This window comes from Paramisgurnus dabryanus, chromosome 8, assembly GCF_030506205.2.
Source record: "Paramisgurnus dabryanus chromosome 8, PD_genome_1.1, whole genome shotgun sequence".
Taxonomy (NCBI): domain Eukaryota; kingdom Metazoa; phylum Chordata; class Actinopteri; order Cypriniformes; family Cobitidae; genus Paramisgurnus; species Paramisgurnus dabryanus.
This window is the reverse complement of record NC_133344.1, coordinates 13,749,110-13,821,198: the sequence shown is the minus strand read 5'-3', so window position 1 is coordinate 13,821,198 and position 72,089 is coordinate 13,749,110. Positions and strand designations below refer to the sequence as shown.

General features: G+C 38.7%; 2 protein-coding genes and 1 long non-coding RNA gene across 3 annotated transcripts in view; all 3 read left to right on the top strand.

The window, feature by feature from the left end:
• The window catches only part of LOC135770343 (uncharacterized), a 4,657-nt gene extending 2,114 nt beyond the window's left edge, over positions 1 to 2,543 (top strand). Inside the window, exons 6-8 of the mRNA XM_065280056.2 lie at positions 583 to 630; positions 2,102 to 2,121; positions 2,248 to 2,543. Of these exons, the coding sequence (XP_065136128.1) occupies positions 583 to 622 (40 nt within the window). The 3' untranslated portion in view covers positions 623 to 630; positions 2,102 to 2,121; positions 2,248 to 2,543. The remainder of the gene's footprint in view (positions 1 to 582; positions 631 to 2,101; positions 2,122 to 2,247) is intronic.
• Positions 2,544 to 23,874: 21,331 nt separating this feature from the next.
• Positions 23,875 to 52,446, top strand: LOC135771898 (sialoadhesin-like). The gene is made up of 6 exons (XM_073815555.1): positions 23,875 to 23,944; positions 24,911 to 25,297; positions 25,402 to 25,689; positions 50,780 to 51,076; positions 51,898 to 52,027; positions 52,401 to 52,446. The coding sequence occupies exons 1-6, from the start codon at positions 23,875 to 23,877 to the stop codon at positions 52,444 to 52,446; spliced, it is 1,218 nt and encodes a 405-aa protein (XP_073671656.1).
• On the top strand, positions 30,293 to 33,528 carry LOC135770341 (uncharacterized). Its single transcript, XR_010542594.2, has 3 exons — positions 30,293 to 30,344; positions 32,115 to 32,133; positions 32,261 to 33,528. It is a non-coding gene; the product is annotated as an uncharacterized lncRNA (long non-coding RNA).
• Positions 52,447 to 72,089: the final 19,643 nt, after the last annotated feature.

The window sequence follows — 72,089 nt, the reverse complement described above, 5'->3', positions numbered from 1 at the left end:
TTTATGACGAATTTGTGAATAATAGCGATATAAGAACATGCCTAGAAACCACTGTTGGCCTTAGCAACCATTACCTAAAACAGTAGCACTATAAATGCTCTGACATTTGTGGGTTGCTTAAAAAAATCTGCTGTTTTAAAAAATATATACAATAATGTAAATGTGCAGGTAGGTATGCTCATAAATAGATGTTGGATGACGCCTTGTATTTCACCCTCCTCTCTCTCTGCTTCTGCCCAAAATTCCCAGAAAGAATTGGAAGTAAAAGTTCATTAAATGCAGGACAATTTAGGTATAGCTATGTATGCATTTGATACCAATATGTACCTTTGAGGTACTAATATGCACTCTTTAGGTACAAATGTGTAATTTTTGAAATGTTACGGCCCAGTGGCAGCTTGTGTACCAATTCTGTGACCGTAGGTCAGAGAGTGACATTCTGCATCTGTGACTGATTTCTTATAGTAATTTCTTTGAAACCATACGTTTTTTGGTTTTGGGTTAATAAAAAAACATACAATATCATACTTATATCATACACCTATCTTGTAGTGATATAATTGTATGTTTTAATGTTCACAGGTCAAATGATTTGCGTGCAGCTGTGGCCCGTATACAATAACCAAAGAGGTAGGGGAGAGCAAGGGCGAAAGTACAATTTATAGAAAAACTTTTAAAAGACAATGTTTTAGACAGATACATATTTTTGATGTTGTCAATGACTCACAAGTGTGGTCTATCAATATTTTTGAACAAATCTAAAACGGCTTCAGTATAATTTCACTTTGAACATAAGTAGCGCATTGTTATTTTGACCCTGTCAGCAGGGACGAAAGTAACACACATGTGGGTCAAAAGTATAACACAACAAAACAAAGATAATTTTTTTTGTTACACTTGTCTGTATTAAATATAAATGCCTATGACCTTGTTTATATATAACTGCAAATATATTTTGTCATTTATCTTTGCAAAAAATAGTGAAATTACATTTTCATTTTAAATTTCAGTTTTATCAAATGTTTCAAAAACAACCTGATAGTACAAACTTGAATTGTTGAAAATATTTTTTAACAGTTTAAAAAATATGAATTAAATTAAATCAAATTAGAACAATATAAATTTCCAACATAATGCAACAGTATTAATAGCAGGAGAAGAGTTACAAGTGTTACTTTTGTCGTGACTCAGAGAATTCAAACTTCAGGATGTGTTAGAGCACTAAATAACCTGTACTGTAGATTGATCAGTACTGAACACATGAAACCAGAAACACAACACGTTATGAGAGAAAAATGACAGCAAATCAGCTTTCCGGACCTGTCAAGGGTTGCATGATAAAGATGCTGTCATAGTTTGTAATGCAAATGTTATCAGGGCTTTGGTCGGCGTTACTTTTGCCCCTATTGTATTTGTAAACCCAGTCAGTCTCTAAAACTGTAAACTGTAAGAAAAATTGTACAGTATAAAAGTAGATTGAAGTAACTCACATTGTATTTTAGATAACATCTTCATAATTTCCTAGCATTTGCAGGAAAACCTTAACCTATGCGTTCACTTTACTTAATCATGCAGATTTTTTTCTATTTCAAATAACGGATTTGTTATATATTGTTATAACCATGTTATAAGTTACTTATTATGACTCATAATACAGTTATTAAACTCTATAAATGCATTATTGATGGCTTTAAAAGTTTCAAATCAGCTTTACATTAAGCAGGAGAAAACACAGAAAAATTGTCGGACAACATAAGAAGCAGAGAAAAGCGGCTAAGATAAACCCGTACTAGCAAATGTAGTAATGATGTAACATAGAAGAGAGTTCTAAGTTGAGCCAATGTCTCCTGACAACGGGAAGCAGTCGATGGTCGCCGGGCTCCAGACATGCTAACTATTGCGGCATAAGTATATTACCCAGATGAATTATGTAAATGCTTCGTTCCGGACAAGCATACTATTGCGGCATTTACTAAAAAATTATGCGAGTGCTTTGTTACAGAGGAATGTATTAAGTTTATACTTAAATTGTTTTCTTAAAATTCATTGAATGGTTTATTAACTTCCTCTTCAATTGTTTATTGTCTCCTGGGCAATTTAGTCTTTAGAAAATCCTGCACTGTGAGTATAAACCTACCATTATATTACTTTACACAATTTTAATGAATTAACAGTTTCTGACATTAAATAGTGTCTGCAATGTTATTGACTGATCTCACCTCTGTGTCTCTGAATTTATACTTTAAGTTGGAGGATTATGAAGATTATTACGCCAATATAGAAGATCTCAACATTCATGGAAACGTCTAAGGAAAATGCTCAATATCACCTGCAAAATGTGCTCAATAAAGTGTTTTAAACAGAAAAGAAAATAGTCAACATATATTTTAGTTAATATTAAAAAATACTTTATCATTTCATGGAAAATAGCATTAATATTTTAATTTACATGCTTTTAAATTATACGTCCTATTACTTTATCTGATTTGTGTGGCATTTGGATCTCTCTTTGGCTTGTCAGTTCTAATGAGCAATTTGGCTAAGCAAACAACTTTGACAGTTCACTCAAAAAATAAAATTATGTCAGAATTGTCTCACTCTCATGTTGTTTTAAACCTGTATGAGTTTCTTTATTCTGTTGAACACAACAGAAGATATTTTGATAAATGATGGTGAGCACACAGTTGCCCTACCTTACGTCCACAGTAATAGTTTTTCCTACTGTACTACAGTATGGCAGTCAATAGTCTCTTTCACACAGTAATTCTGGAAAATTACCATGAATTGACCAGAATGAATTTACCAGTAAATACAAAAATGTCCTGTTCACACACGCAGTGACGTTCCTTCTTTTTACCAGTAAGACATCATTCACACATCAGTATCAAAATACCGGTAAATTTGTTGAGAAAGTGGAAGTTGAGATGGCGAGCTCAGTGTTGTAAACAATCCACGTTGTTCATATCCACGGTCCGTATTTTGTTGTTTTCATGTCTGTGGTAAACGCTGACGGTCGCGGAGGTTGTTTGTGACCAAACAACATTGCATTAGGCGACGTCAAACCGAAAATGCGTCTTAAACAACAGTACTGTTTGCACATTAGGCTTCAAAGAGGGCGTGCCAAGGACGTCGGCAATTAGATGGAAAGCTGTTTCAAACAACTTTGGTGAAGAAATGTGTACGTAAACTGTTAATCAGCATGTGTATGGAAACGTCTGTAAACAGTGCAGGGTTTTAAACGTTTTGATTCTGTCTTTAGTGTGTTAAAAACTGTCTGTGCATATAGAAGATCTGTAAAGTTGCAAATAATAAAGTTTCAAACCCAAAGAGATCTTTTTAAAACGGCTCGTTCAAACACAATCCTGCAGTTGGACGTCATACTGCAGGAAAAAAATTGCATAACACCAACCTAATGTATACACAAAGAAAGAAGGTGTAACTTTCATTCACAATGTAATATTGTTGCTGGGACCATGTCGTGGAGACGCTGTGTTTTTGCTTGCAAAAGACAAACAACTTAGTTTGGCCTACTAATAGAGGAATCAATAAGAAATCAATGGTTTAGTTTTATTTACTGTTCCAGAATAGTACAGCTTAAATGTTTGATTGTGTGCTGCGCATTTATTTGTTTCCTGAACATGGGAGAGTACAAGACTGGATGTGCACAAAGGCTTTGTCTAAAAAGTGGAGTAATTCCACTTAGAAGAGCAACAATAATGTACGGTATGTGGAAAATAATGTTTTTTTTTTTTACTTTAAACCACGCAAACACATTACAATTAGCAAGAGAATATTGGCATTTTAAAATATTTTATTTTGTGTTCAACAGAATGAAGAAACACATACTGGTTTAGAATAACATGAGGGTGAGTAAATGACAGAATATTTATTTTATGTATACAAATTATGTATCATTATATTTGAAACAATTCTAATGCTGTTTTACCTAAGAATTTAATGTAAATACATCAGTGGTGTAGAGGTGCCTGCAGTTTTTTTTTTTTTTTTTTAAGCGTCCCAGCAATAGATAAGCGCCTTTTGTTATAAATATATTTTGCAAGTAGATCACCACAAAATGGGCTAGTAGTATTTTCACTTAACATCTGATGCTTGACTTCTTAGAATAAGGATCATTATGAAACTAAAGCCACAAAGAGGTGCAGATTTTTAAGAAAATCGGCCTACTGACTCACAGACTATAGGTATAGACAACTAATTATGAATTGTGAGTAAACCTTTTTAGTCTGTCCATGCATTAAAATTAGACTAAAACTATTCTCTCACCTTGCACATAGTCTGCTCTAGTTTTTCTTGTAAACTATCTCTTGGAACAGCTGATTTGCAACAGATAGTGTAGGCCAGACTGCAAACATTATATATAGGGGGACAAATATTACAGGTACTGTATAGGCCTAATAGATTCATAAATATATATATTTCCATATTTTCCAAACTATAAGTTGCTTCAGAGTATAAGTCGGATCAGTCAAAAATGCGTTTTGAAGAGGAAAAGCATATATAAGTCGCACTTGAATATATGTCGCATTTAATAAGAAAATTATTTCACAAAATCCAAGCCGAAGAAAAACAGACATTTAATCTGGAAAGGCAAGTTAATCAAGTAAACAATAGCACAGAACAGCAGGCTGAACAGATGTACATGTTAAAGTAAAGTAAACAGTTATTTACACGATACACAATAGCATACAAAACATACCTGAGAGGTTGAATAGGCCAAATTTACACGACAAGCCAAACCAAGTTCAAAAAGGTCCCAAAGTCATTCCACATCACTGAATCCATTGAATTACATAAATACAGGAGCAGCATAGAGCGGACTCTCGCGACTGTAGACGGTAATGGTCTCTCTTGGTTCATATGAAATCATTTTGACTTAAGTCTCACCTGACTAGAAGTTCCAGGACCTGCCGAAGACAATAAACGTGCAAAGAATATATGTATATAGCCATGGCACTTATCTCATTATGCCAATTATATATAGACTATAATGTTTAATAAAATAGTGTACAGTATATTACCAGCAGTCAATCAATTACAACCTAACTATAGTTATTGTATTTACTAGCTGCTGACCTAAAGGTGTTCCTGAAACAACTAGTTTGATATTTACAGTACATTCCCTTTTTCTTTTGGAGCTATATTAGAATCACTCACCTCACCCCGCTGTAAAAAAAGTAACTTTTACTTTGAGTAAAGTTAAAATGCCCTACTTTTTACTTGAGTAGATTTTTAGACAAGTAACTTTACTTAAGTAAAATATAATTAAAGTAAAGTTACTTTTACTTGAGTAGAATATTTTATTACTCTTTCCACGTCTAATCATCTTTTGCCTAAGTGTAACATTTTCCCCTAAAGTAGCAAAGAAAGACGATGGGAAGAAATTAATCTGCACTACAAATATTTCTGAAAAGAAAATCACAGCATCTGTCAACTTACATGTACAACGTGAGTGATTTCAAGACATACACAATGGCCCTCATTTATCAAAAGTACGTACACCAAATTTCCAGCGTACACCTGGCGTACACCCAAAACCACGGTGACTTTGAGATTTATCAATATGGACGTTGGCGTACGGCACGCTCAAATCCTACGCCTGCTCAGGAGGTGGTGTACGCACATTTTGAGTTAGTGCAGAAATGCGCAAACACTTCCTAACACCCCAAAACGAACTGACAAACGAAAATATATGATATATTATGACCCACTGTAGAAAAACAAAAACATAGTAATTATAAACTTCAGTGTTTATTTTTATGCAACATGTACTTCAATGTTTAATTTGTGAGACTTTACCGAAGCATTTGATTTGTAGGCATATTCCTTCAGTTGAGAGCCTGGGCGCTTTACCTGACGTTTCAGGGCAAAGCATGTGAGCGGATCGGAGCGGAGCCTTGAGCGGTGCGGTAATATTACCATCAAAGCGCTTCTCTAAAAATTCTGGGCCCGGTTCCCCAAAACGTTCTTATCGCTAAGTAGTTCTTAACCTATTCCTTAACCTCTCTCTTAACTCTATGGCACGGTTCCCAAAACGTTCGTACGCTAAGTATATCTTCTGTAAGTCACACTTTCGTAAGGTTGGTCTGGACCATTCGTAAGCTCTCTCTTAGCGTTGTTTGAAGGCAAAACGCTATCGCCGCAGTCTTTAGAAATCAGCGCAGCGCAGTACAAGTCAAACTGTGGTATGGTGACAATGATTTTATGATATGGACATTTTTAAGACTTATAATAAAATATGTTTGCAATGGATACAGGACTATTTATGCAGTTGACTTTATTTGGTATCAGAACTAATGAATCAAAGACGGCGCCGGTGTTTGTTCCTCATTGAAGTCTGTTCCCTCTATGTTTATAGCGTTTTCATCACGTTACATTTATAATTTATTTAGAAAGATTAAAGATTAAATTCAATTGGTTATACTAAAAAGCAATAATATCATATATTCTATTATACAATTTATTAAATATTACATATTTGACAGTTTTATGTCTTTTAACATATAGCCTGTCTTTTTCCGTTTTTCTCTCTTCACTGTTTGTTTTAAAACTGTTATGTTTCCATACATTATAAATATATATTATACATATAATATGATTCATACTGTAAAAATAATCTCAGTAGCCATTAAAACTTTCAATGTATATAAAGAATAAATGTATAATGTGATAAAAACGCTATAAAAACACTGCACTAAAGGTAAAAAAGGGGGACAAACTTCCCCGTAACACCGGTAACCCCATAACCGTTAGTCCATGGCAATTTTTTTTTATTAGGCAACACTTAAAACCTTTTGACAATTTGCCTGACGTGGCTAAATAAAAAAAATTGCCTCCCAAGACAACCAATTATGGAGCTGGTGGATCTTCTCAGACCATATTCTCTATCTAACTCTCTCTGTTTATTGTAGATATTGTAGGTTGTTTTTTATTGAAAACATTAGTGGCAAGCAATACCGCATTAAACAGAGGTACTACAGCTGCTTGCCAAGTAATTCTGATTGTAAAGTACCTTACCTTTAGTATAAAAGTATTATATATTTTTTTTAAGTCGTTAAACCCACATCAATAAGCGGCACAAGTGGCACAACGGAATAAGCAGGGTGGATGATTAGCGAGGGATACCCGGTTCGTCTACCCGTATTACTGACAATCTGATAATTTAATTAATAGTCTATATTTTACAGATAACTAAACTATGTTAAAATAAATGTTACTGGAATAATTTGAGTAATGTTCCATTTGTATAGAACGTGTTGTCGTTCTTAACGCTGTAATGCACCTTCACGTGAAGTGGAAAATCGATCCCTGAGAGATCGATTGCAAATAATTCAGCACCTTCACTTGGGACAGCGTCATTGTTACGTCGTTCTTAGAGGCAGCGTGTTAAGAAGCTTCCTAAGAGACACTTCGGGGAACACACTTAGGAACACAAACAACTTTGGTAAGATATATCTTTTTGAGTCTTCTTAGCGCGCTAAGAGTGAACGTTATCGGGGAACCGGGCCCTGCTCGCTCAGCACCGCTCGTTGAACCCAGAACGCCCTTTAATAATTTGCTAGTTCGAGAATCTGTAAAAACGTCTAGCAATAAGTTATGGAATTCAAGCCTTCTACATAAATGTAAAGTAAAAATCAAAGTTAAGATTGGACAGGAAGAAAACATTGAAAAGAAGTGCGGAGAGACTGTAAAAGTCAGCAAATATTCATCCTGGAATCTGAAGCTGCACATTGAAAGAAAACATGGTAATAATGCATCAAAAGGTAAGCTAGTTACATACCATTCGATGATAAATAAATAGCTACACATGAATAGGTAAAGTAAAATGCTTGTGTTGAATGGAGCCATAAATCCGATCATGATGACATGCGGACAAAATCATGGCCACGAATTATCTTTTATGCTACATATGGACACTTCTTTTTCTTATTTAGTTTAAAGTATGGCCATAAATATAAAATTCGTTCCCAATATTCAACAGTTTGTTCCTTGGAATTAATTATTATAATATTTCGTAATTACTATTACAATTATTATTACTTCAAATTATGAATTAGTCTAGTAAAACATGTGGATGTCGTGGAAACAAATTGTTAATTTGAATTATATCCGGAGCTCCGTATCAAACTGGATCTTAGCTAACAAACAACTGTATGTAAATACAGAAAAACACACTACAAAAGTTACTACATCATTTTAAAATATTATTTTAAAAAAACTTAACCGAACCATTAAGCAGACATATAATTTAGATGTAGGCAACATTAAATAATAATAATAATAATAATAAATAATTATTCTTCTAAATATCAATTAAGCGTCATTAATAATAAAAATAATAATACAAATTTTACAAAACGTCATGCAATTATTAATGTGTTTTTAAGCCCGCTCTTTAAACTCCCAAATAAAACAATTTTGTTTCTTTCCACTTCCCTGGTTTCTCGTCTTTGCCGTCTTCCATGTGTCAATGTCGTAAAATGAGGGCGTGGGGGAGGTGGAGACTTGAATTTATATGGGCGTGTTATTCTAATGACGATCGTTTTCAGCCGCCGCATTTATGAAGGGCAGATATTGCGTACACCTGAATTTCAGAGGTACGCACAGCTTCATAAATCAGGCGGTGAGAGGAGTGTAAGCATAATCTTACGCCAACATATACGCCCGTTTCTACGCAAGAATGATAAATAAGGGCCAATGTGTGCGATTCCCATGTGTCTTTTTACTTATAGATTTTTGTCTGCAGATTCTTTTACAGAGCCTCCAAAACCAATGACCACAATCTAGAGTAAATGTATGTGTTTCACATTTGTACTGTAGCTCTTTACATAATATATACATCATAATGATCAATAAATGACTTCCTTCTTCCACTTCCTTTAGCTGTTTCCCAGAATGAACCCGATGTGATGACCTTTGACTTGAAGACAATTGGGCTTTACCTTCTAGCCCCCTCATTTGTCTTTCTTCTCATTTGCATATTTGTTGGAGTCATCATATACAAGAAGTGTAACAGGTACATGTGTGTTACATCAGGGTTATACTTAGGAAGTCTGAATAAAGTATTAATATATTGATATGATGTAGTATCACTGAGCATGTATAGCTTTTCATATGTCATATAACTCTGAATGGAGGTACAATATGCATTTAAAAAAAATATATGTAGATGTTTACCAACTTGTTTGTATGCATCTGAGCTCTTCATGCAAGTAAGTAAATATGTGTGTGTGTGTGCGTGCGTGTGTGTGTGGGGGTGTACATTTCTAAAATGTGTTGCACCTGGTGTCTTTGAAGTTTTAGAATACAAAGAAGTACAGCGTGCACGTTCGTGGTTCATGCTGACAATCTCACACCTTTTGTGCAAGCAAGCAACCCTTTGTGCTTTAGGCAACTGTGATAGCAGCATGAAGTTTGCAGATATCAAAACATATTCTTAACACTTTACAATGAAGTTGTATTAGTTTATGCATCACCTAACATGAACTATAAATAAACAATGCTTGTTCAGCCTTTATGTTCATGTTAATTTCAGCATTTAGTAATACAAAATTCAAAATGTAATAATTTTTAATGAATGCATTTTATGTGCTGTATGATGATCACTTTTAAAAACAATTATGAAAAGTTATAAAAATCAGATTATAGTGTGCTAAAGACTGAACATGTCTTATGTGAGAGAGCGAGACAGCATCACTTCAACACTGTAAAAAAATTCCGTATAAATTTGCAGCTGGGTTGCCGGTAAATTACCGTAGATTTAAATTTATGTTATTTACTGGCAAGAGTTTGTTCAAAGTTAAATGAACATTAAACATTCTTTGTCTTTACAGAATAAACCTAGAAAAACAGCATCAAGCAAAACATTTTGGGAAACAAAATCTGAAGCAAAAAACAGAAAAAGGTTTATGATGATTTCTGGTTCCCAGAATGCTTTGCATGCGGCTGTTATTGTATAGTTTTATTCTGTAAAGATAAAGACTTGTTAATATTTAAAATTTATTTAACTTTGAACAAACTCTTGCCAGTAAATAACCTAAATTTAAATCTACGGTAATTTACCGGCAACCCAGCTGCAATACCATTGTAATTTCTACGGATTTTTTTTACAGTGAACTCTGGTTAGCTATTGTTTATACAGAATGTGTGAATTATAGCTAAGTTTATATATGAAAACATGCCTAGAAACCACTCTTGGCGTTAGCAACCTTATCAGACTCTAAAAAATGTTGGGTTGTGTCAAACCAATACTGGATTGTTTCAACCCAACTGCTGGGATAAATATAACTCATGGTTGGGTAACAACAGCCCAGCATTGGGTAACTTATAAGTTTGTTCTGTCCCAACACTGGATTGAAAATAAGCATTTTTAAAGTGCACCTAAAACAGCCACACCATAAATTGACTGAGATTTGTCTCTAGCTAAGAAGTCAACTGTTCTACATAATAATGTAAAATAATGTAAATGTGTGCAGGTATGCATGTTGGATGACTCCTTGTATGTCACCCTCTTCTGTCTCTCTGCTTCTGCCTAAAACTTTCAGAAAGAATAGGCTTTATGCCTAGCTGCACTACTTCCTGAACTTCAGCCAGCTCCTTGTTTCCTGTCTGCCATTAATGGACAAACTGATTAATCCAGGTGCTTGTTTTTTACAAAAGCCAAAAGACGAACATGGGCTCATTTAAACTCTGGTGGATGAAGCGTTGTGCCGCGCACAGGCCACACCTTTAAGTTCAAGGCAGCAGTCCAGTTAATGAATCTAATCTAACAAATCTAACAGCAAAAAGGTCACTACAAAAATAAAAATGTGGCTTTGGATTTTGTTGTAAAAACAGTGCAAACATTAAAAGAAAAGCATATTAAATTGAAGTAAAGTTTCTTGTCATGTGACCTTGATAATCACTGTGGTTGTTTCATATTTCTCATTATTAAACTACTGTATACAGTTTTTCTGAATTGCTAAAACACATTTTTTGAAACCATCACTCATTTTCTCAAAACCTTAAACACAAATCCCAATTTTAAACAAAATTCACAGAACCCCTGACTCTTCTAGCAAAATCAAACAATTGTTTCAAAACCATTTCACTTGTACTCAAAATTAAACTAAGCTTTCAAATCATACACACATAAGTCTATAATATAAAACACTACAGAGCATCCATTAGACACTACCTTAAAAAATGGAAAACACAACATCCAGGAGATCTGCTTACAGAAAAATACATGTTTACTGTACATAACAACACACTTGACAAATACTGTTAAAAATCTATATTACTGTAATCACAAGTTTAGTTCAGTGAATATAGTGAATACTTTACTGTAAGTACTGCAAGTAATAGTAAGTTTTCAATATTACTGTAAGCAGCACTTGTATTTTGTTAAAAGTCAGCAATCCAACTGCAAATTTTGCCAATTGCATTGTCTCTGGTGTCCTTTTCTTCCTCATACTTCCTCATCAGTTGTTGTGTTTACTCGATGATAACGGTGTTTTAGTTGTGTTCAACTTTTGCCTGCCTGTGTTTAACATTTATAAAACAAGTGCATTGCAGTGTGAAATGTGTGTTTTAGTGAGAAGTTTGTGTTTAGAATTTTGCAAAAAGAGTGCATGATTTGACAAATGGGTTTAGGCCACTATGAATTTGGTTCAGAGATTGGGGTTTATTATTATTATTATTATTAACTGTAATATTCAGCGTTTGATTATTTACATCTTTCTTGCACTTCCACTAACTGAGGTACCATGCATCTGTCTCCTTTGAGTCACACCTTTACCTGCCTGGTTTGGTTTGATTGGTCATCTCAGAATAATTTTGACCTTATCTGACTTAATGCGGCACAGCGCAGACTTGTTGGCATGTGACATCACACTACCGCAAGATCAATTTCAAAGCATACTTTGTCATTTACTCTCGAATTCCTCTCGCGGTGCTAAGAGCTAAGACCTCACACGCCGATTGGTCTGCGTGGCGCCGCAAGAAGCCAAACGAGCGCTGATTGTTGAGTCAAATAAAACGAGCGTCATAAAATTACAGAGGTCCAGACCTTGGGGACTTCAATGGTAGATACGGCCATGTTCATAGTCAAAGTATAAGAAAAGAATCGCTGACAACTTTGTCCTGGTCTGCAAACTCTACGTCTCACAATCAAACGCACGCGAGAAGTGACAAGCACACAACACAAGATCACGCATGCAAGACCGGAGTTCTCATGTGAGACTGGGGTTATTAATAAAAATGGTAGCCCGCAAGACGCTTGCCATACAAATTGCATGTGTGCTCATTTGCAGTGAAGAAAAGAAAAATAGAAGAAGCCCTTTTCTGAACCGAAGCCATGCTTGCTAATATTGTGGTCTGTCTGTACCTTATAACTCCTCCCTGAACTACAAGCTGTCCTGTATGTTGCTTTCTCATTGGGTGAAGGTCATCGCTGATGCTATTTACATGATTTTGAAGCGCATACAGGTCCAGATATCTAGCATGACAAATATCTCATGGATGTCAGCGACTGGTCGGCTATTCTCTCAAATCGTGTGTTTGATAATTCACACTGTGTGAATGTCACTCTCTTATGCACGAGCACCGAGTTTCCTGTGGTTTCAGGCATTTGTCGGCGATTACTCAGAACCTGTTGGCGAGACTAAATTAAGGTTGAAATCATGCAGTCTGAACTCCGCATAAGCAAACAACCTTTCACTTAAAGGGATAGCTCACCCAAAAACTAACATTTTGTCTTCATTTACTCTTGGTAGCACTTTATTTTACAGTACGTGTATTTACCTTGTACATATATGGTAAATAAGTTGTACTTACCCGCAAATGTGTGGAACTTACTTTTAGGTATCTACATGGTAATTCATTGGTATCATTACTGTACTTACTAGTGGTACATACTTGGTAGTTATTATGTAACTTTAGATAAGTACTGGGTAATAACAGATACATACATAGTGTATGTATACTGTAACTAACCAGAAACACTACTGTACTTACAAATTGTATATACATGATAAGTGTGTGGTACCTGTAAGCCAGTGTAAGCTAATGACCGGCACATATGGTGTATGTATACTGTAACTAACAAGAAACACTACTGTACTTACAAATAAGTGTGTGGTAAGTTATACTTATACCATACTTATACCATACGTATATTATAACTAAGAACAAACATTACTGATATGCCATTTTGGTACTCAGTATATTTGTCCTTTTAACCAAGCATTAAATAACCGTATGCATTAACTACTGGTTACATTCAGTAGTATGTCCATGGTTACTTCATGGAAACAGGACTGTAAAATAAAGTGTTGCTTTTTACACAGTTATTACATAGGACCTACCACCTAAGATATAGCATCATATACATGTCACTGTGAGGCAAACCCAACTATTGACTATAATACGCATTAACTACTGGGTACATTCACTAGTACATCCATGGTACCTGCATGGATACAGGACTGTAAAATAAAGTGTTGCTTTTTAAACAGTTATTACATAGGACCTACCACCTAAGATATAGCATCATATACATGTCACTGTGAGGCAAACCCAACCATTGACTATAATACGCATTAACTACTGGGTACATTCACTAGTACATCCATGGTAACTGCATGGAAACAGGACTGTAAAATAAAGTGTTGCTTTTTAAACAGTTATTACATAGGACCTACCACCTTAGATATAGCATCATATACATGTCACTGTGAGGCAAACCCAACTATTGACTATCATATGCATTAACTACTGGGTACATTCACTAGTACACACTTATTGTGTATATACAATTTTTAAGTACAGAAGTGTTTGATATTAGTTATCATATATGTACACTATAAATATCTGTCATTTACCTAATACTTATATTGTACATTTATTTGTAAGTACAGTAATCTTCCCGTTAGTTACAGTATACCTACACTATAAGTATGTATCTGGTATTACCCAGTACTTATCTAGATTTACATAATAACTACCAAGTATGTACCACTGGTAAGTACAGTAATGATACCAATTAATTACCATGTAGATACCTAAAAGTAAGTACCACACATTTGTCGGTAAGTACAACTTATTTACCATATATGTACAAGGTAAGTACACGTACTGTAAAATAAAGTGCTACCAACTCTTCTGTTGTTTCTGTCTTTATTCTGTTGAAGATATTTTCTTAAATGATGGTGAGCATGGTACCCATTGATTGTTACCATCATTTCTCAAAATATCTTCTGTTGTGTTTAACAAATGATGATACTCATGCAGGTCATGCAGAATGAGGGTGGGAAAATGATGACAGAATTTTCATTTTTGGGTGAACTATCCCTTTAAGTATACAAATTATGTATCATTGTAAATATAAAACAATTCCAATGCTGTTTAACCTGAGAAATAAATATAAATAAATAAAACATTTATGTTACATTTTCATCCTGTTTTGAGAAGATTTTGCACGTATGCCTTTGTGGTCTCCTTGGCGATAGCAAGACAGTTTCTTCCCCTTGTAGTTGACACATTTTTTTGTGATTTTTTTTTTGCATGCAGAAGTCCTGAGGAATCTTTAAGAGGACATCCAGGACTGTGGGGAGTTACCAAATACTTTGTTTGGCGATAAAAAAAAATTCTCTCTTTGTATTTTTTTTTTTTTTAATCAAAGGATCTTTATACTGTCATTGTTTCAGAAAAGTCAAATACTAATCACTAGAGGGTCTTACTTTTTCCAAGCTATGAAAGCTGTCACTGGGACAGTACCCTTCCTAATAAATACCATTAGTTACGTACATTTAAGGTGCTAATATGCCATCTCTACCAAGAGTACTGCCCGAGTGACGCTTTTGTGCCTTTTTTCTGAGAGTGTGCTGCCCTCTAGAGGATATGAAATAAAATATTAATAAAAGTTTTTTGTCTGCAGTAGTTTCTGATAGCACAGTGTCACACCCCGAGGGCGGACCCAACTATGTTAAGGGTCACACCCCTCTCAACTCTTCCACCTCGAGGAGTTTCCCAAGACCACCCCAATGACCAGACAGACGAGTATACTATAATTAAAATGAACTTTATTAAATATTTAAAAGGAAAAGGGGGGAAAGGGGAATTTAAAACTAATGTATCTCTTCTTCGCCTCCAGGGCCACTTAAGGGAAAGACTGGGGACAGGGGCTCCGTAGGGGCTCTGGCCCAACAATCCGTGGCGCGCTCCGCTTCTCCTGGAGGCAGAATCAAACAAAATCAGACAAGGTAAAGTACTTCGATGTCAAACGCTGTTCGTCCACCCGGGACCTTCGGCAGACCAGGTAAGTAAGGGTTTGTACACAGGTCAAGTTTACTCCACAGTTTACACTATTCCCGGTGCTGAAAGCCCTTCCTCCCCGCAGGGGTTCACGTGTACAGGTAGGTATCTGCTGGGAGCACAGAACAGGTTTACTTTACAGGTCACGTTACTCACAGCACTGGGGATCTTCGTACACACACAGAGCTTCACTTATACAGGTAGGTATTTGCTATAAGCACAGAACAGGTTTACTTTACAGGTCACGTTACTCACAGCACTGGGGATCTTCGTACACACACAGAGGTTCACTTGTACAGGTAGATATTTGCTATAAGCACAGAACAGGTTTACTTTACAGGTCACGTTACTCACAGCACTGGGGATCTTCGTACACACACAGAGCTTCACTTGTACAGGTAGGTATTTGCTATGAGCACAGAACAGGTTTACTTTACAGGTCACGTACTCACAGCACTGGGGGTCTTCGTACACACACAGAGCTTCACTTGTACAGGTAGGTATTTGCTATAAGCACAGAACAGGTTTACTTTACAGGTCACATACTCACAGCACTGGGGGTCTTCGTACACACACAGAGCTTCACTTGTACAGGTAGGTATTTGCTATAAGCACAGAACAGGTTTACTTCACAGGTCTCGTTACTCACAGCACTGGGGATCTTCGTACACACACAGAGCTTCACTTGTACAGGTAGATATTTGCTATAAGCACAGAACAGGTTTACTTCACAGGTCTCGTTACTCACAGCACTGGGGATCTTCGTACATACACAGAGCTTCACTTGTACAGGTAGGTATTTGCTATAAACACAGAACAGGTTTACTTCACAGGTCACGTTACTCACAGCACTGGGGATCTTCGTACACACACAGAGCTTCACTTGTACAGGTAGATATTTGCTATAAGCACAGAACAGGTTTACTTTACAGGTCACGTTACTCACAGCACTGGGGATCTTCGTACACACACAGAGCTTCACTTGTACAGGTAGGTATTTGCTATAAGCACAGAACAGGTTTACTTTACAGGTCACGTACTCACAGCACTGGGGGTCTTCGTACACACACAGAGCTTCACTTGTACAGGTAGGTATTTGCTATAAGCACAGAACAGGTTTACTTTACAGGTCACGTACTCACAGCACTGGGGGTCTTCGTACACACACAGAGCTTCACTTGTACAGCTAGGTATTTGCTATAAGCACAGAACAGGTTTACTTTACAGGTCACGTACTCACAGCACTGGGGGTCTTCGTACACACACAGAGCTTCACTTGTAAACAGTGGGCTTTCGCTACAGTGCTGGTACACCGTATTCCTTCGCCCCTCCACTCAAACTGTCCAGGCGTCGTAGGGACTAGTAGGGCTGATGACACGGAGCCGAACGCTTCCCGAACTCTCCCTCCTTCTTCCCCAACCGGGGTCATGAGTTGGGGCGAACTTTCGTCGGGGCTCCGCTCACCACGAGCTTCTGGTGGAAAGGTCAGTACATCCGCTGCTACAACCCACAGTCCGCACAGTACACTCTTGGTAATACTCACTGGGCTTCACCACTGTCTGCTCTACGGATAAAACGAAGCTCTCGTGGACACACCCCGGGCACAGGGCTAAATATTCTCGCTCTCCTTAGGACCCAGGCCACAATAGATGTCGTCGTCTCGCGACTCGTCGGAGGCCAGGCAGTTTGAACGCTACAAGCACAGCATACACACAGCAAGTAAAGCATAAACACCATCAATCAGTGAAACTCACCCACAGCACTCTTATAAACTTCACGTGGTTTTTAAACCGCCCTTGCCGCCTGGCCACGACGACCTCGAGAGGGTGGTTGGGCAGTAACTGGACCGCCAATGAGAGTAGGAGGTGGGCATTCACAGGCCCGGCGTGTTGATTTCTCTCCCCTGGCTCACCTGTGCTTCTGTTTCCCCACAGGGCCACTGTTCTATTAGCGAACGGTGCTTCCTACCAAGTGCTCCGTCCGTACTTCCGGTCAACCCGCGGCTCACCCACGCTGTCCTCTCCAGTGGGGCCAGGGACCTCAAAAACACAAAGGAACACACCAAAACAATTCTTCGTACAAGTATTGCTCAGCTAAGTACCGCATCTGTCACTCACGCTTAGTTGTCCACCTGTTATCCGCTACGATCTTGATGGCACTGTGTTCGCTCCTTCTCTGATGAAACTCCTCAATATTCCTTCGTCAACTGACTGTCCCTTTCTGCTCTCTTCCCCAATAGCACGATCCAACCAGCCTGGTCCGTCTGCAAAGCAGCAACACAGCGTAGACACAGTACACCACAAGCACGTTCCGGTGCAATGTTCCTTTAAAATCCACCGCTCCGTCCTTTTCGCCCTTCTTGGCTGCCGCACTCTTTCCATGTGCTATAAGCACTTCAGTGGATCAACGGCGCCCTCCGGCTCCTCTAAGGACGGAGCGTGTGATCGGGTCTGCCCTAGGCAGTGCAGCAACTCGTGCCCGAAACGACCTCCCTCTTTGGGCTTCTTTGGGCCTTTTTATGTCCGTTGTCTCTGTTCCATCCTCCAATCATGAGTACTCAGCTTGAATGGTCACACCTGTTGCTCGTTTGTCCATCATCTGTGTCGCTAGGGAGACCAGGAAATAAAATGGTGCAGTTAAAAATCGGGCCCGGGCGGAAACCATCTTCACGGAACCTTTCTCCGCCACTTTTGGTTCCCGCCCTCCCATAGTCACCTGGTGACAACAGCAAAACACAAGAGAAGAGTATCAAAAAGTGCAAAATTGGTAATTACTATGCCTGGCATAAGTGGCTTGTACACTGTATTTTACTTTTCAAATGATAGTGTTGCACAGACACATTGGTGTGATAGGTGAGATTTTTGTTGAACATCAAACATCATTTTGTTCTTTTTGGTTTATTTTGTATTACATAGTAGTTTTCATCCAATCCACTTGTTCAAGGACGGTGTTGGAAAGGTAAGGGTGTATTTTTGGTGCAACACACCTGCACACCTGTGACAGTGGAATTTGTAGTTGTAGAGATTATCCACACAGGTGGATCAGTAAATTTCAAGTCACAGATGAAGAGATGTTTTTTTTTCTTTCCCTTTAAATATAACAAAAGAGTTTCATCTTCACAAATCCTTCAGTGCAGCTGCACAAATTCACAAATCACAGATAAAGAAACAAATAAGTTTCTGTATATTGCTACGATTGCTGCAATAAATATGGTTAAAAAACAACGCTTCTGCGAGGTAATTTGCCTTTGTCAAGGATTTCACCAAGTGGAGAAATATTTTTTGATGCAGGCTTTTAAATATGTTTTGCATCATATCTGTAGCAATTGTAGCAACATATGCATGTAGCCCATCTTTACAATACAGTGGAATACTCCAATAAGGTGGGGGAGCTAAAGGGTTTTTTGTATCTGTGGGGGAGCTAAAGGGTTGTCCAAAATTGTATCTGTCTCTCTGTTTACTGCATAATGTCTATGCTTATAGACTGGGATTTTTTCCTCTTTGTACTGTTTTACAACAAAACTCAACACTATGTTTTTATTCTTTAAGTCAGTGATCTTTTTACTGTATGATGATGAGAGTAACTGTGTTGGACTGGACTGCCGCCTTAAATTGAAAACGCGATGCGCATTGTGTGTTTCTTATCCATTAATAGCACACGTGCACAAAGCTAAATGAGTTAATGTTCGCGTCTTTTTGGTTTAGAGACAAATAAATACACATTAACATCAAAAAAGCTGTCTTAGTGAATTTCATAGTAGCAATTGATTATCTTAACCGAATGTAAACATTTTATTGCATTTAGTCTTATAGTAGGCCTAGCTTTTGAAGTGTTAAAGTTAACTAAAAAAGAAGAGAAAATCACTCACTGCTATGACTGGCTAACTGTAACTTTGTAACAAAAACTTAATCCATATTTATTTAAAATAGACTTGTGGCGAGGGGGAAGTGGTCCAGTGAGGTCTGTAGCGGGAGGTAGAGTTTTGAGATGAGCGTTGAGTAAGTGGGTCAAATACAAATGAGTGACACTTTTGTTTGTTTTATGAAAACTTTTTTTGGCATTATAGCACACGTTTTTTTTCAGTATTGCCAGTGTCTAACACACACAAACTGAGAAGCTGGTGGAGAGATTTAATCACACGATAAAATCGATGATCCATAAGTTCGTTCAAAAAGATGACAAAAATTAGGATAAATGGACTGCATTTATAAAGCGCTTTCACAGACCCATGGCCATCCATTTAATTCTAGCTCTACAACTGTTCATATATAGGCCTAAACTTATTCTGTATTTAATGTCTTTATTTTATTTACTTATTCTTTTATTATACCCGCATTTGGAGGCTGAACCTCCCTAAAATAAAAATCCTAATCGCCCCTGTAAACCACAATAAAAAGGAAATCCTTTACAAGGTGGGCGTGAACATCAGAGCACTACATGTATTGAAACTTATAAAAACACATTATTCTTTCTTCTGCTGAGCAAAATAAGCATTTGTTACTCTTTTTCACTTTCTTTAATTTTATTTTGTTTGAGTTGGTTCTCATTCAATGCTCTTGTTTGGGATATTCTTTAACATTTGAGCTTGTTTGCAGGTTATAAGTGGGATTTTTCTATGTAAGAAGTAGCATTGTGATCGAGGGATGAAAGGACTGATATATCAACTTTTTCAAGGTACTGTGTCATTTTACTTCTATTTTATGGGGCAAGAGATTCACTGGCGTAGTGGATACCACTGCAGTCTCGGCAGTGTGTAGGGGCCCAGCCCCATTAAGGGCCCCAATGAATTTGAACTGAACTTTAAATAAATTTTTAATCTTTGCAGTGAGGGAAATTCTCTGTTCATTAATACATAAAGAAATATTATACTCCCCCTTGCAATTTCCCATGTGTGCTGCGGTCCAATTAAACAAAAGTATTTTATTATGACTTTTAAAGGCATTAGGCATTCATTTTTCATTTCCCACAAGCGTGCAAAGGTGTTTTATTACACATTTTGATGAACTATGCAAGGATCAACATCTGCAAAATCCCAACCATATTTTATGGTTTTTGTTTTTTGTGCAACAGTTGTCACATGTACAAAACAACTAAAACGCAGATTGTTTCTTATTTTACCTGTGATGGTTGCAACTGCTGTAAGATGATTCTCCAAGTTTTAAAGGAACAAGACATATCTCTGTCTGAAGCACAATGTCACAGGAAAGACTGAGAATGCCCGCGCTTGCAACTTCGACATTAAAGCTGCAGTGAAAGACTTTGTAAACTAAAACGCTCGGATTTGGAGAGCGCAAAGGTTTTGGTATAGCACATTTTTTGGTTAATGTCAATCATTTATTAAAAAAGGTGAATTGTCAAAAGTGTTTTTGTAATGTATGAAAAGTTCTCAAAGTGTGACATAATCTTGTGTTAAATTGGCTGAGAAAGGGAAAAAATATATATGAAAAGTTTCAGGCTATATATTAGGTCATAAATATGTCTGTGTAATTGATTCTACAATCTTCAAAAGTAGATTTTAATCCCTATAGTCTCAGACAGGCAGACACTGAATTTTACCTTCATTTAACCCTCAATCGGTCCTTGGGGTCTATATACCGTTTCAGCAGTAACAACATAAACAAGCGGCTGTCGCGGTCCGCACGTTCCGGTAAGCTCCGCTAAGAATAAATAACAACAAAGTTCTTTTAACGTAGTTTATTTATATAACAAGCAAAAAACAACACATAGATTACCTAGGAAACCAAAACATTTGTTATTTTCGACGAGGCATTTGTTCAAGAGATCAGTTTAGCAACTAGTCAGACCATTAAAAAAACGAAACCGGAAGTAAGGTTCGGATCAGACATGTATTACGTGCGTCCGATGAAACCGTCTATATGACCCCAAATGACATTTCATTAGTTAAAAAAAAGGTTCCCTTCATCTCAGAGATATAAACCTTTATGACTTTTCCTAAATAATCTATCTTTACATACAGTACACACAAAAAAAAAACAGTGTCTTGATTTGGTTGTTCTAAAGGTATTAATATGTCCCTTGTTGGTGGTTGGTGGTTCAATCCCCGGCTCCACTGGACCAAGTGTCGAGGTGTCCTTGAGCAAGACACCTAACCCCAGCTGCTCCCGACGAGCTGGCTGGCGCCTTGCATGGCTGACACCGCCGTCGGTGTATGAATGTGTGAGTGAATGGGTGAATGTGAGGCAAAATTGTAAAGCGCTTTGGATGGCCATTGGTCTATGAAAGCGCTATATAAATGCAGTCCATTTACCATTTACCATTTACCTTGGGGTCAATATGACCCCAATTGAAAGTGAATGTGAAATGCAAAAAAAATGTAAACTTTTTCCATTTGTCAAAAAATAAATATCAATAAATCCAGCATAAATCTGAAAATTTTGACACAGAAATGAAGGCCTGGTTCTTGTGCACAAATGCAATGCAAAAAAACACATGCTCACACAAACACACACACAAACACACACAGGTATGACTGCCACAGAGAGCATTTGTATGGAATTTGGCAAATAAAATCAGTCACAAATGCAGAAAATAAGATATAAAGGGGTGTGACCTACACTGTAAAAAAAATCCGTAGAAATTACAATGTTATTGCAGCTGGGTTGCCGGTAATTTACCGTAGATTTAAATTTATGTTATTTACTGGCAAGAGTTTGTTCAAAGTTAAATACATTTTAAATATTAACAAGTCTTTATCTTTACAGAATAAAACTATACAATTACAGCCTCATGCAAAGCATTCTGGGAACCAGAAATCATCATCAACCTTTTTCTGTTTTTTGCTTCAGATTTTGTTTCCCAGAACGTTTTGCTTGATGCTGTTTTTTTAGTTTTACTCTGTAAAGACAAAGACTTGTAAATGTTAAATGTTCATTCAACTTTGAACAAAATGTTGCCAGTAAATAACATAAATTTAAATCTACGGTAAATTACCGGCAACCCAGCTGCAATTTCTACGGATTTTTTTTACAGTGTAATGCACGCACATGTACAGTACACTCACAAACACACACACACACACACAAGCGCACCCACGCGCACACACGCGCACACACACACACACGCGCATTCTGGTTTCCATGTTTTTGGGGACATTCCATAGACGTAATGCATTTTATTCTGTACAAACTGTATATTCTATTCCCCTTACCTGCCCCATTCCCTAACCCCAACCATCACAGGAAACTGTCTGATACCTTAGATTTTCAAGAAACATCATTCTGTTTGATTTATTAGCTTGTTTCCTCATGGGGACATCAAAATGTCCCCACAAGGTCACAAAAATACTGGTATTCCTATCTTTGTGGGGACAATTGGTCCCCCCAACGTGATAATTACCCGGCCGCGCACACACACACACACACACACATGCTTTTTCTCTCTCCTTCTCACGCACACTTTCTCACGCACACTCTCTCGCTCTCACACACACCCACACAAACCCACATACAAACACACACACACACACGCTTGACTGCCACAGAGAGCATTTCTATAGAACTTGGCAAATAAAATCAGCCACAAATTCAGAAAAAATGATATAAAGGGGTATGACCTAATGCACGCACATGTACACTCTCTCTCACACACACACAAATACACACAAACACAGACCAACACATGGTCTGCCTCACGCATTCTCTTACACACACATGCTGGCTCTCTCTCTCTCTCTCTCTCTCTCTCTCTCACACACACACACACACACACAAGCGCACGCACACACACAGACACACACTTATGGCGCTTTTCCGTACCCCACGGTTTGGTTTAGTTTGGGTCAGGTCATCTTACTTTTGGGAGCTTTTCCATTGGGTGCAGTACGTAGTACCAGATACTTTTTTTCGTACCACCTCGGTTGGGGTTTCAAGTGACCCGAGCTGATACCAAACGTGACGTGAAAACACTGTAGATCACTGACTGGTCTGAGAAAATCGTCACAACAGCGTCATCTATAATGTAGATTAGCTTTACCTGTGCTAGCTTACGCTGTCTCGAGCAAACATGTTGTCATCTTTGCACTGCTATAAGTTAGCTTTTTGTATAGATGAGAAGTAAAAAAATAAGATATATTATTTGTATTATTCAAAATGTATAATATGTTTCTTACAATTATGCTTTCAATTTTGGGGGCATATAAACCCCAAGGGCCAGAAGTGTAAACAGAAAACGAGGAGCGTTTGAGGGTTAAACTAGGGCTGTAACCATTATACTCTATGCGCATTGTATTGTTAATCCTTTAATTTATTTTCTAATTTTTTTCTACTTTGGTTGTTGCATTTTTTTTTTTTACACTTTGTAGCGATGCTATAGACAAGGTGATTAACTAAGACATGACCAGTCATTGCTCTGTTAAATAAAATATGTGGATTATAGCATTATGCTTATAAGAACTGTTGTAAATTATAGCTGTCATTGATAAAACAATGAAAATCAGAATAGCAGCAAGTTTGTCTGCATGATGATTTTATAAAACAAAAATGCTTTCTTGGCATTATACACAGCCAATCAAAATCACAACAAATACATTATTTGACCTGTAACATGCAGTGGCAAAGCAACGTAAGGGCCAAGGGTCGCACTGGCTCACCCAGATTGATGGCTGGCCTACCCAGTCAGAAGAGACACAAAATAGTTTCATGCATTAATTATAATTATCTGTGTCGTACTGGGTGTATTTTTGGAGATGCCCAGGAAAGGAAGTAAAGGAAGAAGATAACTTCAGCAGCCTTTTAAATTCTAGGTGTTTTTTTTTTTTACCAGATGTTCGTTAAAGGATTAGTCAATTTTCTTTAAAAAAATCCAGATAATTTACTCACCACCATGTCATCCAAAATGTTGATGTCTGTCTTTGTTCAGTCGAGAATACATTTTTCTTATTTAAATAGACTTTAATGGACCCAACACATAAAAGTTTTAATGCAGTTTAAAATTGCAGTTTCAAAGGATTCTAAACGATCTCAAACGAGGCATAATGGTCTTATAGCGAAACGATTGTCATTTTTGACAAGAAAAATAAAAAATATGCACTTATAAACTACATCTTTTTGTCTGTCTCTGGTCCTGTGACGCGTTAGCATGACCTCACGTAATTGCATAATGCCGTGGAAAGGTCACGTGTTATATATATGAAACGCACATTTGCGGACCATTTTAAACAATAAACTGACACAAAGGCATTAATTAGTATCATTCGACATACAACAACGTCGTAACGGAAATATCACCCAATAATATTTACTGGTGTTTCCTGGGATGATAAACTCCCATGTTCATCATCACAATCTGTTTAATAATAATCGCTCAAATCAGAAATTAAGTATTCTCATAAAAACAGTAAATTATGTCTTAAACGCATACAGTTTAGAAATGCAGGGTGGTATTATACCCTTCTGACATCACCAGGGGAGCCAAATTTCAATGAGCTATTTTTTCACGTGCTTTGCAGAGAATGTTTTACCAAAACTAAGATACTGGGTTGATCTTATTCATTTTTAGAACTGGTGACCCAATTATAGCACTTAAAGTCAAATTTTCATGGTATGTCCCATTTAATATTATCTAATGTTTTTTCTCACAGGTGTTCTGCTGTATGAGACTTTGGCATGGGAAGTGAGAATGCCATCAGAAATTCATGGTCTCAAAGGTTCCTGTCTGGTTATACCGTGCTCTTACTCTTACACTTCAAACCCACCCACTAAACCACGTAGAGTTGTGTGGTATCAGTATGTGTCGAAAGGCTACCCTATAGTTTATGATCCCTTGAATCCAGGCGATGTTATTGACAAGTTCAGAGGAAAAACTGATATATATAGGCATACAAACTCAGATCGGGATTGTAGTCTGCTGATCAAAAGCGTGGATCCGTCTCACAATGGAGAACAATTATATGCATGGATTGACCCAGAAAATATTGGAAGGCACACCTATGAGTTTTATGATGTCACCTCCATGATTATTGTTGACAGTACGTAAATACTTCACATGTTCTTTTAATGTAATATTAGGTTTAAAAGTGTCATTACAGCTGGATCATCGGTTGCCTAACTGTAACATTTTTCCCTACTGTAGCAAATCCCCAGCGGCCTTTCATCAAAATTGACGGAGGTTTAAAGACCGGTGACAGCATTACGGTAACGTGTTACACCTACCACACCTGTCCATACAGAAAACCAAACATCATTCTGAAGGGTATTGAAGGATCTGATAAAATAGATGATGTCCATTTGGAAAACGGTCAATGGAAAATCTCTCTGACACGCACCGGTGTTGTGAAGGCTGAACGCTTGGATATTGAGTGTACTGTAACACATCATGGAGGCAGAACAACAAGAGCTACAAAATCACAAAGTGCAAAATGTAAGTAAAAAATGTATATATGCATTCAAAAGCACACATCTATACTTGCCTATACTGGTAGTTTTAAAATCATTTCTGATGTTTGTGTCAACTGCTTATAATTTCAGGTGTCCATTCTAGTATAACCATTGAGCCTGAACTGGCCGCAGATATCATAGAGGGTGTTGATATGAACTTCACTTGTACCGTCCACCATTCCTGTCAGAATAATCCTCCGATCCTTTCCTGGAACTATGAGAACATGCCGGTCAAAAATGGAAAGATACAACTAACAGGGTTTGAATTGGCCACATTTTCCACCATAACCTTTTTGGGATCAAAGAATGACGATGGGAAGAAATTAATCTGCACTACAAATATTTCTGGAGAGAAAATCACAGCATCTGTCGACTTACATGTACAACGTGAGTGATTTCAAGACATCATACACGATTCCTCTGTGTCTTTTCATTTATATATTTTTATCTGCAGATTATTTTACAGAGTCAGTAAATTTAGTCATTTTTGTTTATTCCTTTATTTATTGAGCATACATTCAAAACAACACATTTAAATATAAGCCTAACTTAAAACAGCATCAGACTGTGAGAAGAAATTGTCAGACGAAACCACATCGGAATGTTAATTAAAGCAGAACAAAAACTTTAATTTGGAGAGGCGCTATCATCTCAACATCTCAAACTTGTCTTCCGACATTTTGAGTACCTTAAGTGGTCTCAAAAGAACTAGAAGCTATGCCTTCAATTTGTTGTGAGCATCAAAATCGCTATTTTTACAACAATTATGCTGCGTTTACACCAACCGCGTTTCAGGCGTCAAAATCGCGTCTACCGTGCCTAGTTTGCCGCTTGAACAGTTTGAATGCATTCACACGTCTAGAGAGAAGTAGACGCGCGCAGGGTGCGATTTGTGAAAAAAACAGAGGGGGGGATGTTTTCATAGGCGTCGATTCAGTGACGCGTGTACGCGTACCCACCTTATTTCGTCATGAGTCATTTTGTACCCACCACTTTTAACTTCCGTCCATAATAATTTGACTTTTGGTTCGATTTTTTTGACTGTTTTCAGTGGTCATGAGGAGCCATATGAGAGAGAAATTTGGTAATCATCCGACCTAACAAAATTCATTATATTATTATTATAATTTTTTTAAATATATATTTCTAATTAAAATATTCACTGTCTGCTGAACTTGTCCAGGAACATCAAAATATAACCAGCTTTTTAAAATGGATTTAAAACTAAACAGGGGCTAATCACACCAACGCGCTTTAAACGCTTGGAAGCGCAAGGCGCGACGCACTGCTTTTTTTTTTAAAGTGCAACTTTTTATATTGCTAAGCAACCACCGAGTCAGCTGTCTTGTCAATCAAATATTGAAGCGTGAGCACTCTTTTGCTGTTAACTGTCATATTAGCAGAAACTTTAAGGGCGCTTGCTTTGACCTTGTTTGAGGGTGAGAGGTGCACAAACACGCAGGAGAATGAGCGAGTGGTGTCCGGTTCTTCAAAGCAACTGTAAACTTCCCTCACCACAACTTAAGGCCCGCCTCTCCCCTCATTCGATTGGACAATGGAAAGACGCGAATGACGTCGGGCGCTTCTCCGCTCTCTATTACTCGTGAGGTGTAACCGAGTGTGTAACCAATCAGATAGCGCTGTGGGCGGGACATTGAGCAAGTCTGCAGAGGGGTGAATACAGAGAGGCTGCGCGGCAGCTATATCAGAGCCAGCGAAAGTAGCGCATTTTTAAATAAATTAACTTTAATCAAACCACGGATCCTTGATAAGTTTTGTGATCCGTCTCGCCACTAGTGTAATAGCACTGATCACTTTGAGGGGGGGGATAAATGTATCCCCACCGGGGATAAAATTTATTAAGCAGGGGCAGGGATACATTGACCAGAAAGGGGGAAATCCCACACATCCCCCCCGGCAAATCGCACCCTGGACGCGCGGAAAATGCAAGCATTTGACGCGCGTCAGGCAAAATCCACTTCTTGTGGGAGGGGCAAGTGCTATGCGGTTGTCTGTTTGCAGAATGACTGATGTTGATTGTGCATTTATCAAGAGAGTTACCGGTTTGTATTTAGCCACCTTACTATAGGGGGAAAATAAATGGCGTGGGTCGATAAACGTCACGTGACTCAAAAGTGAAGTGTGTATTACAACTTACCAGGTTGCCCAATGTCCTCCCTGACACTCTTCCAAGCGAGGTCCTTTTTATTCCTGTCTCTATAGAAATAAGAACTTGTGTCGTATAGCTCTGGGTGACTGCTCATGGACAATATCAAGCGTTCCTTCAGGTTGAATGAGTGACTCCGGGCGGGGCTGCCGCCACAGCAGCAAGCAGGCTTCTGATTGGTATACACAGAGTTTACTAACAAGATGGTTTTGAACAACTGACTTTGTCTGTTTTAATGTGTCCCCGCGCCGCCATCTTGCCAGTCAATCTCCAAATGTGACGTGGAGGGAGGAGAGTAAAGATGGATAGCTCCTAAAGCATAGTTCTATATAAATGCACAGATAATGTGTTGTTTTGTCGCAAGTGAAAAAAACAATATTGACCTTCTAGTTGAAAAAGGAGCCTCATATAAGATTCATTCATTCGGATTCGGACATTGATTCTTTATGTCTGGCAAAGATGGCGAGCGGACAACATAACAGCCAAAGTCAGTTGTTCAAAACCTTTCTTTTTAGTAAACTCTGTGTACACAAACAATGTTCTCAGTGCTCGCGTTCATGTGTAGAGATCCAGGTGATACTTTGAGCAAAGTTTCATGTTGTGTCGTGCCTTCTTATGTTGTAAAATAGTGGTAGTTCGGTAGCAGCGGACAGCGGGTGGAAGAAAAGCATCGAGTAGGCATCACAGCCTAACCAAGATATATTTTTTTAAAGTAGCATTTCTTTTCATGACAGTCGAGGTGCGAAATGTTGTCTTTCGTAGCCATTCCCCGTATCCGTAAGAATCATAGACAGTAAAAGATAAGAAATACGTAAATCGTACCAAGCTAGCCAATGCTTGTCAGTAGCCTACTGGTACTCGTTAGGTACTCAAGATGGCGGCAGGCAACTGGAATGACGTAAAAGGTCACATGACTGATATTCATGAATAGGAGGTAGCCATATAAAAGTTAACAATGCATAAATTTGTGACACGGAATTGAAAGAAAACTAAAGATTCGACACCAGCAGAGAAAACCAAGATGGACAGTGGAACTAATCAGCCAAAAAGCTAGCCAAAAAGAAAGTGTTAATTATTATTTACTTTTGAACAAAGTTTTATTTCATGCAAAGTGATAATACATTTGCATATTTTTTTCTCTTTTGAAAGTGTTTAATGTAATATAAATTTTACAAGTTAAACTTAAAGCCTATTTGATTACCATTTTGTTGGGGCGATTGGGGGCAGGTGGGACTCAGAACCCTTCCCTACTTCCAAAGTGGGAAATGGCAGAAAAAGTTTGAGAAACATTGCTTTAATGTGTGTGATTCCTCTTTGTCTTATCATTTATAGATTTTTGTCTGCAGATTTCTTTACAGAGTCTGCAAAACCAGTGACTTCAGTCCAAAATAAATGTGTTTCACATTTGTCCTGTAGCTGTTTACATGATACATACATAATAATGACCAATAAATGACTTCCTTCTTTAACTTCCTTTAGCTTTTTCCCAGAAACCCGAGTTGAGGACCTTTGACATGAAGACAATTGGCCTTTACATTCTAGCCCCTTCATTTGCCTTTCTTCTCATTTGCATATTTGCTGGAGTCATCATATATAAGAAGTGTAACAGGTACATGTGTGTTAAATCCGGGTTATACTTAGGAAGTCTGAATGAAGTATTCAGCATATAATGATATGATGTAGTTTCATTGAGCAAGTATAACTTTTCATACTGTCATGCATTTTATGTTGTATGATGATCACTTGTAAAAGCAAATATGAAATAATCACATTATATTGTGCTAATGATTGAAATGTATTGTTTGTGAGAGCGAGGCTCTGGTTAGGTTTATAATGTATGTGTGAATATTAGCTATATGAGAACATGCCTAGAAACCGCCCTCGGCCTTAGCAACTATTACATAAAATAGTAGCACCATAAATGGTCTGACATTTGTGGGTTGCTTAAAAACTAGCTGTTCTAAAAATTATATAAAATAATGTAAATTTGCAGGTACATTCATAAATAGATGTTGGATGACGCCTTGTATGTCACCCTCATCTGTTTCTGTTTCTGCTTCTGCCCAAAAGTCCCAGAAAGAATTACAATTTAGGTATATCTATGTATGCATTTGATACCAATATGTACCTTTGAGGTACTTATATGCACTCTTTACGTACAAATGTGTACTTTTCGAAAGGGTACAGCTCAATGGCAGCTTTTGTACCATTAAATTCTGTGAGTACATCCTGCATCTTTGACTGATTTCTTATAGCAATTTCTTAAATCCATATTTTTTTGTATGTACATTGTCTGCTGATCTATAAGTGTAAAAGAATCAAGCAAATGGGTTAAAGTAAATATATATAAGTCTGTTTATAAAAACTTACAATATCATACTTCACCTATCTTGTGATATTAATGTATGTGTTAATGTTCACAGGTCAAATGATCTGCATGCAGCTGTGGCCCGCATACCATCACCAAAGAGGTAGGGAAGAGCAGGGGCGAAAGTACAATTTTTCAAAAAAGCATAATTTTTAAAGACAATGTTTTAGACAGAGATATACGTCAATGACTCACAAGTGTGGTCTAACATATATATATATTTTCATTTTAAATTTCAGTTTTATCAAATGTTTTAAAAACAACCTGATGGTACAAACTTGAATTGTTAATAATTTTTTTTAACAGTTTAATTAATATAAATTAAATTAAATCAAATTAGAATAATATAAATTTCCAACATAATGCAACGGTATTAGCAGCAGGAGAAGATAAACAAGTGTTACTTTTGTCCCGACAAAAACTCCTGACGTTTAAACCCGATTTACTCTTATTTTGAAAAACTCAGAAAAGGCAAACTTCAGGATGTGTTAAAGCACTACATAACCTGTAGATTAACTTTCATCCTGCATTACTTGTCTATCTCTGCACAGCAAGTTCATTGCACGCACGATCGCACGCCAAGACAGGCATTATTTTGTGCTTCTTTCAAACACTTCTCTTAGATTATGAACCATTTGTATAAGACTTCCATTGAGCCACTATAGCTAATGCTAGTTGTATTGCAAAAGGTGTGGCGTTTTTTTATTTTTTATTTTTTTGACTTGCTTGTTAATGTTTTATTTGAAATCCAGAAAGACCTGCATAAAAATGTTTCCATAATAGCTGATACAAATGCAGTAAATCTCTACAAAACATCTAGCTGATTTAGCTGTATTTATTCTACTATTATTTAAAAAAATTGATTACAAATTAAACTATTTATTAGTTAATATTTGTAATAGTTCTTAATGTGTTTGCGCATACTTTTGTTATGTTTTAAATGAAAAAGCACATAATTAAAAAAAAATAATTATCCATCTAGTGATGTAATAATATTTTCATTTCAATTCAATTTTATTTATATAGTGCTTTTCACAATTGTTTAAATGTTTCAAAGCAGCTTTACATTAAGCATGAGAAAACACAGAAAAATCGGTGGACAACATAAGCAGAGTAAAGCTGTTAGAAGAGAGTTCTACGTTACGCCAATGTCAGCTGACTCCCAAGTGGTTGAAAAAAAAACTTCTAGGAGAAAACCCCAGTGGGAAAAATCCTAGGGAGAAAAAAAACCCTTGAGAGAGAGCCAGACATAGCTTATTCTATTAAGGTTATATATCAGATACTATTTTATACAATTACCTGTGTATAAGGGATGCTAAACAATTAATCGCGATTAATCGTTAGCAGAATAAAAGTTTTTGTTTACATCATATATGTGTGTGTGAACTGTGTATAATAAATTTGTATAAATAAATGTACACACATGCATGTATATGTTTTAGAAATGTTTACATGTGTATATACATTTGTATATTTATATATAATTTATATTATATATAAATATACATACTTAATATATACATTTTTTTTTTCTTAAAATTATACATGAATGTGTCCATATTTATATATATACATATTTATTATACACAGTTTACACACATATGTGATGCAAACAAAAACTTTTATTCTGCTAATGATTAATCGCGATTAATTGTTTAGCATCCCTACTGTGTATATATATAAACGGGAAGAGGTCAGTGGTCACAGGGCTCCGGACATGTTAACTATTGCGGCATAAGTATATTTACTAGACAAATAATGTAAGTGCTTCGTTAAAGAGAAATGTCTTTACATTAAACTTAAATTGTTTCTTAAATTCATTAAATTATTTATTAACTTCCTTTTAATTGTTTGTGTCTCCTCTGCAATTTAGTCAGAGAAGATCCTGCACTGTGAGTATACAATCGATCATTATATTACTTTACATAATTTTAGTGAATTAATAGTTTCTGACATCAAATGGTTTCTGAAATTGTATTGACTGATCTTACCTCTGTGTCTCTGAATTTATACTTTAAGATTGAGGATTATGAAGATTATTATGCTAATATGGAAGATCTCAACACTTATGGAAATGTCTAAAGAAAATGCTCCTCATCACCTGAAAAATCTGCTCAATACAGTGTTTTAAACAGAAAAAGACAAAAGTCAAACATATGTTTCAGTTAATATTTAAAAAAAATTAATCATGGCATTGAAATAGCATCAATATTTTAATTCACATGATTTTAATTCTTTGTCTGATTTGTGTGGCATCTGGATCTCTCTTTGTTTTTTTTGTTTTTTTATTATTCTAATGAGCAATTTGGCTAAGCTAACAACTTTGTACTTAAAGGGACAGTTCACCTAAAAACTAAAATTTTGTCATCATTTACTCTCATGTTGTTTCAAACCTGTATAAGTTTCTCTACCCTTTGATGTCCACAGTAATGTTTTTTCCTTTTGTACTACAGTATGGCAGTCAATGTGTACCATCAAGTTCATGTTTATCATCATTTTTAAAAAGGAGTCATTTGATTCGATTTCTTTTATCTTTGGTGTGTCGAAGTTGTTGAAGTGTCTTAGTTTCAAACCCAAAGAGATCTTTTATTTAAAAATGAAGCCTCATCCATGCCTTCCTAAAACGTCTCTTTAAACACACCCCTGCAGTTGGACGTCATACTGCAGGAAAAAATGCATAACACTGTCCTAATGTATACACAAAGACAGAAGGTGTAACTTTCATTCACAATGTATTGTTGCTGCCACCATGTCGTGGAGACGCTGTGTTTTTCCTTGCGGGTGATGGCACTTGGCCATCGTTAGCTGAGCTGCTGGCTAACAACAGCACCGATGTAGCATTACTATTGTTAGCTGAACTTCTAGCTAAAAACAGGGATGTAGCATTTCAAGGTTGTTTGTAAATCTGCTTTTTCTTTCCTATTCATTTAATTAATAATGATGGTGGGTAGTGAACTAGGGCGTGATTGATAGTTCTCTAATTCAATTATGTTGGGCATTGTCAGATTGACAACTTAGCCCAATGTAATTATAGGAAATATTTGAGTTTATTTACATTCATGTGATTGGATTAGCAACAAAAAAAGTGAAAAAGGCATTGTTTTGTCATTGTTTCAGAAAAGGCAAATACTAGAGTGTCTTACCTTTTCCAACCTATGAAAGCTCTCACTGGGACAGTACCCTTCCTAATAAATACCATTAGGTACTGATATGTACATTTAAGGTGCTAATATGCCATCTCTACCAAGAGTACTACCCCAGTGACGCTTTTGTGCCTTTTTTCTGAAGTGTGCTGCCCTCTAGAGGATATGAAATAAAATGTTAATAAAAGTTTTTTGTCTACAGTAGAGTTTCTGATAGCACAGCAAAACACAAGAGTGCAAAATTGGGAATTACTATGCCTGGCTTGAGTGGCTTGTACACTGTATTTTACTTTTCCAAGTGATAGTGTTGCACAGACACATTGGTGTGATAGGTGAGGTTTTTGTTAAACATCAAAACATTCCAGGGATATATATATATATATATATATATATACATTCCAGACAAATACACATTAACGTGTCTCAAAAAAGCTGTCTTAGTGAATATCATAGTAACAATTGATTATCTTAACCGAATGTAAACATTTTATTGCATTTAGTCTTATAGTAGGCCTAGCTGTTAAAGTTTTAAAGGGATAGAGTTCACTTTAAAATTAAAATTCTGTCATCATTTACTCATCCTCATGTTGTTTTAAACCTGTATGAATTTCTTTTTTTGATAAACAGAAAAGAAGATATTTTGATAAATAATAGTAAACACACAGCAGTAAGTGACCATAGACTTCCATAGTAGGAATAAAAAATATGATGAATTTAATGGGTACTGTCAACTGTGTGCTTACCATCATTTATCAAAATATTTTCTTCGTCATTTATCACAATACTTCTAAAATATTTTTTTCCTACTATGGAAGTCAATGGTCACTTACTGATGTGTGTTTACCATCATTTCTCAAAATATCTTCTTTTGTGTTCATCAGAAAAAAAGAAATTTATACAGGTTTAGAACAACATGAGGATGAGAAAATAATGACAGAATTTTCATTTTAAAGTGAACTATTTATTTAAAGTTAACTAAAAAAGTAAAAAAGAAGAGAAAATCACTCACTGCTATGACTGGCTAACTGTATCTTTGTAACAAAAACTTAATCCATATTTATTTTAAATAGACTAGTGGTGGGGGGGGGGTCAGTGAGGTCTGAACCGGGAGGGAGAGTTTTGAGATGAGTGGGTCAAATACAAATGATTGACACCTTTTTCTGTTTTATGGAAACTTTTTTTGGCACTTATAGCACAAGTTTTTTTCAGTATCGCCAGTGTCTAACACCTACAAACTGAGAGGCAGGTGGAGAGATTTAATCACACGTTAAAATCGATGATCCATAAGTTCGTTCATGAAGATGTCAAAAATTGTCAAAATGTCAATCACTCACTCATTCACAGTGGCGGCTGGTGTCTTATTTTTTCGAAGGCGCACGATGCTAATTTTGTCACAACATGTATGAAGCGCATCATGTGTGTGGTTCCTTTTTTCAAAATATGTGATCTGCACTTTGAGAGATCCTGTGTGTATGACATGTCATGCCAAAATAAGTGCCTGCTGCAGACACATCTAAAGGGTTTATGATAAAGGGGACACTCGCGTTTGCCAGATACTCACATAATCTCATGTATAATCAGGGTTTGCTCTTAAGGTAGTGTCTTGTGTGTATGTTGTAAACATGAGCGTCCCTTTTATCATAAACGGTTTTGACGTTTTGACATGCAGAACACATATTTTGGAAAAGGGAACAACACACGTGACACTCCGAACACTTGTTTTGATTAAGCGCCCCTCGGATTAGCAGTCATGAGCCGCCACTGCTCATTCATATACTGATGTTGGTGTCAGCCATGCAAGGCTCCATCCAGCTCGTCGGGAGCAGCTGGGACACTTGAGCAGCTGGGTGTCCTGCTCAAGGACACCTTGACACTTGGTCAGGTGGAACCGGGAATTAAACCAACAACCTTCTGGTTTGTAGACCACATACATTAACCACAGGGTTTTTCTCCTTCTAGCTTCTTTACAGTCGTCAGCCCAGAGGGGTGTGAGATTTCAATTTTCTTAAAAAATGGAACAAGGCAGAGTCAGTGTTGCTGGCAACGTTGGTCAGTGGAGAAGATGATCTTGGGCAGGAGGTATTCTCAAAACCTTAATCTCTCGCTCTGGGGTGCGTTTCCCAAACAACGACGTAACTCGTTGCTGAACGACCATAGTACGATGCATCATTGGAGAAACAAACTACCTTGTCACAACTGTTTCCCGAAAGCATAGTAACTTTAAAACGATGCTTCTAACGACAGGTCAAGAGCTGTCGTTCCAACGACACAAGTTAGCGATGCAGTTTGCGAATGTTCATTTGAACGATGGTTTCGGGAAACACCAAATCGTTGAACGATGTTAGTAACGATGGAACTTACGATGTTCGTTGGCTAACGATGCTTTTGGGAAACGCACCCCTGCCCTGGGTGGAGATCATCCATTGCCCTTCCAGCTCACTGATGTAACCAGGTTGCAGGTAGAATTTGCCGATGTGTTCCTCCCCCCTACCTGATCGCACAAATTTTATTCAGCATCATATTAATACAGAGTCAGCGTAATTATATGCAGCCAGCCATATCGTTTGCCTGAGCATAAGAAAAAATGGTACGGGCTGGATTTAGAGGCGATGCTCAACATGGGCATCATAGAAGAGTACAGCAGCGATTGGGCAAGCCCGATAGTTTTGGTTCCTAAAACGAACGACTCCACAAAGTTAATGTTGTGTCGAAATTTGGCGCATATCCAATGCTGCTTGAGTGGCTAGGCACAGCTTGCTTTTATTTGACACTTTTATTTATTTGGGTACTGGCAAATCCCCTTATCACCAGAGTCTAAAGAAAAACAGCATTCACGATGCCATTAGGATTACACCGATTCGTCACACTTCCGTTCGGGCTGTTTGGGGCACTAGACACTTTTCACCATCTCATGGACCATATAGACCCCTTCAAGGTTTGTAAACATTGAATGATTATCGGGTGCGCGCGCAGCATGGGGTCAAACTGTTATAATATCCTGGCTTTATAATTTAACCTAACAGAGCTGAAAAATGATGACTTACCTCAAATGAAGTGAGCACTACAAACACAAGCCTCTTTGATATTTGCATTGTCCCAGTCTGCACGTTAATTGCTTGCAGCCGCAGATGTTGTATTTTTTATTTGCTTAGGCGAGTAAGCATTTTTGACGATACCGAATAATACGCAACTCAATCTGCTGTAATGACTTTTCTGACCCCGACATGCGCAGTGGGAACCGCCTGTGACGTGAACCGTGAAGGGGTCTATTCTTCAGCTCCATGCCACTGCCTACTTAGATGACATCATTATTCATTACAATGACTGGAAGAGGCATATTGAGCATCTGAGGGTTGTCCTGTGAGCGCTGAGAAGGGCCGGACTCATGGCCAACCTGAAAAAGTGTGTGGATGGGCAAGTGGATGTCAGGTATCTGGGTTTCCACTTGGGTCACGGCCAGGTGCGTCCCCAAATTGACAAGACGACATTCCCAAACCTAAGACCAAAAAGGATTTGGGGGCTGGCAGAATATTATACAGATGTGGCCTTTAAAAATGCGCGTCTCTGAAAGCAGAATGCCGCGAGCACTTCCGAAATTCTGCGAGATCCCGCAGAAGGGGGAATTGGTGGGGGACGCAGGAAATAAAAAACCTGTAGAGGGCAGTCGTGTTTCAAGTAGGGCATAGCCTACTACGACAATGTGTGCTCGACTTTATGCTTTAAGCATTCTATATGATATTGAAGTAACATGACAGGGATTCTTGGTGCATTGGCAGTACTTTGATGTCACATGCAAGCTTTTTGACAAACATTTGGTTGGCGAAGTTTTCTTTTGCCAGTTACATAAACAGTCAAATATTTTTCATAAAAATCTGACTTAAACGCGGATCATTCATCTTATTTTTTTTTTGTGTACACTTACAGTAGAAGAGACGTGATGATAACGGAGTCTTATAACAAAATAATTCGCAAAGACCTTTGAAGAAACCGAGAGCATTTGCGCAATATCATTAACTAGTTTATCTAATTGTACATTTAGTTTATCTTTGCATCTGAGCGTTTTTAATAGCTTGATTGTAATGCGCTTTTCTGCATTATTGTACTTTTTATATTATCATGTTTTCCTTTACATGGTATGAAACTCGATATAAAGTGTGCAATGATGTTGAATAAATTTGTATAATGTGTTATATTTTGTAGTAAGTAAATAAAATCATGTTGTAAGTGTAAATATTCAATTCGAGGAGTTTCTGAGGTGTTTGTCATCGGCAAAAGGCGCAGTTTCTCTGTTGCTGATTAAAACCCGTTGGCTATATGATTTTTTAAAATTAACATTTGTTCTACTTATTATTTTATTTATTTGCCTACATTTACTCAAATAATATCAATGTAAAAATAGGAAGTAAATCATAGTTCAAGTTAGGCGTAAAACGTACATTTTTTTTAAGTTGTTGTTAAATACAAATAATATTAATTTGAAGAAAGCAATTATTACAGGTTTAAAAACTTAAATATATAATTCTGACATTATCAAATATATTGATTAAAATAATCTGTAAATTAAATACTTATATTATTAAGGCGTATACATCAAATAAAATATGTACATTTTAAACAAAATATCTATTTCTAGTCATTAATTTTGGTTTGTCTAACTAAAAAAAAACACATAACTGAAATTAAAAGATTTTATTACGTTACTTTAATCATTTATTTTAGATAGCCTACATTTACAAAGCCACTGAATCATTTTTTACAGTGTATACATTGTGATCTTACGGTATTATTAAATGCATATAAATAAAAATATGTAAAACTAAATAAAATAGATGTCATACACGACCTCCATGAAAGCATACGTTTTCTTGTTCGGTCCACGTGGGTTAAACGGTCACATAGCCTATTCTCCATAAAAATCCGACTAAAATGCGGATCATTTGATTCATTTTTTCTGTGCAATTAGAAGAGACGTGATGTATAACTGAGTCTTATAACAAACCTCTATTCGCGTAGACCTTGAAGAGACCGAGAGCATTTGCGCAATATCATTAACTAGTTTATGTAATTGTACATTTAGTTCATTTTTGCATCTGAACGTTTTTAATAGCTTGGACATGGTTGTAATGCGCTTTTCTGCATTACTGTACTTTTTATATTATCATGTTTTCCTTTACATAGTATGAAACTCGATATAAAGTGTGCAATGGTGTTGAATAAATTTGTATAATGAGTTATATTTTTGTAGTAAGTAAATTAAATCATATTGTGAGTGTAATAATTCATAAATTCGAGGAGTTTCTGAGGTGTTTTTCATCGGCAAAAGGCGCAGTTTCTCTGTTGCTGATTAAAACCTGTTGGCTATATGGGATTTTTTTAAATTAACATTTGTTCTACTTATTATTAATTTATTTTTTTGCCTACATTTACTCAAATAATATCAATGTAAAAATAGTAAGTACATCATAGTTCAAGTTAGGCGTAAAACGTACATTTTTTTTAAGTTGATGTTAAATGCAAATAATATTAATTTGAAGAAAGCAATTATTACAGTTTCAAAAACGTGATGTATAACGGAGTCTTATAACAAAACTCTAATTCGCGTAGACCTTGAAGAGACCGAGAGCATTTGCGCAATATCATTAACTAATTTATCTAATTTTACATTTTTTGTGATTTGTGAATTCATGTTCTGCTTGCCCCAATTCCAAATATTCTGTTGTATTATTATTCCCATTTTTTGTTAAACCGAGTATAACTCCCAAGCTGAACACCTACAAAACTAACCGTTTTGTCCAGTCTTAACAGTGTATGATATTCAGCTGTCTTCATTTAATTATTTTATTCCGCCGAATGGAAAAAAATCCATAGGCTATCTGAATGAATGGGATTCAGGAATAAAGTACAATAGTCTATACGTGCGTTAGTGAGACCTGTCGGCAGATCACGTTTGCCAAAACATGAAAAGAAACGCGTTTTCAAAACATATTGCAAGCAAACACAGACGTCTTCATCCGGACGGGATTACATTTCTCAGATGACCTCTGAGTTCGGCGTGAAACAGTAGGTAAAATGCTCTGAAATTTACAGATTACAGAGGTCGTCAGAGAAAAACACAGACATGGCCGATTCAGACGGGATTAAAAACACAGTGGACCTCTGAGAAGCATGATTTTCTCAAAATGATTTTTGTCGAGGGTGCCCCGCAAGCACGAGTTTGAAGCCTATGAATGAAAACGTTATTATTCGCTTTGCGTCAAACCCTGTTGCTGAAGGAGACGGACCGGAGCTCCGGCAAGGTGTGTTGTGGACCCGAGGAGGCGGAGCTGCGCTCCGGCCCAATTTAACCTATTACTTCCACTAACTGAGGTATCCTTCCTCCTTTGCTGTCTGCCTGGTATGATTTTATTGGTCATCTAGGAATAATTTTCACTTTATCTTACTTAATGGGGCGCAGCGCAAACCCGTTGGCCTGTGACATCACACTACCGCGAGATCTATTCAAAAGCATACTGTAGGCCTACTGTCTCGCGGTGCTAAGACGTCACATGCCGTCCGATCGGGCTGCGTGGCGCCGCAAGTCGTCAAACGAGCGCTGAGCATTGAGTCAAATAAGACACGCGTCAGAAAATTACAGAGGTCTGGGCGGCCATGCCCTTTTTTGCCTCAAAATGCAGACAAATAATGTTTTTAGTAAGGCATGTTTGTTAAAACTAGTTATATTTCCTATTTAAACTAAGTCCTGGCTTAAGCTTATAAAGACCCCGCAAAAACCCTGCTACAGCTCCTGAGGGGGTGCTCTCACTATTCACATGTAAATAAAATGGTTAGAAACCGGTTTTTCTGGTTCTCATTGCAGGACTGTGCGGGGGGAGGGCATTCCGTTTCCATGTGGAGACATTTAACAAACACATTTGATATACACCAAGTTCCAGATTACAACACCAAAAACACATCACGTTTGATAGAAGTGCATGTAGGCCCTACTTATTTGAGTATATTGATAGAGTAAGTATTATGTTGGACACTATTTTGGATATCAAATTGTCCTTTTCTCCAGACAAATAAAACACTGATGTGCATGTCTATAGATCATATCTTAAGAGTCATTGCTATCATTTTCACTTTTGTGTTGGGTTAATTCCCTGACCAGACCTCTGTCATTTTCTTACGCTCGTCTTATAATTTGACTCAACGCTCAGCGCTTGTGTGGCTTCTTGCTGCGCAGCGCAGACCAATCGGCATGTGACGTCTATAAGCAGAGGTGGGACAAAGTGAAGGTGGGGCACTAAACAGAAGATACAGTCTGTCAGAATATCTCTCCACAGTTAGAGATGTAAAGCAGAGACGAATCCTCACTAAATACAGACTCAGTGATCACAGTCTGGCAATAGAGAAAGGCCGACATAGACAAACATGGCTCCCAAAAGAAGAGCGAATCTGTGTCCATTGTGACAGTGGCGAGATCGAGACAGAGACACACTTTCTCCTTTACTGTGGTAAATATAAAGAGCTTAGAGAAAAACACTTTGACAAAATCTCAAAGCTCATACCAGAGTTTCATAAATCTTCAGACTCAGATCAAATGAAGATGTTACTGGGGGAAGACAGACACCCATCAGCTGCTGCTAAATTCATTTATCAGTTACACACCATCAGAAATAATCCACAGCCCTGATCTTGTACAGTACTTTTATTTTACCTCTCATGTGCCTCCATAAATGTACATTTGTATACTTCATATTTTTATATTTCAAAGTCAACTTTATATTGTAAATATCCTCTGATTCTATTTTATTTTATTTTGCAGTAGTACTTCATCCATCACCCAGCACCTTAGCTTAATTGCACCTTAATGTTTGTTAATATTGTGTAATTGTATGTTTCTTGTTTTATGTATAATGCTTTGGCAATATTGTAAGTGACACAATCATGCCAATAAAGTTCTTTAAATTGAAATTGAAATTGACAAAGTCATTGTTATGCAAGTCACAAGTAAGTCTTTGCCCTCGAGTCCCGAGTCAAGTCATGTCAAAGATGAGGCAAGTCCCAAGTCGAGTCAAAAGTCAAAGCCAACAAGTCTCAAGTCGAGTCCAAAGTCCTACCATTTTAGTTTCAAGTCATGTCAAGTTCTCTTACAACAGAAATAAAATGCATGCTGTGGACAGATGGAGGGAGGCCCCTATACTGCATTGCATTTTCAAAAGATCAAATTGGCCATGATGCCACCATGGCTGAAAACTCGCTCCACTGTAGCACTAAGCAGGCACTGCCAAGGCTACTTGAAAGAGTGAAGGAAGAGTGCCCAGAACAAAATGGCATTCTGTCCTTCTGCCATGTCAATGTAGTGACTTAGCTGCAGTGGTATAGATCTCTTGGTGATGTCAAAGTACCGCGAGAGCGATTCCAGTTATCACGTGGCTAAATCCGCTTTGAATCGCTCTCGCGGTACTTTGCTGTCACTCGCCTGTGGGTTTTGTAGCGCCACACCACTCTGCTCCCCAGTCACTTTCGCGCCGCTATAGGGATTTCATATGCTGATCGGATCGCGCAGTTCGGCAGAAAGTCAAACACACCAAATATATAGCCTAATATGTATATGCATTTCAACCCGCTAAAGTAGCAAGTGTAGCATGCTAATGGTCAGTGCTTCACTATTACTAAAAGTTTGAAATGTCACAAAACCATGCTGTTACACATCCTCACGCTATTTTTAGCGGGTATACGGAAATCCTTTACAATTCCTAGTAGACTACACCACTGCTGAGCTGTACTGGTACGGTCCCAACATCCAAACCAACGTGGGACTGCAGTGATTGGATGTCGTGCAGGCAGCGCGCGTGCTCTCTGCATGCAGGTGGTGCACATTTTTTTCATAGATGCAGACACACAGAGACCGGCGCGGCCGTGTGCATTTTTTGTGTAATGGGTAGGTTCAGGGCCGCCTTAACCTAATGTGAGGCCCTGGGGCTGAGAGGTTTTGGAGGCCCCCCATACCCTCAATTTATAGTCTCATTTTGAAAAAAAAAAGTGTAATATCTATGTAATCTACATCACAAAATGTAGTTTTCCCTCTTTGACCCAGAAAACACCATATTATCATTAATAACATATCACTGAGCCCACTTGAGCATAAACACAAGACACTTTATTTAACAACCACAAACAGCAACTTGTGGTGAAAATAAAACCAAAAGTATATATGTTTATAAGCTTTATGTTTATATAGTTTTTAGAATATACAAATTTGCAGAAAATTGCCACTCACTAACTAAATGCTCACCACAGTTGTAAAAATATAAGAAGTTAAAGTTAGTTTTAATGTGAAAATGCATTAATGTTAACAAAAGATAAGTCTTTATAGACAGAATCTTGTTTTTTAATCAGTTATTTATTTTGTAGGCTATTGAAGATATAGTATGCATTGTATTTAGTATTTATGCATACTACGCATGTAAAACGAACACGTATGAATATGCACAAAACAGACAGGGAACATGTATATAAGATCTTTAGATAAGGAGATTATAAATATGAATGGTGCGATCAGGGGATGATCATTTGAGATGGTCTTGTCACGCTTTGAGTTGCACATTTACCGTTGCGTCGTCTTTCTAAACCAGATGTGTGTACTGTGAGCTTACATCGCGTCAAACTACAGCGCTCCTGCTGCGCACGCGTCACTGATAAACGCGAGTAAACTTAAACTTTATAACAACGAACAGCATTAATGTTCTGGAACCCCATTTTTATTTGGCGGCACAGTTTCTTGCGCACTGTTGGAGAGACTTCTGCATGCCAGAGACGCAGCTGTACGAGCACAGAGAGAGTGAGCGCGCGCGCGAAAGAGAGAGAGAGACCTGCACCTCAGTGCTTATTATGAAATTTCGGAAATCACTCTTTCATTTGTTGGTGGATTATTTCCCGTTTCTCTGTCACACTCACTCTTACATGCAGGAATGCCAAGTTGACAACGCGCACTTAATTACATTACACGGAATAGAAAAATCTGTTACGTCTGATATTTTATTTCACAGTAAGTTACCACGGACCAATCAGCAGCCATGTAACGTGCAGTTAGAGTGATTGACAGACAACCTGACAAGTTAAAAAACAAAATGAACGTGAACTTGGGAGGCCCCTGAACTTGGGAGGCCCCTGGGCTTCAGCCCAGGTAAGCCCGTGCATTAAGGCGGCCTTGGGTAGGTTGCTTCACTGCTGATTCTTGCCATACCTCCATTGCCTAATGCGCACGCATACGGTGCCATGTCAACATGGTGTACAAACAGTTAAAGGGTCTATTAAGTAAGATGAAGTCAAAATGAAACCGAGATGACCAATAAAATCAAACCAGGCAGACAGAGGTGCAACACCGAGGTCAGATGCGCAGTTAGTGGAAGTGCAAGAGAGATGTAAAACGCTGACTATTATACAGCAGTTTATTGACGAGAAATATGAAACCGTAGTGACTGTCAAGGTGACAGGACAAGAAACATTAATTCCGCTGAGCACTTGGGTGTCCAAATTTAATGCGCTGCTTTCTCTCCCTCCAGTAATTCACTTTCCCTTATTCAGCATGTTTATTAACAACATTCCACGCCACCCTTTAATTCTTGAAGATATGTTTTTAACTGTATAATGATTAGATTCCCTGTGTTGCACTGGACTTCTGCTAAGCTTGAACTTGAAAACGCGATGCATCACGTGTTCGGTACAACGCTTCATCCACCCGTAGCGCGCGTGCACGGAGTTTAAATGTTCATATTTTGGCTTAAACATTTTATTGCATTCAGTCTTAAAGCCTAATAAACAGTACCTGTTGAAGTCATTAAAGTTAAATAAATAACAAAAGAAGAGAAAGTGTGCAGCAGTGTGCCCAGGATGGTAAAATAATTATTACAATGTATTCCTAATGACCAACACAAGTCTTCTGCATACTGACATGGTTTGAAATCTATAGGTATTTGATTCTTTGGTTTTCTGATTTAGCCTATTAAAATTCATATATGTAGAGCAGGGAAATAAGAAGCTTTTTTTCCTGGGGTGCATGCCCTGGAAAATACTTATATGGACCTCGGTATTTATAAAATCATGCAATGCGGCGTGTTTGTCTTTACAGTTATGAAATTTATTATTTTAAACACACATTTCACAAAGTATATATTGTAAGTGTAAATATTCATAAACTCAACACTTCGGAGGCGTTTTTCTAAAGAATAATGTTTAAACTTTATTGGTGGTGGTTGAGAATAATTCCTCTTTCCATATGTAACGCATTTTAGCGCAATATAAATGTATCATATTGTTATTCTTAATATATAAGAATACTAATATATTTTTTAAAACATTTATAACATATATATATATATATATATATATATATATATATATATATATATATATATATATATATATATATATATATATATAATATATAAAGATGCTTAGTACAATAGCTTTGCTTCATATAAGTTTCTGTAATAAATCTTTAAATCAATCACAAAACGTGTTGACAGTGGCAAATAAAATGCTTGTTAATTTAAACAAGGCAGAAAGGTGTATAAAACAGCTTTAATTAACAATATCTGAATTGGCTCTTTGCACACTTCTAATTTTCTCATGTCATAATTTATAATTATTAATTAGATTTATTATAAATAAGTTTTGAAAAGTGTTGAATGCGAACGTGTAAGATATCTGGAAGGCGATGCGGCGTGTTTGTCTCTACAGCCACATGTTATAAAATTGATTATTTTACACACACATTTCACAAAGTACATATTGTAAATATTCATAAACTCAACATTTCGGAGGTGTTTTTCGTCCGCAAAAGGCACAGTTTCTCTGTTCGCGTCAATTATTTTGGTTTGACCAACTAAAAAAACACAGAAGTGACATTAAGACATTTTATTAAGTTACTTTAATAAATTATTTTAGTGATATTCTATTTTACAATAATATTTTTTACAATTATGAATTACGTAGAAACACTGACTGCATATGCGCAAGAAAGGTAGCCTATTATTAAAGATTTTATAAATATAAATATGTAAAAACGAAATAAAAAAGATATCATATGCCAACTGTACAGCCCGGGTTTAAACGCCTTTTTTCTAAAGAATAATTTGTAAACTTTATTGGTGGTGGTTGAGAAGAATTCCTCTTTCCATATGTGAAGCATTTTAGCGCAGTATAAATGTATCATATTGTTATTCTTAAAATATAAGAATACTACTATATTTTTTACAACATTTTTAACTTTAAAACATGTCTTTTTTTATACCACATTAATCTCTTTAAAATATTGATACTTTTAGAAAAACTGACAATTATAAATATTATGAACAAACAATGAAACGGTGTCAAAATTCGACAACACAAATAATTAAGATATTCATTGTAAATAGAGTCGCGTTTATTAGGCTCACACTAAATTCTCTGTTGCACTTCCTATAAGTTCGCATTGCACGTATCTTAATAGTTGTATGCGCTGTTATGCTGGCAAGAATGGGTTGACATATCACTTTGCTGTTTTAATACAGTAGCAATGTAAAATATTCAGCAATGCCCTTATTAACTTCTGGAAACAACGCAATGCAATGTTTTTATGCGCCACCTGGTGGATATTCTGTGAAGCGAAACACATTAAGGGAAAATGAAAAGTAGCCCCCCCGAAAGCACTTGCAGAATGCTGCGAGACTCTGCGAGACGAATTGGCGAATGCCGCGGGAGAAAACGCGCATTTTTAAAGGCCACATCTGTAGAAGGTTTTTGCCTAATTATTCAGACCTCACCAGCTCCTTGACTGATCTCACTAAAAAGGAAGCTCCAGACTTGGTCCAGTGGACGGAGATGTGTCAGCAGGCTTTTACACAGGTAAAGGCTACTCAGTGTGGCAGTCCACTCTTATACTGTACTGATTTTTCTCCCCCTTTCTTGTTTTAGACTGACGTGTTGGACAGGGTGCAGTCCTGTCCCAGAAGATAAATGGTGAGGAGAGTGAGCCACTAAAAGTTGGCCTCAGGTGGGCTCACCCTTCGCTATTATATTTTGGGATGGGAATTCTCAAACTGCTGAGACCACATCCCTTTGCGGTGGCTCCATTGCATGAAAGATACCAATGCGTGGATCAAACGTTGGTATCTAGATTTACAGACTTTTAAAATCCAAGTGGTCCACAGGCCGGGTGTACAGATAGTTGTGGCTGACTTTTTCTCCAGAAATGGGGGGCTGCAGACCGGACAGCTCGTCGGCCCGAGTCGGACGGTGGGGGAATGTGGCAATGTAGTGTGGTTCATAGAGGTCTGCAGAGGGATAGAGAGTTGGCAGAAAAGCTTACATTTAAGCATTTCATGTTAACATCTGTGCCAGTAATGCATGCAGTCAGTGGAGTAGCCTATAGGAATATGTGGGGTAATATGAAGTAATCAGCAATCATGAGATTGCATTGTTTTCTTTCATGGACTATGGACCCCATAAAGTAGCCTTGGCCACCCCATTTAATTCTTGCTCTGCAACTGTTCGTATATAGGCCTAAACTTATACTGTATTTAATGTATTTTATTTTATTTCCTTATTCTTTTTATTATACCCGCATTTGGAGGCTGAACCTCCCTAAAATAAAAATCCTAATCGCCCCTGTAAACCACAAAAAAAGGAAATCCTTTAGAAGGTGGGCGTGAACATCAGAGCACTACATATATTAAAACTTATGAAAAAACACAGCATTCTTTCTTCTGCTAAGCAAAATAAGCATTTGTTACTCTTTTTTTACTTTCTTCTATGTTATTTTGTTTGAGGTGGTTCTCATTTAGTCCTCTTGTTTGGGATCTTCTTTAATATTTGTGCTTGTTTGCAGTTTATAAGTGGGATTTTTCTATATAAGAAGCAGCATTGTGATCGAGGGATGAAAGGACTGATATATCTTCTGTTTCAAGGTACCGTGTCATTTTACTTCTATTCATGCATTTTTATGGGGCAAGAGATTCTGTCAAAGGCACTGGTGAAGGGGACTTTGCCACAAACCTCACAGTGTGTTGGGGCCCCGCCCCATTGAGGGCCCCAATGAATTTAAATTGAACTCAAATTTTTAATCTTTGCAGTGAGGGAAATTCTCTGTTAATTAATACATAAAGAAATATTTACTCACCATGTGTGCTGCTGTCCAATTGAACAAAAGTATGTTTATTATGACTTTTAAGGCGTTAAGCATAAATTTTTCATTTCCCAAAAGCGTGCAAGGTGCATTACAATGCATTTTGATGAACTTTGCAAGGATCAACGTCTGCAAAATCCCAACCATATTTTATGGTTTTTGTTTTCTGTGCAACAGTTGTCACATGTACAAGACACCTTAAACGCAGATTGTTTCTTATTTTACCTGTGACGGTTGCAACTGCTGAAAGGTGATTCTCCAAGTTTAAAAGAAACAAGACATATCTCTGTCTGAAGCACAATGTCACAGGAAAGACCGCGCTCACAACATCAACATTAAAAGCTGCAGTGAAAGATTTCATGAAGCAAAGGTTTCGGTAGAGAACTTTTTTCAATCATTTATCAAAAAAGGTTTATTGTCAAAAGTGTTTTTGTAAGGTATGAAAAGCTTTTAAAGTGTAATTATAACCTTGTGTTAAATTGGCTGAGAAAGGTAAAAAAAAATGTAAAAAGTTTCAGGCTATATATTAGGTCATAAATATGTCTGTGTAATTGATTCTACAATCTATAAAAGTAGATTTTAATCCCTATAGTCTCAGACAGGCAGACATAATTTTTAACTTTCATTTAAACTAGGGCTGTAACCATCATACACTCCATGCACATTGTATTGTTACTCCTTTAATTTATTTTCAAGTATTTTCTCATTTGGTTGACACTAAACAGTTTCCTGCATAAATTATAATTAGCTGTGTCGTACTGTATGTATTGCTGGAGAGGCCGAGGAAAGGAAATAAAGGAAGAATATAACTTCAGCAGTCTTTAAAATTCCAGGTGTTTTATTTTCACCAGCTGTGTTTGTTAAGTGCTCGCTACAATTACCAAAAATACTCAAAGCGGCCTTTACACAATATATAAAAAACACAACATCCTGTGAGCAGCAAACAAGGTATAAAAATCTTGTTCTGAGAAATAAGCCTATACATGTGGTCTCACCTTAGACCTACACACAACCTCTCGCACTTTCTGCACCCCTGCCCTCATAAAACATAAAACTCGTAAAACCCAGTAATTAAAGGAGAGTAAAAGACATTCATGTTATTCCTTACTCTCAATCACAGTCAAGTTATTACACAGAATAAACAATAGGGCCAAATATTACCCAGTACTATTTACTGGTGCTTTCTGGGATGATAAACTCCCATGTTCATAATCACAATCTGTTTAATAATAATTGCTCACATACGCATCATTCAGAAATATATAATTATTTTATAGAATGTTTATCATTTGAATGTGTTTCTACATTTTGCAAATGTTAGCATTCAAGCCATTTTAAACAATTTGAGCGCAAGAAGATGGTCAAATGTAAAGCATGCAACAACAACATATATCTGCGCTTGACAGGACATACACCTAAAATTTATCTCTAAATTCCACAGTCTTCGCAAGCAATGTATCCGCACTTATTCTGTTTTAAAAAGGCAGTACAAAATAAAAATCACTTCTGTAGCTTAAAATATTCATAATATTTAACTTATAGAACAATGTTATTATTAATTTGATTTTATTTCTCTACCATAATACTACTATTTGTATTTTTTTATTTTTTGATATGTTAATTTTTTGATTTGTCCTTTTTTTCCTTATTTCCCTTTTTTGCTGATCCGAAAATTATTTGATCCATGAATCGTATGTAATGTAATGTTATGGGGGGGCATCTCTGCTTTGCACATATGTGCACTACGCCACTGGTCAGAGGACATGTTCATATACAGGCGTACATGTATTTATATAACTAATCTGCTATAAACTGAGTAATAAACTTATTTCAGGTTACTGAATAAACTTTTCTCAGTAAAATTTAACTTTTGCTTTGCTTTACCCATTATGCCAAAAGTTCCCATTGTGCACAAATTTTGACCAGAAAGGAATAAAAATATATAAAGTTATATATATAAAGTTTATATCAAATTTCACATTCAGAAGTTTGCATTAACATGTAATCGATAGGGTAATATGACAATAAAGGCTATTTTGCATGCAGTCCATATATATATATATATATATAAAATATACATAAACAAACGGCAAAAATGTCCTTTAAAATGCAAATGAGCTAATGAGCAGATTATGGGGCGGTATTATCCCCTTCTGACATCACAAGGGGAGCAAAATTTCAATGAGATATTTTTTCACATGCTTGCAGAGAATGTTTTACCAAAACAAAGTTACTGGGTTAATCGTATTCACATTTTCTATGTTGATAAAAGCACCGGTGACCCAATTATAGCACTTAAAACATGGAAAAAGTCACATTTTCATGGTATGTCCCATTTAATATTATCTCATGTTTTTTCTCACAGGTGTTTTGCTGTATGAGACTTTGGCTTGGGAAGTGAGAATGCCATCAGAAATTCATGGCCTCAAAGGTTCCTGTCTGGTTATACCGTGCTCTTACTTTTACACTTCAAACCCACCAACTAACCCACGTAGAGTTGTGTGGTATAAGTGGGTCTCTCGTGGCTACCCTATAGTTTATGATCCCTTGAATCCAGGCAAAGTTATTTACAAGTTCAAAGGAAAAACTGACATATATAGGCATACAGACTCAGATCGGGATTGTAGTCTGCTGATCAAAGGCATGGATCCGTCCCACAATGGAGAAAAAATATATACATGGATTGATCCAGAAAATGTTGTTAAGAGCACCTATAAGTTTTATGATGTCACCTCCACGATTATTGTTGACAGTGCGTAAATACTTCACATTTTCTTTTAATCTTAATAATATTGTTTTGAAAGTGGTATTACAACTGAATCATTGGCTGGCTAACTGTAACACATTTCCCTACTGTAGCAAATCCACAGCAGCCCATCATTAATATTTACGGAGGTTTAAAGACCGGTGACAGCATTACAGTAGCGTGTTACACCTTACACACCTGTCCATACAGCAAACCAAACATCATTCTGAAGGGTATTGAAGGATCTGATCAAATAGATGATGTCCTTATGGAAAACAGTCAATGGAAAACCACTCGGACACGCACCGGTGTTGTGAAGACTGAAAGCTTAGATATTGAGTGTACTGTAACACATCATGGAGGCATAACAACAAGAGCTACAAAATCACAAAATGCAAAATGTAACTTAAAAATCATATGCATTTAAAAGCATACATCTATATACTTGTAGTTTTAAAATCATGTTTGATGTTTGTGTCAACTGCTTATAATTTCAGGTGTCTATTCTAGTATAACCATTGAGCCTAAACTGGCAGCAGATATCATAGAGGGTGTTGAAAAGACCTTCACTTGTACCGTCCACCATTCCTGCCTGAAGAATCCTCCGATCCTCTCCTGGAACTTTAAGAATATGCCGGTCAAAGATGGAAAGAAACAACTTACAGGGTTTGAATTGGCCACCTTTTCCACCATAACCTTTTTGGGGGCAAAGAAAGACGATGGGAAGAAATTAATCTGCACTACAAATATTTCTGGACAGAAAATCACAGCATCTGTTGTCTTACATGTACAACGTGAGTGATTTCAAGACATCATACACGATGTGTGCGATTCCTCTGTGTCTTATCATTTATAGATTTTTGTCTGCAGATTCTTTTACAGAGTCTCCAAAACCAATGACTGCAGTCCAGAATAAATGTAAGTGTTTCACATTTGTCCCGTAGCTATTTACATGATATATACATCATGATGACCAAAAAATGTCTTCATCTTCCACTTCCTTCAGTGCAGTGTTTTTCAAAGTGTGCTGCGGGCCCCACTAGTGAGGAAAAGTAACATTACAAGTAGATTGTGACAAATTAGAGTAAATGTAGTCATTTTTTTGCACATCTCTAATTATTTTATTTATTGCCCATACATTCAAAACTACACATTTAAATATAAGCCTAACTTAAAACAGCATCAGACTGTGAAGAAAATGTCACGTGAAACCATAGCCTACAAGAATACATTTGCATCAGAATGTTAATTAAAGCAGAACAAAAACTTTAATGTGGAGAGGCGCTATAGGCGGTAGTGGTATAAAAGTTAACAATAAATATATTTGTGACACGGAATCGTTTAATGTAATATAACAATTTCAACAGTTAAACTTAGGCCTATTTGAATACCATTTTGTTGGTGCGATTGGGGACAGGTGGGGCTAGAAAACCCTTCCCTACTTTCAAAGTCTTATCATTTATAGATATTTGTCTGCAGATTGTTTTACAGAGTCTCCAAAACCAGTGACTCCAGTCCAGAATAAATGTATGTGTTTCACATGTGTCCTGTAGCTGTTACATGATATATACATCATAATGACCAATAAATGACTTCATTCTTTTACTTGCTTTAGCTGTTTCCCAGAAACCCGAGTTGAGGACCTTTGACATGAAGACAACTGGGCTTTACATTCTAGCCCCCTCATTTGCTTTGCTTCTCATTTTCATATTTGCTGGAGTCATCATATACAAGAAGTGTAACAGGTACATGTGTGTTACATCAGGGTTACTTAGGAAAAGTTTGAATGACGTAGCCTATTCATCATACACTGATATGATGTAGTTTCGTTGAGCAAGCATAGCTTTTCATACTGTCTTGCATTTCATGTGCTGTATGATGATCACTTTTAAAAGCAATTATGAAAATATAATCACACTATATTGTGCTAATGATTGAACATGTATTTTTGTGAGAGCGAGACAGTATCACTTTAGCTCTGGTTAGCTATGTTTATAATGTATGTGTGAATTATAGCTATATGAGAACATGCCTAGAAACCGCATGACCATCTGGGCCTTAGCAACCATTACGTAAAATAGTAGCACCATAAATTAATGTATGTGTTAATGTTCACAGGTCAAATGATGCAGCTGCGGCCCGTATACCATCACCAAAGAGGTAGGGAAGAGCAAGGGCAAAAGTAAAATTTTTCAGAAAAACTTAATTTTAAAAGATGAAGTTTTAGACAGAGATATATTTCTGATATTGTCAATGACTCACAAGTGTGGTCTATCAATATTTGGAACAAATGTAAAACAACTTCAGTATAATTTCTCTTTGAACATAATAGCGCATTGTTGTTTTGACCCAGCAGGGACGAAAGTAACACACAGGTGAGTCAAAAGTACCACAACAAAACAAGATACATTTTGACCTTGTTAATATGTAAATGAAAAAAAAAAAAATATATATATATATTCGTTTTAAATTGCAGTTTTATCAAATGTTTCAAAAACAAGCTGATAGTACAAGCTTTAATTGTTGAAAATATATTTTTTAAATTTAATCAATATAAATTAAATTAAATCAAATTAGAATAATATAAATTTCCAACATAATGCAACAGTATTAGCAGCAGGAGAAGAGAAACAAGTGTTACTTTCGTCCCGACAGAAACTCCTGACATTTAAACCCAATTTACTCTGAGAAGTCAAACTTCAGGATGTGTTAGAGAACTACCTACTTACTTATTCATTTAGCTGATGCTTTTATCCAAAGTGACTTATAATTGCTATATTATGTCAGAGGTCGCACGCCTCTGAAGCAACTAGGGGTTAAGTGTCTTGCTCAGGGACACAATGGTGTGTCACAGTGGATTCGAACCCGAGTCTCTCACACCAAAGGCGTGCGTCTTATCCAGGCATGTGTCATTATCCATAGTGCTTGGAATGTCTAAATGATGTAAGTGAAATCGAAAACAAATATTGTAATTCGGTGTAAACAGTATGAAAAGGAGGCGATGTACCCTCTTTCTCCTGTTACTTTATTATCTGAAATGAGCTGAGGTCGCCACACCCCCACACCATTGACAAATAAAAAACTGTCCATCAATCCATATGCGTAGATAAAATTCTATCACTTGGATTATTTTTACAATGGCCAAACAGTACCAGAGTTTAATAACAACTCAATACACTACATCCCTTGCTAAATTTACCATGATTAACTATAGTATTTGTAGCCAAAAACATGGTTGCACTTTTTCTGTAGTAAAACCATGGTTTCTATCCACCTTACTTTTGACGTAAATGCAGGTGCTGCCATCTTTGAGCTCTTTTGTATAAGACTTATAGTGAGCCACTATAGCTAATGGTAGTTGCATTGCAAGAGGCACCAGTGTGGCGTGCAGTAAATCTCTACAAAACATCTAGCTGATTTAGCTGTATTTATTCTACTATTATATATTTTTTTATTACAGTACAGAATATATACGACATAAATTAAACTATTTATTAGTTAACGTTTATAATAGTACTTAATGTGCATACTTTTGTTATGTTTTAATTGCAAAAGCACATAATATTAAATATAAAAAATGTCTCCATTTAGTGCTAAATAGCGATATAATAATATTTTCAATTAAATGTTATTTATATAGCGCTTTTCGCGATTGTTTAATTGTTTCAAAGCAGCTTTACATTAAGAAGGAGAAAACACAGAAAAATCGGTGGACAACATAAGCAGAGTAAAGCGGTACTAGTGAACGTAATAATGATGTAACACATAGAAGAGAGTTCTATGTTATGCCAATATCAGCTGGCTCCACAGGGGTTGAAAAAAGAGAGCCAGACATAGCTGATTCTTTTGAGGTTATACTATATCAGATACTATTTTATACAATTATATATATAAACAAGAAGCGGTCGGTGGTCACAGGGCTCCGGACATGCTAACTATTGCGGCATAAGTATATTACCCAGATGAATGATGTGAATGCTTCTTTCCGAATAAGCTAACTATTGCGGTGTAAGTATATTTACTAGACAAATTATGTGAGTGTTTCATTAAAGAGAAATGTCTTTAGTTTAGACTTAAATTGTTTTCTTAAATTCATTTAATGGTTTATTAACTTCCTTTTCAATTGTTTTTGTCTCCTGTGCAATTTAGTCAGAGAAGATCCTGCACTGTAAGTATACAATCGATCATTATATTACTTTAGATAATTTAGGTGAATAAACACACAGTTTCTGACATCAAATTCTGTCTGAAATGTTATTGACTGATCTCACCTCTGTGTCTCTGAATTTATACTTTAAAATGGAGGATTATGAAGATTATTATGCCAATATGGAAGATCTCAACATTCATGGAAACATCTAAGGAAAATGCTCCACATCACCTCCAAAATGTGCTTAATACAGTTTTTTAAACAGAATAAACATATATTTTAGTGAATATTAAAAAATACTTTTCATGGCATTGAAAATAGCATCAATAGTTTAATTCACATGCTTTTATATTAGACTTACTAATTCTTTGTCTGATTTGTGTGGCATCTGGATCTCTCTTTGTTTTTTTGTTTTTTATTCTAATGAGCAATTTGGATAAGCTAACAACTTGGTACTTAAAGGGACAGTTCACCCAAAAACAAAAATTTTGTCATCATTGTCTCTTAAACCTGTGTGAGTTTCTTAATTCTGTTAAACATAGGGTGGCCATTCATGCCAGTTCCGCCGGACACGTCCTGAACATGTTTTCGGGTTCGTTCTCCGGAAGTCGCGTTGGTCGACCGCATACATCATCAAGTTTTAATATTTCGGGTTTAATTTCAGAAAGGCAACCGTTACATTTCAAGGAAAGAATGAAACTACAATGATTGTATGTCTTAAAAGAAATACATCTTAATTTTCTAATGTATATTTAACTGAAATGTGAGAACCTCGATGTGATGCGGTCGCCCACCGCGACTTCCAGAGAACGAACCCGAAAACATGTTCGAGACGTGTCCGGCGGAACTGGCATGAATGGCCACCCTAGTTAAACACAACAGAAGATATTTTGATAAATGATGGTTAGCACACAGTTAACGGTACCCTTTGATGTCCACAGTAATGTTTTTTCCTACTGTACTACAGTATGGCAGTCAATGGGTACCGTCAAGTTTATGGTTATTATCATTTTTAAAAGGAGTCATTTGATTCGATTTCTTTTGTCTTTGGTGTGTCGAAGCTGTCTGTGCATATAGAAGATCTGTAAAGTTGCAACTATTAAAGTTTCAAACCCAAAGAGATCTTTTTTTTAAATGAAGCCTCATCCATGCTTTCCTAAAACGTCTCGTTCAAACACACCACTGCAGTTGGACGTCATACTGCAGAAAAAATTTGCACATCACCGACCTAATGTGTACTGTACACAAAGACAGAAGGTGTAACTTTTATTCGCATTGTAATATTGTTGCTACCACCATGTCGCTGTGGTTTTTTTTGCAAAAGACAAACAACTTTGTTTAGAGGAATCAATAAGAAATCAATGGTTAAGTTTTATTTACTGTTCCAGAACAACAGCTTAAATGTTTCATTGTGTGCTGCACATTAACTTGTTTTCTGAACATGGGAGAGTACTGGATGTAGCTAACTGGTGCTCAAATATTTGGCTCAAGGAACTTAATGTCAAGTACTGTAATTGGGAAGTGCAATATACTTATCTAAATATGATATAACAAATAACTGATTTTTATGCGTGCATGACTGGCTGTGTCTCTCATCTCCCGTGACATAAAGCGATGGCCGTGCAAATAGTAATTTCAAGCCCTATTAACATAATTTACAAGTTATTTAAAAGTGCTCACTTTGGTTGACGTCTTTGTTGGAAACAGGCTGCATCTCTGTCACTGTCAGCATCCTCTCTCACTGGGGTGTGGGAGGCGGTTGTAGCGGGCGAGGGCGCTTGGCTATCGTTAGCTGAGCTGCTCGCTAAAGATGTAGCATTGCAAGGTTGTTTGTAAATCTGAAAAAAAAAACAATAGTTTGCTTTATCTTACCTATTCATTTAATTAATTATGATGGTGGGTAGTGAACTAGGTAGTGATTGATAGTTCCCTTTCAGTCGGTCACTACGACGTCACGTCGTGACCGACGAATTGGGAACTCGCTTAGAGAGACCAATCTGCTTCGAATACTACTAAAACGCCAATGAACTTGGCATTGAGATATTTGCATAATGCTGGCGCCGCCCCGCCAGGTGCGTATATAAGCAGCAGGTGCAAATAGGGAAATTAGCTTTTATTCGCTTCGAAAGCCTGCAGTATCTGCTACTGAGAAGCTACTCTACTCTGTTGGGATCTGATTGCTGAAGTTGGTTGTACTAGCAGTACCACAGCGGACGCTTCGCTTATTCCACGGCTCTACATCTGTTTGTTGTTTTTGAGTTTAGTGTGTGCGTTGCCTTTCCCTGTGCGCTCATCAACTAAGCATCTGAGTGAATTTCCCTAAAAGAGTGATACGAGAGAGCTTTGTGCCTTGTTAAAGGCAGCCACTCTCTCGTATATCCGGACATCAGCGTCCTTTTCAGGATGGCTTTTCGTCCGTGCGATCTTGGGTGCGGCAAATACATGGGTCCGAAGGACGGTCACGAGCGTTGTCTTTCGTGTTTGGGCATCGAGCACGCAGAGGCAGCGTTCGCTGGGGGTAAGTGTTCTCACTGCGAGAGCATGTCCCTTGTGGATTTGCGCAGACGGTTGTCTTTCCTCCGGGAAAAGCGCAACCCTCGTCATGCGAGTGCTGAACGCCGCCACGGTGCGGCTGTGAAGCTCTCAAAGGACGACCTGCGCATCACTGTGCTGAGCCGAGCGGGGGATTCGTCCTCAGGCTCTCAGCCTCCTCATCCACAGCCGGTTGATGTGCCGATGGAGACTTCAGCGTCGTGTTCTACGATGTCTCTAGAATCCATCGTGCCGCCCTCCGGGTCCACCGACGCCGCAGCATCCGAGGGTGGGCCTCCTCCCCCTGACGTGGACCCCGACGCCCTTCCTCCCTCTGGTCGGGTTGGGACGCCGGAGTTCGATCCAGAGATGGTGGCCGTGCTCGCTCGAGCGGCTGAGACCGTAGGGTTAGAGTGGGTTCCCCCCCCTCAGCCCGAACCGTCCCGCCTGGATGATTGGTTCTTTGGAGCTGCCCGGGTTTCACAACCCTCTCCACCGGTGCCTTTCTTCCCCGAGGTGCACGAGGAGCTGACTAGAACCTGGAAGTCGCCGTTTTCCACGAGATTACGGCCGTTTCAGCCCTCCCCCCTCACCTCCCTCACCAGCGGAGCCGCTAAGGGTTATACGGGGATCCCTCCCGTGGAGCGTGCTGTCGCGATGCAACTGTGTCCGGCACACGCTCCCTCTTGGAAGGACCGCCCAACCCTCCCCTCTCGTGCCTGCAGACAGTCCTCCGGTTTAACGGGCGCTGCCCACCAGGCATGTGGAGAGGCGGCTTCAGCCCTGCACGCAATGGCGTTGCTGCAGGTTCATCAAGCGAAGGCCTTGAGGGATCTGCACGAGGGAGGACACGACTCGCCTGTCCTTTCGGAGCTCCGGGCTGCCACTGATCTGGCTCTTCGTGCTACGAAGGTGACAGCGCAGGCGATTGGTCGTGCCATGTCCACGATGGTGGTCCAGGAACGCCACTTATGGCTATGTCTGGCGGACATGTCGGATGCGGAGAAGAACAAGTTCTTAGACGCTCCCGTGTCCCAGGCTGGTCTCTTCGGTGAGTCGGTGGAGTCTTTTGCCCAGCAGTTCTCCGCCGCCCAGAAGCAGACGGAGGCGATCGCTCAGATCATGCCCCGGCGCAAGCGACCTGCATCTCGCCCTCCAGCGCCGGCGGCCCCGTCTGCTCCTCGCCGAGGGCGCCCTGCGGCGGCTGCCTCCACCCCCCCCACTAGAACATCTTCCAGGCCACGGAGGGGGAACAGCCGTCGGCAGCCCGCCCCGCCCGCCCCACCCGCTTCCCGTGGTAAACGGAAATCGAAGCGGCCCTGAGACGGGCGACCTGGATACGGATGGGATCACTCTACGGGAGACGGTGATGGCATCGCTCCCTCCACCGGTAGAGGGCCGGGTGGAGAATCTTTGGTTTCGTTTTGCTGTTCCGCCGGCTTCTCAGCCGGCACCCACAAAACCACAAAAAGAGTGCATTCCTATTCCTTCTCCAGGTCTCCAGAGGATCGAGAGAGATGTGAGCGGGCATTTACGTGCTCTTCCTCCCTCTCCTCTATCGCCAGCGGGTGTCCTGAGGAGTTCCAGCTCTCCGCTGAGGAGACGGGACCACCAGCACCCTCTTCGGAGTCTGTGCTCTCCGCTGAGGAGACCAGACGACCGTCACCCTCAGCGGGCTCAGGTCAGTGTCACACACACATACTGTAGATGCTTATGCTGTCACAGCAGACGCACCGGCAGTCCCACCTGTCTCGCTTCGCTGCCCCACCGCGGGTACTCCGGTAGTGTCGTTATTTCTCCTCGTACGGTGCCTGGGTGCTTGGCTTCAGTTCCCAGCCCGTTTCGTTGGGTTTTACGCACAATCCGCCTCGGTTACGAATCCGGCACACCCAAAATTCGGGCTTTCGTTTCACTGTAGTGAAAGCGTCCGATGCACATGTACTGCGTGCAAAAATCGATATCCTGTTGGCGAAGGATGTTCGAGCCGGTCCCTCTTACCGAGATGATGATGATGATAGGGTTTTTCCAGCCTTTATCTCATAGTACCCAAAATACGCGGCGGGTTACGATCGATTTGATTTACGCACCGGCTCTACGAAGGGGCTCTTTTGGACGATAACGCCGAGGCTCGTATTTCAATATTCAGATCGTTTGCAGCCTTAGACCTGTAGACGTGTACTTTATGTGTCCATCTCCCCTCGCTTTAGACCGTTTTTCGCTCTGCGTCGTGGGGTGGGCATATTATTACGAAGTACACCATTCGAGCTGTCTCTCTCTCTCCGTGTCTCCATGTGCTAGTCACGGCATTAAAATGTCAGAGAGAGAGCGTTGTTCGCATTCTGCTTTTTTCTACGTCGACTTATAATAGCCCGTTCTTGGCAGACGTGTGCGAACACAGAGAGTTAATGCTTTGGCATCTCGCTCGTTTAAGTCTTCAGGTCGACTGGGAAAGAGCAACTTTGCCCCGTGCAGAGGATCCTTTTTCTCAGTATGGAAATAAGACTCGATCGACTAATTGGCGTGTTTAACAAGAGCGCGCAACCAGTCAGTTCTGACTTGCCTCGGTTTAATTCGAGGGAAGTACGCGGTCCCTCTGAAACAATTTCAGAAGCTCCTGGACATATGACAGCATGCTGCGACTGTGACGCCGCCCGAGCTGCTTCATATGAGACCGCTTCAGCGCTGGCTTACGATCGAGTCTCGAGGAGAGCGTGGCACACCGACATACACCGTGTAAACATTGCACCTGCGTGTCATTTAAATTTTTCCCCGTGGTAGACCCGGCATTTCCGATAGAAGATATGCCCCTGAGGGGTCTCCTGGCATTCTGTATATTGCAATGCCCTCAGCACGGGATGATCAGCCACGTATGACGGGCTTGCAGTCTCAGGGGTGTGCATAGCACCCCAACTGCCGCGAGCGGTGCGCTGTATATCTGGGACTTGTACGCTCCGCTATGGAGATGCGAGGGAAGGATGTATTAGCCGACACCAATAACATTGCGACTGTTGCGTTATTTACCGTTAAGGCGGTTTTGCGCTCTCGTCACCTGTCGCATCTCGCTCGTCATCTCCTCCTTTGGAGTCAGAAGCATCTGAGGTCCCTTCGTGCCATTTACATCCCGGGTTCGCTCAATACAGCGGCAGACGCGCTTCCCGAGCTGCGCCCCCGGCGAATGGCGACTCCACCTCCAGACGGTCCAGCTAATTTGGAAGAAGTTCGGTTGTGCGTAGATAGATCTGTTTGCGTCGCCGGACGATACCCACTGTAGCCTATTTTATTCACTAACCGAGGGCAGCCTCGGCGTGGATGCGTTGGCACACAGCTGGCCGCGGGGGGTGCGTAAATACGCATTCCTTCCAGTGAGCTTTATTGCGCAGACACTGTGCAAAGTCAGGCAGGACGAGGAGAGCCTTTTATTAGCGTACTGGATTGGTTTTCAGAGTTAATGCTCCTCGCGACAGCCCCTCCCTGACGATTTCCCCTGAGGAAAGACTTTCTTTCTCAAGGAAGGGGCACATTATGGCACCCGCGCCCCGACCTGTGGGATTTCCATGTATGGTCGTTGAGCGCGCGCAAGGTTTAGGTGATTTATCGCAAGCGGTATCTAACACCATCGACGCGGTTCGAGCACCGTCCACAAGACGGGCTTACGCGCTTAAAGAAACCTTTTTCGTCACCCGGTGCTCTTCGCAACGCGAGGACCCCAGAGAATGCCTATTAACATTGTGCTTTATATCTTTTACATAGGTTAGATGGTAGGCTGTCCCTCCGCCATTAAAGTTGATATCGCCGCTATTTCTGCTCATCACTCTCTTATCAACGGCAGATCAGTTGGCCAGCATGATTTAATTATTACATTTTAAGAGGCGCTCGCAGGCTAAACCCCTCGCGCCCTCCCTCTTTCCTCCTGAGACCTGTCCATGGTGCTGAAGCCTTCAGGTCTCCCTTTTGAGCCTTTGCAGTCACGAGTCTGATGTTTTTATCAATGAAAACTCTGACCCTGATAGCATTGGCCTCCATGAAGAGAGTAGGGGATTTACATGCATTCTCTGTTGACGATTCGTGCTTTAGTTTGGTCCTGCTGTCTCACTGAGACCCAGACCAGGCTACGTGCCCAAAGTTCCCACCACTCCCTTCAGAGATAAGGTGGTGAGCTTGCAAGCGCTGCCCCCGGAGGACGCAGACCCAACCATGGCTTTGTTGTGCCCCGTACGCGCACTGCGACTCTACGTGGTTCGCACGCAAAGCCTCAGGACCTCAGACCAGCTCTTTGTTTGTTATGGTGGCCAGCAGAAAGGGAAAGCTGTCACTAAGCAGAGGATGTCTCATTGGATAGTTGAAACTATCGCCCTGGCTTATAATCTTCAGGGTATTCCTTGCCCCTTTAATTTGAGAGCGCACTCCACACGGAGCGTTGCCTCATCTTGGGCTTTAGCTCGTGGTTCCTCGCTAACAGACATCTGCAGAGCTGCTGGTTGGGCGACACCTAATACGTTCATTAGATTTTACAGTGTTCGTATCGAGCCTGTATCCTCTCGTGTTCTTTCCTCACCAGGGAGGGCACGGAGAGCAGACTCGCAGGTCGGCTTGCAGCCTCCAACTGATGCTTCATAACTGTGTCAGTATGGAAGGCCTTCAGAACAAAAATGCGTAATGGTTTGAATTGTTCTTCCTCCGCTGCCTTGGCAGCCTTTGTTGCGGAGCATTGGCTGTCAGCCTTCACTAGCTGCATCCTCGCGAACCTACGTGTTGGCTCGGGCTCCACATTGTGTCCCACCGGGTTCCTTTGTGAGTATTTTTCCGTGGGGTTAATCCTACTAGCCCACGTTTCCCTTAGCAGAGCACTGCTTTGCTTACACAGCCACGGCTGTCATTTTACCTCAACTACGGTTGACTTTCGCCCACCATTAACCCTTAAGACGGGTGGTGGCTTCCGCAGCGTTCCTATCCCGCTCAGGTAGGGCGCTTCCCAGTCGCTGGCACTTCTGTGGGGTTAAAGGAACATCTAGTGCCCGGCCTTCTGCCTTAAAACCTAATTCTCCTTATCCTTAAGTGGAACCGGAGGGCTTTACGCAGACACTGGAAGAGGTCAGCCCCTAGTGGCGTTTTGGTAGGGATTCCCAATTCGTCGGTCACGACGTGACGTCGTAGTGACCGACTGAAAGGGAACGTCTCGGTTACGGATGTAACCCTCGTTCCCTGAAGGAGGGAACGGAGACGTCACGTCCCGTCGCCACAGGTGCTGCCACCTGCTGTTACGGCCGGTCACACTTCCGGCTTTCTCAGCGAATAAGAAGCTAATTTCCCTATTTGCACCTGCTGCTTATATACGCACCTGGCGGGGCGGCGCCAGCATTATGCAAATATCTCAATGCCAAGTTCATTGGCGTTTTAGTAGTATTCGAAGCAGATTGGTCTCTCTAAGCGAGTTCCCAATTCGTCGGTCACGACGTGACGTCTCCGTTCCCTCCTTCAGGGAACGAGGGTTACATCCGTAACCGAGACGTTCTCTAATTTAATTAAGGGCATTGTCAGATTGCCGGCAACTTAGCCCAATGGTGAAGACGAATCATATTTTAAAGGAATCCGGCGCCTTGGTTCTCCTTAGCCTACTGCATTAGTAACTGATTTTATTGAGTGTTTTAGGAAATATTTGTGTTTATTTACAGCATGCGATTGGATTAGCTACAAAAAAAAGTAGAAATACGCTGTATACCTGCAAATCCATCTGAAAAACTACATCACTGCATATACTGTAATTGATGATCAAACATAAAACTTCTTTGTCTTTTGAACTTTGATTTAAGGCAAAAACGACAACCTGTAAATATATCAGTTAATCTCAGCACAAGTTTTAGGCGACCCTTTAACAATGTAACACATACTGTACAAATGTGTCTTTGCAAGCTTTTGAAACAACATATACAGTATAGGTGATTTTACAAAAGAAGAAACAGATGTCTTTCGAAACACTGATTAAACTTAACCCTGTAAAGCCCTCGTTTGTTCAAGTAAGGGATAATGTAGAGGCAGCCGGTAGTTATCGGGAAATAAGCGGAGGGTCTTGTATCACACTGAAGGGGCTTATTTCCCGATAACTACCGGCTGCCTCTACATTATCCCGCTTATTACACGGCTACTTGTCACATAAGAAAAAAAACGGACATGAATATGAATTTGAAACATTTTATTGGCATATTTGTTTTAAATTAACATTTTTATCCTTCCGCAAAACTTTGCACAGATGCATAAAATGATCGTAATACCTTATTAACCGTAATACCTTGTCTGTCTCCATTTTTTCTCTTTTAGCCAGTCTTTGAGAAGTTTTAATGCCCATTCTGTATTTTTTTTTTGTGTTGGCTTCGTAGCTGTCATGCTCTATTTTGTCAAGTTCAGTCTCAGTAAGCTGTCTGTGTCTTGTCGTGGTTGTCCAGTGTTTGTCACAAGATGGCGCCAAACAGTAATCTTTATTGATCTTTATTGGCGTGGAGCGATTTTACTCGTACAAGTAGTACCGGCTATGCGTTATTACTTTGGAGCGGTTATTATTTGAAAAGAACGAACCTGCAAATGTCTCAACTGACCAATCAGAATCAAGCATTCCAGAGAGCCGTGTAATACGGTCTAATAAAATATACCTGTACATGTTTTTTTCTCTTTAAAAACACATTTACACAACTAAAAAGTCCTATTGTTTAACCCTGCAATGATTTTGAATGATAGACTTTGTAAATAGGTTTGTTTTCCTGGCCGTGAACTTACAAAACCTGCAAACCCACCTTAAAGAACATTTTTTACTGGACTAAATGAATAAAAATCAATGAAGTAAAATGCCTAAAATATTTTTTCTGTGATTAATTGTGTGTCTAGATCACGCAGATGTTAAGATACAGCTGAATGTTGATTTTGAGGTTGTTATGTTGCAATTTTACAATACTGGGTTTGAAGGGTACTTAACAGTTTTTTTCAACGGAGTTTCAAAGGACTATAAATGGTCCCAAATGAGGCATAAGGGTCTTATCTAGCGAAACGATTGTCATTTTTGACAATATATATATATATATTTATATATTTATATAAATATAACAGTTTTTGGCACCAAGCCAGTTTTACAACCAAGTGTGGAATTCGGAGAAGTATGACGTCAAAGTAGAATTGAAGCACCTCCCCATAGCCAAATACAAGGACAACTTTTGTAGCCCCGCCCACAACTTCGCGTGACACACGTGTGTCTCAATCAGTAAACATGTCTTTAAAGATTGCCAAATGTAACCAAAATGACTTTTAAATACATTTTTTCTGATAGACTTTTATTTTGACGTGGTGATCTGTTATGATAGAGTAACCATGGTAACGAAGTCTTGGGTTGTGGAAGAACCGCGTGGGAACAACACAGAAGCTGAATACTTTAATTCGGAGGCTCGGAAAATAACATTAGGAATGCGTGGATAAAGGTTGTTTTTGAAGAGTTCCAGCTGGCGTGGGGAGTGTTTGATTACCTTGTGTACTGTGCGGATTCACTTGTAAAGAAGCAAGTCGATGCTGGATTTGCAGAGAGACTGTGATTAAAAGCACCACTAATATTGGATCTGACGAAAATGACACAGCAAGTGAGACATTTTACTTTATTTAAGTTACTGCGTTTCACTATTGCTTTGTTAGAAGAGATTGCTTATGTCCTGTTGTAACATCCGTGTCTAAACACTTCTGTTTGTTTGACTGTTTTAATTTACTAAAAACATTAAACGATTAATAAAGGTGCAACACTTAAGAATACGATTGTAATTTAACGGTAGAAATATGCAAAGGTAGTGATAAGGAAGGACTTATCAGCCGCAATTTAGATTCTGATGCCCGCCTACTGTGTTGCATACGGTAATTTAGTCAAGTTGCGTTTGAACGGTCAAACACTCAACAAAGCTTTTTTATCATATAACTGTGGTATGTAACGTTACGTGTATCTAAGAGCAACCTCACAAGCACAATAGAAATATACAAAGTTATTAATAATAAGAGCTTATTAGACGCAGTTTATAATCTGATGCGCGCTTACTGTGTTTAAAGTTTTGTTTCTACTTTACTATACGTATTGTCATTTATGTGTATCATCTTTAGCACCCAGAATCTTTTGTGGCTCAAACATATATGTGTTCGGCTGCTATTTTCACACATTAATGTTTTTATAACATTTCCCCACATTTAATGACGGGGAATGAAGACGTCCAATCATAGCAGTGGGTGTTTACGTCCAGGTCTTCAATGCGGCCCGCCCCTTCAAACGAACCATTTCTCCAGAGAGCCACTAATCCATGTTACAAAATAGCCTATTACTTATTGTTTTTGATGTTTTTGAATGTAAAAACCACGCAAACATCATAAGTAGACCTCAGACAAGAGTATAAAACAATAAAATCGACAAATTCACCGCCCCTTTAAAGGTTGGGCTTTATTAAAGTCCATTAAAATGAGAAAAATCCTGCAATGTTTTCCTCAAAAAACATAATTTCTTCTCGACTGAACAAAGAAAGACATCAACATTTTGGATGACATGGTGGTGATTGAATTATCTGGATTTTTCTTTTAAGAAAATGGAATATTCCTTTAAATTAATACACATAGAAATAAACTCTTAACATGACACAAGTAGCTTTTCTCCAATGGCTACCGATTGAAGCGCATATCAAGTACACCGCATCGGCACACTTTCACACCTTCATACATACCCAAACCCTCTCCCCAATCCTGAACCTTGCGTTAGGTGTCAATACTTGACATAGATATTGACTGCATTTCCTTCTCTTTGTTCTATTTTTTTTCTTATCTTTGTAAATCTGTGGTTAAAAGCGTCTGCTAAATGCCTAAATGTAAATGTTTTCTCCAAGTGTGGCTGCTGGTCGTCTGTATGAACTCCATACATCCACTAATGGCGCTTTTCCATTGCATAGTACCCCACGGTTTAGTTTAGTTTGGGTCGGGTCAGCTCACCTCACTTTGGCGTGGTTAGCTTTTCCATCGAGTTTTGTATCACTTCGGAGTGGGAGGGATTATAGGCGTGTCGTTATATTTACGCTACCTACTGCTGTGACATCATACAAGTGACAGCGTTGTTGTGCATTCCCATACATTCATTTATTTCTCAGTCTGCCACAAAATTCAAATTGGCCACCACAAATAGATGTTTGCACATCGCATTTATAACTACCTCTGTCTCACATGACAGTTTCTGTTCAAACACCCGACCCGTGGCGTCAGTCGACGGCGCTCCGCTGAGCCTCATTCAAGTTGCATTTAAGCCTATATAATGCGGACGTGCACGTCGCGAATGTGCCGCCACAAACTGCAAATCTGGAAAAAACTGTTATGGTGTCCCGGATTCTCAACCTGCGGGTGTTTTTCATCGCTAAAAGGGTGTTTGGAAACTTATAGCAGAACACAGATAACAACATTTTTACTCGAGACAGCGCAAGCTAGCAGTAAGCTAAAGCTAATATTTACATTATAGCGATGACGCTTCTCTCAGACCAATCAGTGACCTACAGTGTTTTCGCGTCACGTTTTGTATCAGCTCGGGTCACTTGGAACCCCAACCGAGGTGGTATGAAAAAAAGTATCGGTACTACGTACTGCACCCAATGGAAAAGCTCCCAAAAGTAAGCTGACCCGACCCAAACTAAACTAAACCGTGGGGTACTATGCAATGGAAAAGCGCCATAAAACAGTGGTTCTCAACTCGTTCCTGTAGGCCCACTGCTCTGCACATTTTGTATGTCTCTCTCATCTGACACAATCAGTTCTTATGCTGCGTTGCAGAGCCCACCCAAACCAGTGGGACATGGGACTTATCCTTCCTGAAGTGTCCTAGCTCCTACTTCAAAGCGTTCCAGGCATTTGAAGTGGAACGTAAACAGAAAACATGGACGACTGACCGGTCTTCTTAAGGCTCGTACAGACTACATGACTTTTAAACATCGGTCCGAACTGTGCAGGTCACACTACAGTAAAACATCAAGTTAAACATCTTTACAAAGTGTTCTGGAGCCATTATATAAAAGCGCTGCATGTCGCTTAAGTAACTTGGTATAATTTGACCATATATTCATGCTAACAGATAATAACGACATAATTTCACGCCATAATATAAAAAAACAAGCTGCGTTAAAATTACAGTGTCTAAAACAACCCTACAAGCAGAGAAGTACAATTTATAGTCTATTCCTTGAAGTTTTCCTCTCACGACACGAGACTCTATGGGCGCCGCCATTGTCCTCCGACTTATTTTTCTGAAGCCCCTGAGTTCGCTGGTAGGAGGTTCCACTTTCGACAGGCATTCCAGTGCACTTTTCCTAGTTGGAGGTAGGATAAGTCCTAGATCCCACTTGTTTAGATGGGCTCTGGAACGCACCAATAGAGATCTCTACTAATGAGCTGATGATTTGATTCAGGTGTGTTAAATAAGGGAGACATACAAAATGTGCAGAGCAGTTGGCCTACAGGAACGGAGTTGAGAACCACTGCACTAAAACACACTTTGAGACCGGATGTTATAAAGAAGTGGTTCTCAACTCCAGTACTCGGGACCCACTGCTCTGCACATTTTGGATGTCTCTCATATCTGACACACTCAGTTCAGTTCATGGAATCTATCCTAACGAGCTGATGATCTGAATCAGGTGTCTTAAATAAGGGAGACATGCACAATATGCAGAGCACCCCACAAGGGAGTGTATGTAGCCCAATATTGTTTAACATTATGATTAACGATATCTTCAGTCAAGTAGAGGGAAATATAGGAAGATCGCTATATGCAGATGATGGGGCACTCTGGGTTAAAGGCCGAAATCTAACATATCTGAGGCATAAAATGCAAAATGCAATAGGAACGGTAGAAAGTTGGACCAATGAATGGGGTTTTAAGCTCTCAATCTCAAAAACACAAGTTATATGTTTCTCTAGACGACACAAAACAGTCCCACTCACACTATATGGACAAGATCTTGAACAGGTTAATGTAGTGAGATTCTTAGGAATACTATTTGATGAGAAGATGACTTGGGGTCAGCACATAGATAAAGTCAAGAGTAAATGTAAAAGGATTAATAATGTCTTGAGGTGTTTATCAGGACAAGATTGGGGAGCAAGCAGGGCATCACTTATAAACATTTATCAAGCTCTGATGAGAGCAACTCTTGATTATGGATGCCTAGCATATATGTCAGCAGCAGAATCACATCTTAAGAAGCTTGATGTGGAACAAGCACAGGCACTCCGGATCTGTGCTAGAGCATTTAAAACATCACCAATATCTGCATTACAGGCTGAGACAGGAGAAATGCCACTGCGCATCAGGAGAATCAAACTAATGCTGACATATTATGTAAATTTACAAGGACATAGGAAAACACATCCCGTAAAATCCATCTTACAAGAATGCTCAGAATATACTAGAACAAATTTCAATAGTTTTGGATGGGTAGGGAATACAAATGCACAAAGGGCAAAAATTAATCAAATACAAGTAACCCCCACTGTGTCAATATCATTAATACCACCTTGGAGATTCATACAACCGCTAGTAGATATAAGCTTACAACAAATGTTAAAAGAGAATTCTGGAATAATACCATCGTGGATAATTGTTCAAGAATATTTGAACAATTATCGCAATAAATTACTTATATATACGGGTGGATCAAAGGAGCCAGAGTCAGGCCGCACTGGGACTGCAATTTACATTCCCCACCATGAAGAAAGAATTGTAAATAGAGCAACAGATAATTTATCAGTGTATACTGTAGAATTGCTGGGTATATTATGGGCATTACAATGGTTGGAACGAAACAGTCAGAATGAAAATGTGGTCATAGCCTCGGACAGTCTGGCTGCTTTATCAAGTTTACAACCCGGAAACGCATCGTGCAGGCAGGACATTATCTACCAAATATTGCAGGTGCTTTTTACACTCCATGACAGGAGGCTAGAGGTTTTATTTCTGTGGGTTCCCGCCCATGTAGGGGTGGAGGGAAATGAAATTGTTGATGGATTGGCAAAAAGCTCAATAAAGCATGAAAGAGTTGATGTACAAGTAGCACTGAGTAAAGCAGAAATGAAAACCATTATAAAAAGTCACCCACTAAATCTATGGCAGGAGTTTTGGGACATATCAGACACAGGGCGACACTTTTACAAAATACAAAAACAGAGATGTTGAGAGACAAATTGTTAATTAAGCACCACTCAGCCAGCAAGGAAATTTCTATTCTGTATGCTGATTCATCATCATTAGTTATGAGGCCTACCACAGTGGTATCGTCTGCAAATTTAAAAATCTTTACTGAATCATGATGAGACAAACAGTCATTGGTATAAAAAGAGTATAAAAGGGGAGACAAAACACACCCTTGGGGGGCGCCAATGCTGATCGACATTGATTTTGACAAGATGTAATTAACCCTGACCACTTGAGATCTGTCAGTTAAGAAGTCAAGTATCCACTTACATATGGACTCCTTAACCCCCAACCCCAGGAGTTTGTCACATAATCTATTTGGTATAATATTGTTAAAAGCCGAACTAAAATCAATAAATAAAACCTGTGCATATGTGGCTGTCCCCTCCAAATGTTGAAGAGTGTTATGGGTGCAGAGAGAAACAGCATCTTCAATAGATCTGTTCTCCCTATATGCAAACTGGTAAGAATTAAGTGGCATAGCTGAAAGATGATTAGCCACTAGTCGCTCAAAAACCTTCATAATAACAGAGGTTAGGGCCACCGGTCTGTAATCATTCAGACAACTCGCATTCGACTTTTTAGGTACAGGAATGATAATAGCTGATTTAAAACATGCTGGGACTTTACATAATCTAAGAGACCAATTAAAAATTTCAGTAAAAACATGCGACAGCTCATTGGCACACCATTTAATAGTGGCAGCAGAAACCTGATCGGGGCCTGCTGCCTTCCTACAGTTTTGTTTCCTCAACAAAGATCTGACCTCTTCTTCTTCTATCAGAAAAGGTGGTTCAAGAGGAGTTGTGTCATTAAGAAGATTAGAGCTGACTGAACATTCAGAATTACATTCAAATCTACAATAAAATTCATTTAATTTATTAGGTAACAAGGGATCATCATCAGAGACTATATAATTGTTTTTGTAATTAGTAATCTGCTGAAGGCTTTGCCAAACACCCCTGCTGTCGTGGGCACCAAGCTTAGCTTCAAGCTTGGCCCTATAATTAGCTTTAGCTTTTTTAACAGCCCGTTCAAATGCATATTTAGCCATATAATACTGACAAATATCTCCACTCTGAAAAGCATTTTTCCTCTCCAGATATAACATCTTAATGTCTCTACTAAACCATGGCTTGTTATTGCTATAAACAGTCACAGTCTTAGAGGGAAAACATACACTTTCAGCAAAGTGAATATATGAAGTAACAGCATCACAGTATTCATCCAGAGTGGTAAACTCATCCCTGAAGACAGACCAGTCAGTGGTATGAAGGCAGTCTTTTAATTCATTTGGTGCTTGGATAGACCATTGTTTAATTACTTTTTTAGTCGGCTTAGTGGATTTCAGTCTCTGACGATATCGAGGGATGAGAAAAATGGTGTTATGATCTGACCGACCAAAAGGGGGCCAAGCAATGGAATGATATGCATTAGAAATTACACAGTAACATTTATCTAATGTCTTTTCACCCCTGGTAGCAGTATGAATCTGCTGCTTGTACTTGGGTAGTGATTCCTTTAAGTCCACTTGATTAAAATCGCCTAAGATTAAAACCACTGAGTCCGGGCTAGAATTCTCCACCTTCATTATTTGAGCTGCCATCTGCCTACGAGCCTCCTTGGCTCCAGCTTTAGGTGGAATGTAAACAGCGACGAAAGTGACGGAGGAGAACTCCCGCGGTAAATAAAATGGTCTGCATTTAACAATTAAACATTCCAGCTCCGGTGAGCAATGTCGCGAAAGTACGACGGCATCGGTGGACCAGTTTTGGTTTATGTAAAAACACACACCCCCACCTGACTTCTTCTGTGAATCCTGCTGCGAACGATCGGCTCGTATTAGAGTAAAACCCGGCTGTAGAAGACCCTCGTCCGGAATACTTCCATCCAGCCACGTCTCGGTCAGGCATATAACAGAACACTCGGCGGCATCCCGCTTGGATCGAATCAGGATTGCCAGCTCGTCCTGTTTATTCCTCAAGGACCGGACATTTGACAGTATCAAGCTGGGTAGCGGAGAGCGATGAACCCTCTGCCTTAATCGAACCAAAACGCCCGCTCGTTTGCCTCTCTTCCTTGGAGGACGCTTGTGACTGTAAGCATCGGCTTGACTGCCAATATTTCCTGCAACATTACTCCAATGATCCGAGGCCGGGAAGTTTTGCAAAGTGTCCCGAATGCATAATAATTCATGTCTGTCATATGTAATCAGACCGACTGCATTATCAACAAAACAAAACAAAACAAAACGAGACAAACATAAACACAGAGCCACACCGTGTCGCCATAGGTCGGCGCCATCTCTGTCTGTGTTGCTTCACAAGTTGGACAACAAAACATGACAATAGAGTACTTATTGGGGAAATCAACTTATAAAAGTCTAGACTATGTAATTACATTCCTAAAAAATGATGTTTTATTAACAAAGTTCGGGAGGAGCACGTTCAAATAATCAACCTAATTACCTTGTAACTATGACCAGCTGTCGACAATCAGCACTCAGGTCTTCACCTGATCGGCATCAACAGAAACCTATATAGACTGAAAATCAACTCACCCTCATTCCTTGATAGTTTCAGCATGAATTGAACATTGCTTAAACTTAAGACAAACATCAACCAACTCCAACATCTTCTCTAAGAGGTTCCACAATCTTCATATCTCTCTCCAACCAACTCTTCCATCTACAAAATCCACACCCCGCCGCAAAGCCACAAACTAAACAAAGGAAAGATCACAAAGCTACATCTCTACTCACCAAAAGGTTTTCTATCCTCGCAAGAGCGGTTTCGTCAGACCGCACCAGCAGGCCTTCAGCCTGTCCAGGTTGTGATCAAGATTCTGCCACCAAGCCTCAATCATTTTTTCGCTCCGAAGATCGCCGCAAAGC

Bases quoted from the DNA above. Each gene is read 5' to 3' on its own strand.
- LOC135771898 (XM_073815555.1), top strand. From the start codon at position 23,875: ATGCAGTGGCAAAGCAACGTAAGGGCCAAGGGTCGCACTGGCTCACCC. The intron at 25,690-50,779 runs GTAAGTAAAAAA...TTATAATTTCAG, and splicing joins AAAATCACAAAGTGCAAAAT to GTGTCTATTCTAGTATAACC. The intron at 51,077-51,897 runs GTGAGTGATTTC...TACTTGCTTTAG, and splicing joins TGTTGTCTTACATGTACAAC to CTGTTTCCCAGAAACCCGAG.